The sequence below is a fragment of the Gossypium hirsutum genome, chromosome A13 (assembly GCF_007990345.1).
Source record: "Gossypium hirsutum isolate 1008001.06 chromosome A13, Gossypium_hirsutum_v2.1, whole genome shotgun sequence".
NCBI classification, from domain to species: Eukaryota; Viridiplantae; Streptophyta; class Magnoliopsida; order Malvales; family Malvaceae; genus Gossypium; species Gossypium hirsutum.
The window spans coordinates 100,951,734-101,023,822 of record NC_053436.1 but is presented as its reverse complement, the minus strand read 5'-3'; the positions used below and the strand labels follow the sequence as shown (position 1 = coordinate 101,023,822).

At 33.1% G+C, this 72,089-nt stretch overlaps 1 protein-coding gene, 1 long non-coding RNA gene, 1 other non-coding gene and 1 pseudogene across 4 annotated transcripts; 2 read left to right on the top strand and 2 right to left on the bottom strand.

Moving 5' to 3' along the window:
* Positions 1 to 5,623: 5,623 nt before the first annotated feature.
* LOC107894411 (aspartic proteinase CDR1-like) lies at positions 5,624 to 6,950 on the top strand (annotated as a pseudogene).
* Positions 6,951 to 15,960: 9,010 nt separating this feature from the next.
* LOC121212837 (small nucleolar RNA R71) lies at positions 15,961 to 16,067 on the bottom strand. The gene has a single exon (XR_005908210.1). It is a non-coding gene; the product is annotated as a small nucleolar RNA R71 (small nucleolar RNA).
* A 7,579-nt stretch (positions 16,068 to 23,646) lies between these two features.
* On the top strand, positions 23,647 to 25,475 carry LOC107893110 (uncharacterized). Its single transcript, XR_001682724.2, has 2 exons — positions 23,647 to 24,212; positions 24,860 to 25,475. It is a non-coding gene; the product is annotated as an uncharacterized lncRNA (long non-coding RNA).
* Positions 25,476 to 53,067: 27,592 nt separating this feature from the next.
* LOC107893109 (protein SCAI) lies at positions 53,068 to 59,695 on the bottom strand. Of its 2 annotated transcripts, none has more exons than XM_041085451.1 (10): positions 59,186 to 59,695; positions 58,140 to 58,527; positions 57,388 to 57,594; positions 56,891 to 57,112; positions 55,996 to 56,065; positions 55,684 to 55,908; positions 54,932 to 55,023; positions 54,617 to 54,799; positions 54,413 to 54,549; positions 53,068 to 53,556 (listed from the first exon to the last, which is right to left on the bottom strand). In XM_041085451.1, exons 1-10 carry the CDS (start codon positions 59,317 to 59,319, stop codon positions 53,331 to 53,333), a joined length of 1,884 nt encoding a protein of 627 aa, XP_040941385.1. In that variant the 5' UTR covers positions 59,320 to 59,695; the 3' UTR covers positions 53,068 to 53,330. The 2 variants fall into 2 exon arrangements, with proteins under 2 accessions (XP_040941385.1, XP_016673521.2); XM_016818032.2 differs by having other exon boundaries at positions 55,999 to 56,065; positions 59,186 to 59,643.
* Positions 59,696 to 72,089: the final 12,394 nt, after the last annotated feature.

The following is a 72,089-nucleotide window of genomic DNA, read 5'->3' as shown; positions in this document are numbered from 1 at the left end:
TCTCTGCATTATGGGGTTGACACTTCCATCCATGTCCCTTAAAAAGTGATCTTTTCAACTTGTGCAAAGAACGACCGCTTTGTATATTTTAGAAGGTTGCACAATCAGTTCATTAACTTGCTGCGTTAGAGGTTGGCGAGCCCAAGAGACAAAATGGTGTGGCATTCGCCATTGAGAAACGATGATCTAGCATAAGATGGTCCCACAGAAGTGATTGTTGGCTAGAGTTAGGTTCCTTTAAGTCGTAAGTCTAACTTCTTGGAGCTGGTGGTCGTAGGCGTCCTCTTCCACTATAACTAGCTTATTCTATTTGAGAAGGATCACATAAAAGTCGAGGATTAAACCTAAGGCAGATTGAGACAACCGGAGGCTAGAATCTCTCTATAAGAAACTTTTTCTCAACTCTATTTATCTCTACTATTTTAATTTTAATTTTTGCAATTTCAATTAAATCAAAACTCTTAATTTTGTTTTTTTCCCAGGTACAGAGGTTTTCTTAGACACGATTTTGTCCACGATTTTAAGGAACAAGCAATTGTGCAAACCGGTCCCTGAGGATTTGACCCTACTTCCTTTATACTATTATTTTTATTATTTTTATCATTTTATAGAGATAAGATATTTTTGGTGCTCTCAATGACTGCATCATAGACTTTCTTTTCAACTATTGCTTTATGGAAGTTAGGTTGATGACTAGTATCATTTTTTAATCATTGTTGTTTCTAATGGTGTCTTCTTGGATGTGATTGGTGATGGAGGTTTTGGATCTGGTGTCTTAAGTGTAATATATTCATTTTATATACTTGTATTTTTCGAACAAATTAGTTTACATTAATTATATTAATACCATTTGTATATTGTCCTCAATATTTTTGCACACAAAGCAAAATAGAAGTAGATATTGACTCACCGATTATCTAAGCGGTATTATGTGGTTGGATCGTAATATGGAAAGATAACTTGTATTAGTATATGAACCTAAACATGTTCTTAATCTAATCGAAAATGAGCAAACTGATTAAAAGGTTAATATGTCATCTATCAAGGCCAACTGGGGAGATGCACTGTCTTGAGCGTCAGAGCTGATGACTCTCAAAAGATAAAGACATAGATGTGACTAACTAGATTGATAGTAAATTAGACAGACTCAAGTAGAATATATTATAGATTCCTTTATTTGTTTATTCACTTGAAACGTTCATAGTGTGACATACCTTAATCTTGAGTGGTTGATGAATTATATATGCGTGACTCGTATATATTAGTGTAAGGAAAAACCTAAGTTCAAATAGATAAGGAACCAAAAGTTGGTGTGTTGGATATACGACTTCTGCAGTATGTAGCATCATTTAGAATAGTGGAATTCATAGCCCAACTAATGAGTAAATGATATTCTATCGTAGGCATTACACACTTATGATAAGGTTATTAGATGAGTACTAATTAAGTAGCTTTCGTAATGGTATGTAATTAGGGAGAGCTCAGTCACTATTATATGGAATGACTCTGTAACTAGATAAGTTTATAATTAATATGCGGAAAGCTGAAACTTAATTATCAATTATTTGAGCTCTTAATTACATATTTCCAATTGATCCCTTCGCTAACAAATGGGTCGCATTCACAAATGAATGTGTTTTCTTACTAAGTATATAAATGATTTGAAAATTAGGTTAAAGTTTTTTAAATTATTATTTACTTAATTGTAATTAAATTATTGAAGTTCGAAAATAAAATAAAATTAATTAGTCATTATGAATCCATTTAATATAATTAAATATATTTGTTCATAAATTCTTTAATGGTAAAGTCGTCATTATTTTAATGGAATTAAAATTGGGTTGAAAAAATTATTTAATTGAGAAATTAATTTAGTTAATTTAATTAATTAATATTTATTTTGGGAAATAGAATACAATTATTGGGCTGGACTAAATTTTAAATTGTTAGGTCAAAAGTCTAGAAATCATATATAATTGGACCCAATACATGAGAGACTAAATTTCCCTTATTTTACATGCGAGGGGTGGCAACCCTAGTCACCCCTTTTCTAGTTAGGTCTAGAAAGTGTTTTTCTATTAAATAAATATTATTTATGTTATACTTATTTAATCAAGATTCTCTTATTTCTCCCTATAATTAGATGATACTAGTAGAGCTATTTTCATAAGTTTTACACATAAGTTTCATACCATTGTTATTCATTCAACCATAAAGTAGGAGAAATTTATTCTTTTGAAATAAATTATATTTTCTGGGAATAGTAATTTCTATCAATTTCTATTGAGAGAATTATTTTTCTACGGAAAATAATAAATTGTTTTTTGGTTCTGTGTTTGGTTCTTGTTGTTCGAGCCCACACTCAACACAATTCGAGATCAAGAATAGTGGAAAAAACTATTTGGTTGAAAGCTGAGAATGTGTTGGATCCGTCTCACACAAAACAAAGGTACTTTTTAGAAAAATATTTATTGCTATAAATAATATAAATCGATTCAATTTTCAAAATTTTTAAACTTTTGATATAACTGAAAACTGTTTTCTTAATCGGCTTTTTCCAACAAGAGGATGGTTGACGAATGAAAAGTTCGGTGAGTTAGAATTAGAATGAGTGGTGGTAATGTAGTTTGTCTAAATTTGAGTTTATAGGTGGTAAACAATATGGTCGAAGAGATGGTTGGAAGAGGCGGTGGTTCAATAAAAGCAGCGGTGTCATCTTTAAGGTAGACAACAACTAGGGTTGTTGGAAGGGAGAAGATGAGAAAAAGAAGGGAAAAAAATTAATAAGAAAAGTATTTAACGGGGAAGAGATGGATTTAACAATATAAGAAACCATTTTGTTCAATTTCATTAATGATAATGACTAAATTAATATTTTCTTTTTGGAGTAAGCAAAATATGAACCATCCTATTTATAGTAACTGAGGATAGTTTACTCCTATTTAAATGTGTTTTTATGGTGAGTTTTTGATAATTTAAACTGATTGAGTTTTTAGTAAATTTAACTGAATTTAAATTGCCCAATGAGACCCAAATCAAAATTACAATAATAAAATTATTTTATTTAAAGCTAAATCTAAATGTTGTAATTTTAATTATAAAAATATTTTTCATATTTTACTTTTTTTAGAATAAGAAATATACCTTATTTTTCATCAATGAACACCTCATCTGAATGTTATAACTTAAGAATTTATTTAACTAACAATTTTTTTAGGATAAATTATATTACATGTGACCTTAAAATAGTATGGTCGTTATTTGGTCACTTTAGTTTATTTTATTAATTTAGTCACTTTAATTAAGATAATTGTTCGAATTAGTCATTGTCTTTAAAATTTTGTTAACCCATTAACGAATTCCTGACATGTTATTTTCTTTTCTTTTAACCAAAGTTAGGGACCTAATTAGTCCAAAATACTTTTTTTAATTTATTTGCAATATGATATTTAATCGTAGCATCATCTGTTATTCCAATAGGGTCGGAAGCGTGTAAATTATTGTACTAAAAATCACACAAAGTTCAATTCTAAGGGAAGAGAGGTGGATCACAAGGATCTCTTAAATACCAAGTCTTTCCTTAGTCAGAATATCCCTTCTATAGTAATTTAATAGCACAATTAAATACTACTATTATATCCCCAAATATTGAAAGAAAAATAGGACAAGAAAGAACACAAGAGTTCTAACGAGGTTCGGTAAATTATACCTACGTCCTCGGGCACTAACACCAGATGATAACTTTACTATCTCCAAAATATTACAAACAAATAAAATTCCTTAAGAATTCTCAAATGGGAGAAGAGAGAAAACTAAGAGAGAAAGATTGGTTGGGATGGTTGAAATGAAAAATGAAAAGGACTATTTATAGTTAAAGTTCAGGGACTAACTTGTAAATGGCCTAAAAAATTAGAGACCAAAATTACAATTATCCCATTCAACTTTTCAACATTCGGTGCAACTTGCTTCACCTTTTTAACAAGTTGCTTCCTACCTTTGTTGACTTTTCAACATCATCAACATTTAAATCCTCTTTAAGAATAGAGAATCCAACCAAAGTGACTACAAACCATAACCTCATATTTTTTTATAAGCCCAATTGCCAACATAACACCATCGACCACCCTACTATCTTTGACTATCACGACCATAATCAGATTCGAAAAGGAAAATGAACCAGAATTATACTCATACTAGAAATTGTGCAGGCTGGTTATCGACGCTTCGACTGTGCCCATGTTTATGATAATGAAAAAGGTAAAATTTTCCATTTTCATTTTTGGGTTTTTTATAATTTAATTTACCAATTTGTTCACAAATGTCACTTGAAAATGTAGATTGGGCTTGCTTTGAAGGGACTGTTCTCCTCAGGAGTGGTAAAGCGCAATGAAATATTTATCACATCAAAACTATGGTAAAAGTAAAACCCAGATTTTAAATTCAGGTTAAAGATTAATTCAATTCCATTTTTATTTTCCCTTTTTTTTTTGAAAGGTGTTGTGATCATGCACCTGACAACGTCCTAAAGGCAATGACCAGAAGAACTCTGGAAGACCTTCAAACTTGACTATGTTGATCTCTATCTTGTATGTTTACCACTGAAACTATCAATGGAAATATGCTATTGTAGTTCTTTTTTTCCCATTAACCTTGACTTTTACAAATGTAGATACATTGGCCATTTCATACAAAGCCTAGTATGAGCATAATTTCTCATTTATTTTCTCTTGGAATCTGGTTATGGTCGTGGTTGTTATTCGCAGTAGGGTTACTAGTGTGACTAGTGGTATTATACTAGTAGGTGGCCTTATCGGAAAAGGTGGGACAATAATCATGGTTTGTGATCACCGTTGTTGAATTGTTTCTTCCTAAAGAGAATTCAAATGTTGATCATACCTCCATTGATATATTTATGTTTAAAATAAAAACATATTTTGGACTAATTATAGAGATTCCTAATTTTAATCAAAAGTAAAAAAAATATCATGTCAGGAATATGTTAAATGGATTAACATAACTTTTAACAGTAGTGATCGAATCTTTTAACAGCAGTAATCAGTTCGAGTAATTATTTTCATTAGTGTGGTTCAATTAACAAAAACAATTATTATAACCAAAATAAAAACACTCTATTTTAGGATGACATGTAGTTTACTTTGTTTTTTCCCTAATATTTGCTATAAGGATCTGCTTAGAATAGGAAATAATATCAATTTTGGAATTGAAAATAAATATTGGGATTTGATAAATCCAAATAGTAGTCATATTGGCAATACGAATAACATAGAAATTATTGTTTAGATTTTCCTATTAAGCATGGTCTAGTATCAATCAATCAAATTAACACACCTTAGATTGATTTCTTCTTCTTTTTTTACTATTAGTCTTTTTTTTTTGTTCAACATTACTATTAGTCTTTTTTCTTTTTTTTTTGGTTCAACATTACTATTAGTCTTTTAGCTTGTAAAGTATCTGCTCCTATTTTTCGGGGCTAAACAAAAATACTAGATGACTTGAATATTTATTATATCCACATTCAAGTGTCAACTCTGACATGAAATTATTTGATCAAGTCTACGGATTTATATGATACTTGCTCCAATCTTCACTGTTTCTTTCAACCATGGCTGCTAAAAATGATCATTTTATCTTTTACATTGCCTTTGTAACCATGATTTGTTGCTATTTTCTTCCTAATCGCTCTTGGGTAGAAGCTCAAAGGGGCGGATTTAGTGTTGAACTGATCCACCGAGATTCCCCCAAGTTCCCTTTCTTCAACCAATTAGAAACTACATCAGAACGAACAATCAATGCCTTGCGGCGGTCCATTGCTCGTCTGAGTCGCTTTACTCCGACTTACATCTCGAAAACTGGTGCTCAATCCGATATCAGAACCAACCAAGGGGAGTACTTGATGAACATATCGATCGGTACACCACCATTTGAGATTCTGGCCATTGCTGATACTGGAAGTGATCTTATTTGGACTCAATGCCACCCTTGTGCCCATTGTTACAAACAAGACGCTCCGCTTTTCGACCCCAAATCTTCATATACTTACAGAAAGCTGCCTTGTTCGTCAAGGCAATGCCAAACATTTCCCGATCATTCTTGTTCCATTGAAGCAAATGAAACTTGTTTATATTCAATCTCTTACGGAGATAAATCGTTCTCAAATGGAGATCTCGCCATTGATACAATAACCCTAGGATCCTCAACTGGCGGACCGACTGTCACGCTTCCAAAAACTATCATTGGATGCGGCCATAACAATGAAGGTAGCTTCAGTGAGAAAGGATCAGGCATCATTGGCCTTGGAGGTGGAGCTGTTTCGCTTATTTCCCAAATGAGTTCTTTAATTTCTGGGAAATTCTCATATTGTTTGGTGCCATTTTTTTCGGAATCCGGAGTCAGCCAAATAAACTTCGGAACCAATGCTGCTGTTTCAGGCTCTGGCGTTGTTTCAACTCCTTTGATAAAAAAACCCCCTGAAGTCTTCTATTTTCTTACCCTCGAAGCAATCAGTGTTGACGATGATAAACTCGAATTCACAGGCTCTTCCTTAGGAACATCGGAGGGAAACATTATAATCGATTCGGGAACTACATTGACACTCTTTCCACAAGACTTTTACTCAAAGTTGGAGGCATCAGTGGCCAGCAAGATTGATAAAACGCATTGATGCACCGATTGAGAGTTTGAGACTTTGCTATGAAGCTAAACGAACAGATGAACTCAGAGTTCCAAACATCACAATGCATTTCCGCAACGCCGACGTGAAGTTGAGCCCTTTGAACACCTTCCTACTAGTTTCCGAAGACATCTCGTGCTTTACTTTCAGTAGCTTTCAAGGACTAGCAATCTACGGTGACTTGGCTCAAATGAACTTCTTGGTTGGTTACGATATTGAAAATCAGGTCGTGTCTTTTAAGCCAACACAGTGCAATTAAGTAATTTTACTGCAGATCGTTGCAAATTATTGGAACTACTAATAATTAGTATTGCTATTTTTTTTATCTTTTGCACAAACTAATTTTATTTTAATCAATTCTCTCTTCAACAAATTATATACAATTCAAGACAAGAAGTTAAAAAAAAAAGCATCATCGGTTTATCATTATACTTGACTATCCATGTATCTATATTGTATACATATTTGTATTGGTATTACTTTTGAAAGGAATAAACTATATTAGGATGATCCTAAAAAGTATAGTTATTAGGCACCAATAAAATAGTGATATGTCACAAAATTTTAAAAATAATAAAATATTATTATACACTCATCTATTTGTAATATTTTCTTCAACTTAATTTAACTTTAATTAAATTACTAAAAATAATTAATTTTTTAAATTATAAACAAACATCTTTTCCTCTTTGCAAAATTTAATCAGCTTGTTTTCCATAAGTTAATATTTTTTATTTCTATACAATCAATGTTAGAAAAAAATTAGTAATTTTTGTGCAATTTTTTTACATGTTATTAACACATAATTTTGGTAATCATTATACCCTATACCCTAAACTTAAAATGCCGAACCTTGAATTCAAACTTTAAACTCTAAATTTTAAACCCCAAATCTTGAGGTTTAGGGTTTTGGATTCAAAATTTAGGTTTATGGTTCAAGGGTTTGAGGTTTTTTGGTATGGGGTTAAAGGTTTAAGGGTTTAGGGTTATGAGTTACAAGTTTTGGATATAGGTTCGTGTTCATGGTTATAGGCTTGAGTTTAGAGTCTGGCTTAAGGTTTAGGGTTCACGGTTTTAAGATTTTAGATTTAAGGTTAAGGTGTAGGGTTTAGGGTAAAATAATTTACCACAATAATTTTGATACACAATTTTTTACCCTATATCTAGAATATTGAACCCTAAACAAAAAACCTATAACACCGAACCATAAACTCAAACCCAAAACCATGAAACAAGCACAAAACTAGAATATTGAACACTAAACCCAAAACCAAGAAGCACAAACCCTAAACGTGAACACATTCCTAAACACTTAAACCTTAAACAAATAACCCTAAATCTTAAATCTAAAATCTCAAACCTTAATCCCAAAACCTAAAAGCCCAATCCTAAACTTTAACCAATAACCTTGAATCCTAAATTCTAAATCCTAAATCTAGAATCACAAACCATAAATATAAACACTAAAAGCCCAAACCCTAAATACAAACATAAAACTTTAAACTCATAAACCCTAAATCATAATCATAAACACTAAACCTTAAACTAAAACACATAACCCTAAATAGTAAATCACAAACCTTAAACCATGAACCCTAAATCTAGAATCTTAAACTTTAAACCCTAAACCTTAAAACTTAAATATTAAATCATGAACCATAAACCCCAAACCTTAAATCCTACACTAAAACTCATAACCTTAAATTTTAAAATTAGAATCTTGAATCTTGAACTCAAAACCAAAGAGCTTGAATCTTAAACTCGAACCTATAACTATAAACTATTAAACCATAAACATAAATCTTAAACCTAAAACCTATAACCTTAAACCCTAAAATCAAACATATAACCCTATATCTAGAATCTAGAATCTAGAACCTTAAACACAAACCTTAAACTCAAATAAACCCTTAAACCCTAAACTAAAACCCAAAAATTAACCATGTATCCTAAACCTTAAATCTGGAATCTCAAACCATAAACAAAAAACCTAAAATCATAAACTCTAAACATTAAACCCTAAACACTAAACCTTAAACATAAACTTAAACTTGAACCCATAACATTGAATCTTGAACTCTAAACACTAAACCATGAACTATAAACCTAAAATCTTGAACCATAAACCATAAACCCTAAATCTAAAATCTTAAACGCTAAACATAAAACATAAAAGCTCAAACCTTAAACTCAAACCCATAACCTTAATCCCTAAACCATTAATCTAGAATCTCAAACCATAAACTCTAAACTCGAACATATAAACTATAAACCTTAAACCATAAACTATAAGCCATAAAACCTAAACACTAAGCCAAGACATTAAATCTAAAATCTTGAATCTTAAACCCTAAACTCAAACCAATAATCCTAAACCCTAAATCTTAAACCTAAAATCTTAACCCTAAACCCAAAACATAAAAGCTCAAACCTTAAACCCAAACCCATAACCCTAAACCATTAATCTAAAATCTCAAACCATAAACCATAAACTATAAACACTAAACTCAAACCTATAACACCAAACACTTTCAACCATGAACTTAAACCATAAACCTCAAACTCATAACCATGAACCCTTAAACCTTAAACCAAAACATTAAACCATAAACCTAAACATTAAACCTCAAACCCAAAACTTAAACCCAAACCTTAAACCTTAAATTCCAGACCCTAAACCTAATGGTCCAAGGTTTAAGTTAAAGGTTCAGGATTTTGGATTCGGAGTTTAGGGTAAAATAATCACCAAAATTATGTGTTAATGACATGAAAAAAATTGCACAAAAATTACTAAACTTTTTAAAAAAATTTGGAAAAATAACAGAATTATTAAAATTTGCAAAAGAAGAAAAAGATGTTTGTTCATAATTTAAAAAATTAATTATTTTAACTAGTTTATAATAATACTTTGTTATCTTTAAAATTTTATGACGTGTCACTATTTTATTGGTACCTAAAAATTATAATTTTTAGGATCATCCTAATATAATTTATTCTCTATTTTTAATAGTTTTTAAGATATTTTATACAAAATTATATTTTCATGTTTTAATCCTACCCGTCTAATTTTGACTCTAAAACTATGAGATTTTAACTTTCATTAATATTCTTTATCCATAAATATTCAACCTTGATCTAATGCAAGATTTCGTGACTTGTCTTATAGAACCAACCCTAAAGTCATCCGAATAATTCTTTCTATAGTAAAAATTCATACTAATATGTTTATAGTTAATATTGTAACGATTCAGTTTTCAATAGTGTCATAATATTTGATATTTGGATCAAATTAATTAAGTTAAGATAATCAATACTTAAAATAGAATAATTTACGAGTCAAGAATAAATCTTTGAGGTTGAATATTTAAGTATTATTGAATTAAATTTGTAATTGGCTAATTTAGCCCAGGCCCAAACAGAAATCAAATAAAAAATAAAAATAAAAGATATCAGAATCCATTACAACAGTCCATTTACAGAAAACATCATGCCTAAATTTACAATTACAAACAACCCAAAATAAAAATACTAATGGCCTAGTGGCCCAACAACCTAAACTATTTTCAAAAAAAAAAACCTAGCTTTTGGCATCGCACCTCTCCCCTTTCACATGCACGCCGTCTGAGGCGCCTCGTCTCGAGGCCTGACGCACCCCTGCCGCCATTGCACCAAATCAACAAAGGCAAGGGTCTCTCCTTGTTGTTGACTCCACCGCCACCTGCAAAAAAAGGAGAGAAAAAGGACATGAACAAATAGTAGCAAGAATAGTAGCAGAAATAACAAAAAAAAAGAGAAAATATATTGTAATCAATCGGCTATAAAAAGCTTAAAAAAACATATTGTAGGGGAAGATTTTTTTTGAAATAGAAATCGGAAAAAACACAAAAGAAAGGTGATTCTCTCATTTTTTTTATTTCGAAAATATATAATAAAATAAAAAGAAAACTTTTACCTTCGCCACCACTGTTGTCCTCTCCCTTCGTTTGAAAGGTAGTCGGATCCTAGGTGATTCACTGAAAGGTCGCATTGGAGGAGGGCTGAAAACCGAAAGGTTCCTTCGGTGTTTTTTGAATTTTGGTGGGGTTTTAAAGGTTTCCAACCCTAGATTCGGTGTCCTGTGGAACGAAGACAAACAAAAGGGCTCTTTTCTGCAACTCCGGGCACCGGAGGCGGCAGTGCCGTCACCGATGACCAGTGGCCGTGGCGGAGTTGCGCCGGACCTATGGTCGGACTTAAGGGGCGCTGGAGAAAAAACAAAAAGAACAAAGTGGTTTTTTTTAAACAGTTTAAAAATGAATTTTTTAAAGCATTTTTTACTTAAATAGGGTGCCAAAATGACACCGTTTCAAGGTGTTCCGAAATCTCCCAAATCGACGTCGTTTTGGGGCCGACCCGATGACCCAACCTAGATCCCCCTAGGACCCGCGTGTTTTTGAGGGGAGGGTCTAATTGCCGCCCCAGTCTTTTCGCTTTTTAAACATTTTCCACTGTAGTTCTATTTCTTTTTTTAATTTATACCGTTTAATTTTAAGTTATTTTATTTTGGTCCTTTTGAAAAAAGGTGTGCTTAAGGAGATTGGGGATATTTTCCTATTCAGTCCCTATCCTTTTTTTGCGCGTTACATTTGAATCCTTATTAGTCTATTTATTTATTTTTTACAATTTATGCCCTTATTTTCATTCAAATTTTGATTTAGTCCTTTATTCATTTAACTTCAACCTTTTACAAATTTTTTATTTTATTTATTCAGTTATTTATTTATTTTTTTCACATATTTGAAAATAAGGTTATTTACATTTTTTATTTGTACATTTTCAGCTCGTTTATTATTATTGTTGTATTATTTTTATTTTATTTTTTCTATTTTATCATTTCTTTTATTGTTCTCACATCTTTTATATTTACATTCATTATCAAGCATCTTTCATTTTTTTTATTTTTAATTTATTATTTTAAGTTACCTTATCTATTTTATTGTTATTATGATATGATTATTAATATTACTATTATTATAATTACATCATTGTTATTATAGTATTTCATTATTTATTTCTTATTTATCATTCTAATATTCTACCCATATAGCCATTTTATATTATTTCATTATCATTATATCCTACACTATGTTTAAATATATTTGCCCGTTTAATACTATGCCCGAATAAGTTACATGCACATCACTGTAAATGTTACGTTCGTTTTTGTGCGATGCATTAAAAAAGGAAATTTTTTAAATCGATGCAATGCTCATTATTTTTGGAATTAAAAGAGTCGTGTTCCTAACTTACGGAATATGACTTCTTTCTAAAACCGAAATAGTCGAATATCTATTTCAAAAAAAAAATATTTAAGTAACAAACAAATGGCGTTTATTCTTGCCTTCGAGGATTTAAGGCATTGTGTCCTAACTTACAGGACATGATCCTTTCTTCTCGATTAACCTAAAATAAACACTTTTCGCGAAAATTAATTTAACTAAATAATGTCTTAATCCAAAAAGGGATCGTGTTTTAAATTATCTTCAAATTTTCAATTATCGATACTAAGACATTAAGTAATCTACTAGGTATCAATTTTGGGCGTCACAAGGGTGCTAATCCTTCCTCGTGCGTAACCGACTATCTAACATATTTCCTGGGTTTTGTAGACCAAAAAGTATTGTTTTAATAAGTTTAACATTTTGTTAAAACGAGTTTTGAGGTGATCCAATCACACCTAAATAAAAAGGATTGGTGTCAACTCCCATTTTCATTTTAAATAAAAAGTCGATTTCAAGAAAGAGTTTCGACAAAATCGATTAATAAAAATAGTACAATGGCTAAATTGATTAATGATTTAAATGAAAGGAAGTTGATTTTTAATTTGACAAGTGCCTTAAATGGCAAATAAACTAAGGCTATAGTAGTAATTAAACCATTTATAATTTATGACACATGATAAATTACTAATGTGCCATCATATTCCACTAATTAGCATTATAATTAAGTAAACAATTAGACACTAATTACTTTACTAATTAAAAGTATACATACATATATTTAAGTGGGGAGAGAGAGAGCATCTGTTCATCTTCTCCACTACAAACCGATTGAAAAAAATAAAATAAAAAGAGAAGTCAAAATCATTTCTTCATTCGGTCATCAATAAACAAGGTAATTCATCATGTTTTCTCTTAAATTTCATAGCAAACCCATTGTTCAATTTAGTGAATTTATAAGTTTTAATATGGTTTTTCATTGATGGAAGCTTGAGAAAATTAGGTAATTAGAAATTCAAATCCATGCATGTTAAAATTAGTTTGGATTATAGTAGAATATGTTAAAGATTATAGTGAGAAGTATTAAATTAAGCTTGTATCAAATTTGGATTATTTGATTAAGTATATATATTAAGGATTTAATCATAAGAAATGGAAACATTGAGGTTTGATAATAAATAATGGTTGTTGGAAGTCTTTGTACTATATTTACTAAGCTAGCTTTAAAGTTGATCAGGTAAACTATGAGAAATGAGTGTTTTGAATATTAGGTTATATAGGGACTAAATCAAATAAAATACATTTATATATTTAATATGTTGAATTGTGCTTGAGTTGTGTGATTAATGAATTGTCCGTATTCAAATTTAATTTCGTAGCTAAAGATGACGCAGGACCATCCCGGGACAAAGGGATATCTAAAGTCGTCAACGAATAAATATTTTGGTTTGTGCTTTCATAACTCAAGCTCATTAATTAATTAAATATATATGTTTGATCTGATATATGTTCGGGAATGGTTAATTATCAATACAAATGTATTTGGCAAGTGCATACTTGATTAAGTAATTTATGGTCAATTGGTTGAATGAATATATATATGTTTGATGGTGTGATATGATTATTAATGATGAAACTTTTCCTATTAACATTGTTGAATAAAGTCACGGTTATAGTTGGCATGCCATAGGCTTCATACTGATAGGTTGGAGATTTAACGCTATGCGCATATATATTACGACAATTCTCTAATACCCTAAGGGTCGAGAACATATCACCAGCTCAAATACCTTAAGCGTATGAGTGTATTTTGGTATGGTTGGTAAGATTAATGCATTTATGATCAATTAGCTCAAATACCTAAAATTTTTGTTTGAAATGATAATTTAACGTGCCACGTCAGCTTACTGTTACTTCGTTAACGTCAATTAACAACTCAATGACTAAAATGTGATAAACCATAATATATACATATTTTTAATCCCATGCTTGGCATATTATTGGATGATTTATCATAAGATTTAGTGAATTTGATGTTCCTAGTCCTTTAAATTTATGTTTTATACTTAAGTGAGCATAGAAAGGTGAAAAGAGTAAGAAATGGGCCAAAAACGGACAAAATGGGCTTATCTCAGAATTTCACATGGCCTAGGCACTTCCACACGGGTAAACCCCATGCCCGTGTGAGGAACACAGGCAGGCCACACGCCCGTGTGTCATGGCCATGTCAACTAAAACCAACTCAAAATTACACACGGCTTGAGCACTTTCACACGGGCATGGCATACGGCCGTGTCCCTGTCCAACCCAAGTCTAATTCTACTCAGAAAAGGCTAATTTTGAGGGTTTTGAAGCATTCCAAAGTCTATATAAACACCTTAGAAGAGGATTAAAAGGGGGGGACACAGAGTAAAAGGCAGAAAATACTTAAGGACAGCCATCGAGAGCACCTCGGAAGCAGGATCTCCTTCAAGATTGAAGGTTTCCATTCAATTTCCTCAAAATTTCTTTAGGTTTCTTTATGTTTTGTTGTTTTCCCAATTTTGAGATGTTTTCCTCTATTGTTATGAACTAAATTCACTAAATACCTAGGGAAGTTGAAACCTAAGACGAATCTTATTATTGTTTGAATTATTTGATAAATACTTGATCTTATTCTTAATTGTGAGTTTTAATCCTAGTTTTAATATTTCAGGATATTAATTCAAGTTTTGATGTGCTTATTTAGTAGAGCAAAAGTCCCTGTTTACGAGTAGATCCTCCATAATTAAACGGAGTTGCATACAATCCTAGAGATAGGACGATATAAATCTACCGGATTAGAGTCAAATCTAATAAGGGAATCCATAGGTCGAGTTCATGCGACAATAGGGATTTTAATTAGAAAGAGATTTCAATTAATCAACCAAGAGTCAGTTGTTTTTAGTCTCGAAAGAGATAATAAGATAAAACAGAGATTTCTACGGATTAAGTCAAGTGAATAAATCGTCTAATTCAGAAGTAATAAGTGAAGTCTAGGTGGATTCTTTCTTGGGTATTGTCTTCTCCTTCAGTTTTCCAAAAGTATTCTTCAACTTTCATCTCTGTCGTGTTCTTAGTTAATTTAGTAATTAAGTTTAGTTTAGAAAACATCCCTTCAATTCTTAGGCTAGATAATAAAAAGATAGTAATTACTAGTACTTTTAGTCCTTGTGGATACGATATTTCCGGTCTCACCTTAACTATACTACTGTTCGATAGGTGCGCTTGCCTTAGTCGAATTTTTAGTTAGTTTAATGACCATCAAGTTTTTGGCGCCGTTGCCGGGGACTAATATATTAGGAACACTTAATTTTTATTACTTTAGCCATTTTTTATTTTTATTGCAATTTTATTTTGTTTTTATTTTAATTACTAATTTTTCTTTTGTTTGCTTCTGGCAGGTGTCTCTACTTTATGACTAAGAGGAACTCATTAGGACCTTTGCTTTTTGATAGTGAGATCGAGAGCACAGCTCGCAGAAACCGAAGAGAAATAAGGTGAAGCCTACAATACATAGAGGAAGAGCGAGAAGGTGATATCCACACTAATACTGAGGAGATGGCTGAAAATCAAAATAATCCGCTGCCTCCTATGGTAATCCAGTAAATCAGAATCCTGCTCCTCGTACTATGTACGACTATGCTAAGCCCAATTTAACAAGAACTGAATCGAGTATAGTTAGACCTGCTGTGGCTACAAATAATTTTGAACTGAAACCTAACACGATTCAAATGATACAACAGTTTGTTCAGTTTGATGGTTTGCAGGACGAGGATCCAAACACTCATTTAGCAAATTTTTTAAAATTCTACGACACCTTTAAGATCAATGGCGTTTCTGATGATGTTATTCACCTTCGGTTGTTTCCCTTTTTAATTGAAGAATAATGCTAAAAAATGGTTGAACTCGTTACCACAATGGTCAATCACTACTTGGGGACAAATGACCGAAAAATTTTTACTTAAATATATTTCGCCTGCTAAAACGACTAAATTGAGGAATGATATCTCTTCTTTTGTGTAGATGGATCTAGAAACTCTTTATGATGCATGGGAGAGATACAAGGACTTATTAAGAAGGTGCCCTCACCATGGGTTACCTCTATGACTGCAGGTTCAGACTTTTTATAACGGTGTGAACCCCTCAACAAGGCAACTAATCGATGCAGGCGCCGGTGGAACTTTAAACAATAAAATACCTGAAGAGGCTTATGATTTTATTGAAGAGATGTCACTGAATAACTATCAGTGGCAAGTCAAGAGAATGAAGCTGAAAAAAGTAGCTAGTGTCTTCAACCTCGACGCAGCCACAATGCTATCTAACCAGGTAGAACTTTTAAATAAAAAGATTGATGGTTTGTATGGTTTTACTCAGGTACATCCAGTGATGAGGTAATTCAAATGGAGGAGGAGTACATAACACAGATTATTCATCTTTCAACCCTAACACCGAGGAGGAACAAGTCCACTATATGGGTAATAATTCTAAACCTCAAAATAAGCCGTATAGTAACACTTATAATGCTAGTTGGAGAAACCATCCCAATTTCCTGTCTAGTGGTCAAGGAAATCAAAGATCACAACATCCTTCAGGTTTTCAACAATCACATTACCAACAAGAGAAGAAGCCAAACCTTGAAGAGATGCTAACGAAATTCATCTCGGTAGTAGAAACAAGTTTCCAGAATACCGAAACAACGCTTAAAAACCAACAAGCATCTATTCAAGGGCTCAAAAATCAAGTAGCCCAATTGGCTAAGATGATATCAGAGAGACCACAAGGTAGCTTGCCAAATAACACCGAAACTAACCAAAGAGAAAGCTTCATGCGATTACTATTTGAGATGAAGAAGGGTTAGTTGAACCTGAACCAGAACCGAGGTAAGGATCTGTGGTAAGTAAAAGTAAGGTTGAGGTGAATCACAGCAAACATAAATTGGTAAGTAGAGAGTATACACCTCGAGTTCCATATCCCAACGCAACTAAGAAAGACCACACCAATGACCAATTTGATAAATTTCTTAAACTTTTGAAAAAGTTGCATATTAACTTATTGTTTATTGAAGCTCTTTGCTGATGCCTAACTCAGTGAAATTTCTAAAAGATTTCTTGGCTAATAAATGAAAGTTAGATGATGCACCGTATGTGGAATTAAACGCAGTTTGATCAGCCATTCTACAAAATAAGCTACCCAACAATTTGAAAGATCTAGGGAGTTTTACGATTCCTTGCTTAATTGGTAGTCTAAATGCTAACAATGCTTTCGCCGATTTAGGGGCAAGCATTAATGTCATGCCTTATAAAATGTTTAAACAGCTAGGTCTTGGGAAACCCTAATAAACTAGGATGAACATTCATTTGGCAGATAAAACCATTAGATTTCCTAAGGGTATTGTTGAAGATGTGCTCGTAAAAATTGATAAATTCATATTCCCAATTGATTTTGTTGTTCTAGACATGGAAGAAGATAGTGATGTCCCTTTAATTTTAGGACGCCCCTTTTTAGCAGCTGCTAGAACTATATTGATGTTGGTACAGGTGAACTCACACTCCGTATAGGAGAAGATACGATCACACTCCAAGCTCATGATTCGGTCCAGACACGAGTCATGAAGATGATTCTATAAAACTTGTTAATGTGAGTAACCTTGTTGTTCAACCCTCTTTACAGGAAAAACTTTCGAGAAGTACAAATGAGCCACGTTCCAGTCCATGTAATGACAAGACTATCCAGGAAAAGCGAAGGCTACATATCGAGGAACTAGATGAATGGCAAACACAGGTTAAGGAGAAACTGAGAATACACGATGAATCAAGGCGGTGCCATGACAAACTTAAAGGTGAATCAAATCAACTTAAGGTTGGAGACAAAGTAATGTTAGATGAAGTAGACCTTCGTGTTGCCACTTCTGAACCTAATGGAGAAATCCCTTTTACGGTACTCAACGTTTTCCCATATGGTACAGTCAAGGTAACTTATTCCAAATTTGACACTTTTAAGGTAAAGAGTACTCATTTAAAACCTTATTTTGATAAGATTGATAATAGGGATGAGGAGTTTCAACTCCTTGAACCACTATGACCGTGCAAATATGGGGTGAGTCGAGCTTAGACTATAAATAAGCGCTTCTCGGGAGGCAACCCGAGCACTAACACCACTAACCCGCTTATTTTATCTATTTTACGTGTTTTTATACAGGTATAGTGACCCACACGGCCTGGACACATGGGCGTGTCTTTGGTCGTGTGGAAACAGGGCTAAAAATTCCCAAGTGTTGAGCTACACAGCCATAAAACTGGATCCACACGGCCGTGCGAGACGACCGTGTGAAGCACACGGCCAGTACACACAGGTGTGTCCTTGGCCATGTGAAACTTGGAGCTTAATTTTTCAAATTTTAACGAAGTAAGAGGCCAACACGGGAAAGTGCCATGGCAATATGCGAGACACGGCCGAGACACACGCCCGTGTAAGAGACCACACGGGCGTGAGAGAAGCGAACAACAAAGCATACGACCTGGGATGGGCATTCCATATTCACGATTAACATGGACTAAACTCGAGCCACACGGGAGTTACACAGCCGTGTGGCCCAACAAGGGCCTCACATGACCGTGCCCCTTTTAACCCCCAAACCCTAATTTTTGTATTTTGTTTTTGTCTTTTTCTTCAACCTTCCCCCAACCAGCTGCCGCTCATCCTTTCTCCTTACCACTGACCACCTCCTTCCTCCCCCAACTGTCGACAGGCCACCACCTTCCCTTTCCCCTTTCTCTTTCTTTCTTTCTCCTTTCTTTTCTTCTTCCCCTCTCTTCTTCCTTTCCACCCCTACTTTCTGTTTCTTTCCCCTCGTACCCGTACGCCCACCGTACCCACTCCCCTCACTTTCCTTCTTTTCTTTCCTTTCACTCCCTCACCACCCATTCACCGTCACTTGAGGCCGTACCTTTCGTCCGACCGACCACCTTACACCCCATCGGTTGACCCTTCTACCATATTTTTTTTTAATTTTTAATTTTCATTCTCTTTATTTCTGTTTATCTTTTATTAATTCCTTATTTTTGTTTATTATTCTGTGTTTGACTTGGTTATGTTGATTTCAAGTTCACTACATAATAATTCAGGTTCATCATGACAAACCCGCTTCAAAACAAGCGGAAGAGTCCTGGCGCAACCTCCTCGAGTGCCTCAACCAAATCTCGTCACCCTCTGCTTCGATTTTCGTTAGCCCCACAGGACGACTTGTTTTAGCTTCTTCGAGTACGACCATTGGGAGCAGGGGCCGTTGTATTGATTGGGCCGCTTTGGAGCAGGTCCAACTTGCTCACCTTGTTTGATTCCATCTCGCCACTACTCCGTGGAAGCGATACTTTGCAATTATCGAGCCCACCTATTCGGAGCTTACCTTAGAGTTTTGAACTACATTTCATTTACAACATGTGATGAATACCCATGACGAGGCCGGTACTATCTTTTTTAGACTTGGTGGACTCGTAAGACACATGAGTGTACCAGAGTTTGAAGTTGCTTTGGGCCTCTACACAGAGAATTTTATGGTTTTCAAGAATTTTTTACAACTTCACCGTCACATACACCACTCGCCCTCCTGCTGTTAGACTGACCTTACGGCGAGTACTGTTCCCTATGACGCAAGTCGCTCAAAGGCGACTTCGCTTCCTCCAGCACTACGGTACATACATGCTATCTTGGCTCACACCCTGACTAGGAGGAGAGAGAGCACCGACGTTGTTAGCACCACCGATGCATACTTCTTATGGAGCATGGTGACTAGTCATGTATTTGATTTGGCTTACTTTACTGCCCTTGCTTTTCGCCACCAGACAGACAGCCATAGGAGGGGCCCCATCTGCCTTGGCCCCTACGTAACTCGCCTCGCTCGACACTTCGGCCTCTTCGAAACTCTAGAGATGTCATCGACACTCACACTAGTAGGCCAGATGTCTCCTCAAAGAATTTCTAGTTTGATCCACATGAAGATGATAGAGTGATGCCGTGGACTCAACCCCTCTCAGTACAAACTGTTCACTCTGATGACCAGGATGAGCCAGAGGACATTACTGATGATGTCCCTCCCCCTCATGAGGACCCACACCGACCGCAACCACTGAGTCACTAACCTCCTGCTGCCACTGTGACCGATATATCCTAGTGACTTACTCACTTCGAGCAACAGTTTTTTGCGAGGTTCGACAGCATCGAGGCAACTCCGTAGTAGATCTACCAGCACTTCAACATCTCGCCTCCACCACCACCACCTCAGGATCCATCCACCGATGAGGACTTTTGAGTCCATTTATTTTATTTTTATTTTTATCTTTTTCACTTTTCTTTTATCTTTTCTTTTATGTTTATTTTACAGACTTACCATTTATACTTTTAAACTATTTTTATCTTTATGGCTATTATCGAGTAACCCTTTAATTTTCTTCATAGTTGTGCTTATTTTCTTCATAGTAGCTCAGACTCATGCACATCATTAGCCATATCTACAATTTTCGCTTTCATTATTCCAAGGTTTCCATCAAAAAATTCAGGGCAATTTTGCTTCTTTCCCTCTCTTATGATATTATACTGCTATTGTTATTATCTATATTTGTACATTGAGGACAATGTACATCTTAAGTGTGGGGAGGTTATTTTTATTATCCCTGAATTTTTATCTCGTTATCAAATAATGTTCTCATATTACTATTAGAGTGAATTCTGATTGATTTATGATTTTTATTGATATGTTTTGAATTTAATCATAGGGAATTATGCATTAATTGTTTAAACTTTAAAGGCATTAGAGAATCAAGCATGATAAGTTGACTTTTGAGAATTAAAATTGCTAGGCTGTTTTGAGGTATTATCTTAAAGTTTTGAATTTACAGGATTGACATCAAATACCCATAATTTTCATGAGATTTTGAGCCTTTTAGAGCATATATCTTTCTTGCTCACTGATTTTATTGGTAATGAGTGTGTCAATATTGATTTGTTATTCTAGAACTTGCTTTGATTATGCATGTCAAGGCCACACTTTTGATTTGATATACTGAGATGATAAAGGCAATTAGATTTTAACCCACTTACCCTATAAAAAGCCTACCCACATAATTGACCCTTAGTGAACCCCTTTGAGCCTTAACCATTGTTTCTTGATTTCCCCTTTAATGTTAACCCATAAATTAACCCTTTTTGATTCTTTAAGAATTTCTCCCTTTTTATTGACTTCCTTTTTATCGAGATTTGACTTGATTAGTTACCTAACTATGTTCGTTCATATGTACTTTCCATTATTGTACTATTTTTATTCTTAAAAAAAATTATATTTATATTCATATTATAAAGAGCTTGGATAAGTTAAAGTTATTATAGTAAGAAAAATCTCACTTCATTAGTTCCGGATGGTTTTAATTTTGGCACTTGTTTATAATTTAGTATTTAGCTTTATTTTTCTAAGTTTGGTAATTTATTAAATTAATCTCAATTCTAACCGTCTTTTTCAGCCTTTATCCACACCTTTAACCCAAGCCCCATTACAACCCTGTTAAAGACCTTTTGATTTGTGTATCATCTCATTTATAGTGGTGGAGATTTGATTTTGATGCAAGCCTATGGTAATAACTTTTCATGTTTGACTATTAAGCGTTTAATTATTGAACCTTAAACATTTTGAGTGATTTGAGTGAATCTTTAGTGCGGATGTCAACCCTTGTTGATTTGGAATTAAAGGTAATTACTTAGATAAGGGGGGATACCTATGATTTTATGATTAAAATGCTCAACTTAGATTGTGTGAAACTTTAATGTTCTTTTAGTTAAACTCTCAATATATGATTACTTGTGGTTTACTTTGATACATTATTGATGAGAATTATAAGTTGAGAAGAATTTATTTTAATTGAGAGTTGAGGATTTTGCTTGAGGACAAGCAAATGCTTAAGTGTGAGAATTTTTGATAAACCATAATATATACATATTTTTATCCCATGCTTGGTAAATTTTTGGATGATTTATCATAAGATTTAGTAAATTTGATGCTCCTAATCCTTTAAATTCATGTTTTATACTTAGGTGAACATAGGAAGGTTAAAAGAGCAATAAATGAGCCAAACGGACAAAATGGGCTTATCTTAGTATTTCACATGGCCTAGGCACTTCCACACGGGTAAACCACACGCCCATGTGAGGAACAAGGGCAGGCCACACGCCCATGTGTCATGGCCGTGTCGACTAAAAACCAACTCACAATTACACACGGCTTGAGCACCTTCACACGGGCGTGGCACACGGTCGTGTCCTTATCTAGTCCAAGTCTAATTCTACTCGAAAAAGGCTAATTTTGAGGGTTTTGAAGCATTCTAAAGTCTATATAAACACCCTAAAAGAGGATTAAAAGGGGGGGACGCAGAATAGAAGGCAGAAAATACTTGAGGATAGCCATCGGGAGCACCTCGGAAGTAGGATCTCCTTCAAAACTGAAGATCTCCATTCAATTTCCTCAGAATTTCTTTGGGTTTCTTTATGTTTTGTTGTTTTCCCAATTTCAAGATGTTTTCCTCTATTTTTATGAACTAAATTCCCTAAATACCTAGGGAAGTTGAAACCTAAGATGGATCTTATTACTATTTGAATTATTTGATAAATACTTGATCTTATTCTTAATTGTGAATTTTAATCCTAGTTTTAATATTTTAGGATATTAATTCAAGTTTTGATGTGCTTATTTAGTGGAGCAAAAGTCCCTGTTTAAGATTAGATCCTCCATAATTAAGCGGAGTTGCATACAATCTTAGAGATAGGATGACATAAATCTACCGGATTAGAGTCAAATCTAATAAGGGAATCCATAGGTCGAGTTCATGCGACAATAGAGATTTTAATTAGAAAGAGATTTCAATAGTCTCGAAAGAGATAATAATATAAAGCAGAGATTTCTACGGATTAAGTCAAGTGAATAAATCGTCTAATTCAGAAGTAATAAGTGAAGTCTAGGTGGATTCTTCCTTGGGTATTGTCTTCTCCTTCGGTTTTCCAAAAATATTCTTCAACTTTCATCTCTGTCGCGTTCTTAGTTAATTAGTAATTAAGTTTAGTTTAGAAAACATCCCTTAAATTCATAGCCTAGATAATAAAAAGATAGTAATTACTAGTACTTTTAGTCCTTATGGATACGATATTTCCGGTCTCACCTTAACTATACTACTGTTCGATAGGTGCGCTTGCCTTAGTCGAATTTTTAGTTAGTTTAGTGACCATCAAAATGTTAAAATGCGATAATGTAAGTGGCTAAAATATAACATAAGATAAACAAAAATGACTATTTTAATAATTTACCCTGAAGAATATATACACCTGTAACATTTAGAACCCGTCAGCAAATGAATTACTTGTATAACATTCTAACTAGCTATGTTACTCTAACTATTCATTTTTCTTGAAGTACCTATGTCTGGTGCATAATCAAACATGAGTAGGATTTGAGAACACTTAAAGAAATTGAACATATTATACTCAAATTTCAGTAACATATCTAACCCGAAAGGGGGTTGGGCCAAGGTAGCAAAGAAGTAGCTTTCAACTTGTGTTTTATTAACAATAATGCAGATCAAAATGAGTAATCCACCTTTCAACTTTCTTTTATTAATAACAATAATGAGGATGAAAAATGAGTAATACTTTCAACTTTTTTTTTCTAACAACAATAATGCAAATCAAAATTAGTAATCCATCTTTCAGCTTTCTTTTTTTAACATCAATAATGCAGTTGAGAATTATTTAGAATTGCTTCCATGAATTTTCAGCTTACAAGAAAAGAAAGAAAGACAAAAACATGATATAAATTCATTACCAGAGACTGAACCTTTAGCAGATAATTAAGCCAAAATATTCATAATTGTCCACTAACAAAACCAGAAAACCTCTCAACTCCTCTAATCTTTTGATCAAATTCTAGATTCGTCCCTTATTTATTTCACTCCAATTTCAAGGAAACCCTCAGTAAATAAGACCTCCAATTCGGCCGGAGAGAGTTGCGGTAGCGGCCATGTGAGAAAGCCGACGGAGCACATTCGTAAGTCCAACGAAAACTAAGAGAAGAAAATGTTGCAGCAGCAGACGAACAACAATTCCAGTAGTAGCAATATTCCGGTGAGCGAGAGGTATTGGACTTTAGTTGATAAAGCTGATAAGAAATTTTCGAAGATCAGAGACTTGCCTTACTATGAGCACAACAGGTATAATATATATAATTTTTTTGTGAAACTCTTCTTTAATTTATCGTCGTTTGGGAATTAGGATTCTGTACTTTTTAATTCTTAGATATTTCTGCAATTTTAAAGGTAAATAATTTAATTGGATAGGAAAAAAATTATAAAATATATTTTCAAGAATGGTTTATTTAGGATGTTAAACCAAATTATTGGATTATGCAAACTTATTTTCATTTTCCTTTATTTTTGAAAGTTTGATTTGGTTGCTAATTTTGCCTTTTCGTTTCTATTTCCTGAAACAGAAAGTAAGAATGCATTTGGATGCGAAACTGAATTATGATTCAAACAACAAAAATTTGAAGTTCTAACTTTTTTTTGATAACAAAATATATATTTTTAATAATTATGTTGAATTGATATTGCATTTTTTTTCATTCCTTTTTAATTAATTATGATTTTACTTTTACCACTTGCTTTTGCCTGTTGGGAATTATTTGGGAAGGAAACAGAGAATGGTTGACGATAAGTCTTCAAACAGATAATCGAAGAGAACTTTAGTTACTTGAAATAGTGTGGTTCTTTTATTGTGTAAATGGAACTATAATTTGTGGAACATTAATTGAAAGACAATTCATTAATGAACTTAGCATTTTTGGTTTTCTACTTCATAGGTACGAAACATACTTTTACAAGGTATTCATACGCTCAGTTGTGGGAGTTTCTACCGGAAAATCGGCAGAAGCTAGTTGAAGCAGGGCTTATGAGATGGGAGATGGGTGAGATTGCATCGCGAATTGCTCAACTTTATCATGGACAATATTTGCGAACAAGTGAAGCGAGTTACTTGTCTGAGGCATGTATCTTCTACGAGGCGATTTTGACAAGGGAGTATTTCAAAGAGGAATCATTCCAAATAAGCAATTGAGGTCTCTAGCTAGGTTTTTGATGGTGTGTTTGGTTCTAAACTGGAGAGAAATGGTGCATCATTTAGTTAGTCAGCTGAAGATGTTGGTTGATGAATGCAAGAGGACTTTCCAGGTCTTTATGACGTAACCATGCATGCTTAATTTTGCAGGGCTACATTTCTACAGCTAATGAAATATAGATGTGCCTTAAATAAGACTGCATTTAGTGAAGATGAAGTTATTTATATGCTCCTTGTCACTTTTTTTGGACTTTTGGGGGGGGTAACTTCTGAGTTATGGAAGAAAGAGGTAATCAACATCATTAGTAGTATATCATGGAATAAGCAAGACATAATAAATATTGAGCATGAGATTTGATGTGTGTGTATGAGTGAAAGATATTGTTACATTTGTTTTCCTCTTAAGATTAATCCAAAGTTTCACTGGGAATATAGTAATCTTTGAATGGGAGCCCAGTGGTTCTTTATACTTGTCAGCTGGTAGTAAAAGTGGTCAGAATGAAGCCTTAGGATCTAGTCGCTTTAATGACTCCTAAGATATTGTTGATCCTACTTTACCGCCTAACCCGAGAAAAGCTGTATTATATCGTCCATCTCTAGAACATTTTATTGCGGTAAGTTTAAAATCCGAGATTAGATATTGTTAGGATTTTGACAGCATAAAAAAAAGAAAACTGAGTAAAGGAAGAAATATAGGACACAGAACAAGGAAGTAAGAAAAATTTACTTGCTCACAGAAGTACAACGAGGAAGCAATTTGATATGTTTAATTTTTCAATAAGAAAAACAATACATTTATAGCCAAACTATATCACTTATCGCTACCTACCAAAAACAGCCTAGTAACTTTAAAAACATTGCTTGTACACACAAATAAGCCACCTAAACAAGTCAACATTGGGACTATAAAAGCTAACTTGCACAAAAGCTGATTACATAATCAGCACCTAAAAATATCAAAACAATACTAACTTAGTTCATTTTGAACTTAGTAACTTAGCAAAGTAACTAAACAACCTTGTTGTTACAGCAATCATTGCAGCATGCACAATTGCTTGCACGTACTTCATCCAAAGATATTACAGCTAAACAGCCTTGTAACATTTGTGCTGCAGCATGTTTACAAGCTGCATACACTTCATCAGAGATATTACAACAGCTTCATATGCTGCATGCACTTTAACCAAAAATATCACAGCAGCATGGTAGGCCAATTTTCATCACTCCTCCTTAGACTCCATGCTGCAAATACAAATAATTCAAAAATTTTTAAGCTTGGCAGACCCAAAATGCTTTGTTTCAAGCTAACCCTGCACAAGCACTTCATTTTCAACCTTGGCAAATGGAGTCTTTTCCTCCTTCACAGCCTTGGTTGACAACACATCTTGCCTTGTTCCCTTGTTCATTATAGTCCTGCTTCTTCTTGCATAAATAGCTTGCAAGTATAGTTTGCTTCCTTCAATCTGCCATTTTTGGCTTGCACCCTCTCGACCTTACATTTAGACTGTCCGCCTCTTCATCTTGCACCCACTCGGGCTTGCATTTAGACTGTCCGCCATTTCAGCTTACAATTCGACAGGCTCACACTTTGACAGGCTCGCACTTTGCTTACCGTCTTCAACTGGCTCGCAACTTTACAACTCATATTGAGCTTCACCTTTGATAGACTTGCACTTCGCATACTGTCTTCCTTGAAACTCCTCATTCAGCTTATCCAAGCTTGTTTGGAAGTCTCACAAGGGTGAGTTGTTGTTGTCTTCTCTACAAGCAGCCCTCAAAGATGACAGGCTTTAATAGCTTCTTGTCTTTCTTAACAAACAGCAGAAGCAAAAACAAGACTTCAAAGGTGATAGGCTTTAACGGCTCCTTGGCTTTCTAGCAGCAGAAGCAAAAATTCCAAAGGCCCTCCAAGATCATAAAAGCTCTCGATATCATGTTGGTATTTTGACATTAATAAAAAAAGAAAACTGAGCAGAGGAAGAAATACAGGACATAGAACAGGGAAGCAAGAAAAAATTTACTTGCTTATAAATGTGCAGCAAGGAAGCAATCTGATATGCTTAATTTTTCAATAAGAAAAATAATATATTTATAGCCAACTACATCACTTATTACTACCTACCAGAAGCGGCCTAGTAACTTTAAAAACATTGCTTGCACACACAAACAAGCCATCTAAACTAGTCAACATTGAGACTATAAAAAGTTAACTTGAACAAAAGCTGATTACATAATCAGCACCTAAAAATATCAAAACAATACTAACTTAGTTCATTTTGAGCTAAGTAACTTAACAAAGTAACTAAACAACCTTGCTGTTATAGCAAGTATTCATGCTGCAGCATGCACAATTGCTAGCACGTACTTCATCTGGAGATATTACAGCTAAACAGCCTTGTAACATTTGTGCTGCAGCATGTTTACAAGCTGCATGCACTTTCGGAGATATTATAGTAGTTTCATGCGCTGCATGCACTTTAACCAAAAATATCACAGCAGCATGGTAGGCCAACTTTCAACAAATATTTTCTGGAGGTTGTAGTTTTGGATCACAAGATCATAATTGTATTAACGTATAATTATTTATAAGTTAATAACTTTAGTGTATTAAATCAAAACTAAATCTAAAACAAAATTGGAAATTAAAGCAAATTGATAGAGATTGCTTTCCTAGTTTAGCTTGTCCTACCTACCCCCATTTAGGCTGTAAATAACAAATCTAATGACTTTGGAATTCTACTCCCATTTGGCTCAATCTTAGCGTTTCTCAAAATTTTATTTAAAATCCAAAATTAGCTTAATTGGATTCTTTAGAGGTGATATTTAGCATATTTAAATTTTGAATTTTAACATTTACAATCTTTTTTTCACTTTTAAAGTACGATACTCTTCAAGCAATAGAAATATTCACCCTAATTTTTTTAATATTTTTTTCAGTGAAGGTAGAAATTGAGCTACGGTGATTTGTGTTCCATATGGAATTATGATGGAAAGATAGCATACGAGTATATTGTTGCAGCAGCAGTGGATTTCGACTTTTGATACTGTATCGGAGTTGGTGGTTATGGAAGTGTTTACAGAGAGCACAACTACCTTGTGGTAAAGTAGTTGCCTTAAAGAAACTACATTGTTTAGAAGTTGAAAATCTAGCTTTGGACAAGAGCTTCAGGAATGAGATCAAGTTTCTAGCAGAAATACAACACCGAAACATCATGAGGCTTCATGGGTTTTGTCTACACCAATGGTCCATGTTTTTTATCTATAAATACATGGATGAAGGGAGTTTGTTCTGCAACTTATTAGACGAAATGGAATCTATGGAAATGAATTGGACGAAAAGAGTGGAGATCATCAAAGGCTAGTGCAAGTTTTGTCGTACTTGCACTATGATTGTAGTCGTCCAATAGTTCATTGAGATATATCAAGTAACAATGTTCTTTTAAACTCGAGCTTTGAGGCCTTAATTTGCAGCTGACTTTGGAACTGCTACAATGCTAGATCTTGACTTATCCAATCAGACCAGTACTACGGGCCCATGTGGTTATATAGCTCCAGCTGATTTTTTTTTTTACTTTATTTGATGACATTTTTTTCTGAATTTATAAAATTAATTCAACATATAATTGGCTTTCTTTTTATCTGGTTTGTTGTATGCAGAACTTGTCTATACGATGATTGTCATTGAAAAATGTGATGTTTATAATTTTGGAGTCGTGCCATTAGAAATATTAACGGGAAAACATCATGAAGAAATGTTATCATGGTTGTCGTCATCAACTTCGTTGGGAAATATGAAGCTAAGCTAATTGATTTGTTAGACAATCATTTACCACTTCCGAGAAGGCAACTAGTTGCACAAAATCTTTGTTCACGTTGCTACTCTGGCATCCACTTGCTTAAATCCGCAACCGATGTCTCAGCTAACGATGAAAGAAGTGTGCGAAGAATTCCTTTGTCACCGAACATCCTTGGGAATTCCCCTTTGACTGATCTCTTTGTTACAACTTATGAACTGTGAAACGCTTTCGTGATTAGATATTATTTATCCTTTGAGTTGGTCTTCAATGCTTGATTAGATATCATGTGTCATATCTGAAGGAATGAATTGTAATGTTCAATAAAATTATTTATTCGGTTACTTTACAAAACATAAATTCTACAATTTGATTAAAATATTTAAATATCATCTTAGTAGTTTCCTTCATTTTCGTGTTTCTTTTCCGTGATTCTTTCAAGCATGAAAGATCAACTCAAACGACGGAATTGAAGGAAGCTACTAGGATGGTGTTTGATTATTTGAATCAAATTGTAGAATTTATGTTCGGTAAAGCAATCGAATAAATTGGTTTATTAAACATTGCAATTCATTCCTTCATATATAACACATGATATCTAGTCAAGCATGAAAGACTAACTCAAAGGATAAATAATATCTAATCGTCAAAGCATTTCACAGTTCACAAGTTGTAACAAAAAAATCATCTAAAGGGGAATTCCTAAGGATGTTCAATGAGAAAGGAACTCTTCGCACACTTCTTTCATCATTGGCTGAGACATCGGTTACGGATTTAAACAAGCGAATGCTAGCATAACAACGTGAACAAAGATTTTATGCAACTAGTTGGCTTCTCGGAAGTGGTAAATAGTTGTCTAACAAATCAATTAGTTTAGCTTTATATTACCAAATAAGTTGGTGATGACAACTATGATAACATTTCTTTAGGATGCTTTTGCATTAATGTTTCCAGTGGCACAACTCCAAAAGACATCACATTTTTTGATGACAACCATTGTATAGACAAGTGCTGCATACAAGAAACCAGATAAAAAGAAAATCAATTATATTTTCAATTAATTTTATAAATTTAGAAGAAAATCTCATCAAATGAACCAAAGAAAATCACTTAGAGCTATATAACCACGTGCGCCCACATTAATGGTATGATTGGATGAGTCAAGATTTAGCATTTTAGCAGTTCTAAAGTAAGCTACAAAGGCCTTAAAGCTCGAGTTTAAAATAACATTGTTATTTGATATATCTAGATAAACTATTGGACGACTACAATCATAGTGCAAGTATGACAAAGCATGTGCTATGCCTTTGATGATCTCCACTCTTTTCGTCTGATTCATTTCAACTACTTGAGCAGCTCCAAAGTCAGCTATAAAGGCCTTAAAGCTTGAGTTTAAAAGAACAATGTTACTTGATATATCTCTATGAACTGCTGGACGACTACAATCAAAGTGCAAGTACGACAAAGCATGTGTTATGCCTTTGATGGTCTCCACTCTTTTCATCCGATTCATTTCCACAGCTTGAGCTTGTATGACAAACCAAGTATGAAAAAACATTGTTACCTAATGCTTTTCTTTGTTTTTTCTTGTCAATTGTGTGCTTGAGCTTGTAAAAATACAAGTGATTGGTTAGGAGTATGTACACATGTTAATTGTATTTTCTGTAAATTTGGCATGATGATAGATGATTTTAAATCTTTGATTATTAGACTACTAAGTTCAATATATTACATTGTAAATAGGCACTAAGCAATTGAATGTACAAATGATATAGAGAATACAAGGAAACGAGCATGTTAGTATGAATGATAGATTGTTGAATTTGTGATTGTTTGGTTGACTAAATTTGTGAATATTGAGATACCTAGAGCTGACCTAAGACATTGTTTGGTATACACTTAGAACAAAAAAGCTAACCCTGATTTGATCATCCTTAGTACCTATTTTGACCCAAAAATCACTTCTTGAAGAACCTCTATACAAAACCCGAGCTAAAAACAATAATTTGTGCTTACCCTTTGATCATGATATTCGTGTGATAAGTTTTATAAATTTATAATGAGTCACTCTTGAAACTAACTATTATCACGATAAAGGCAAGTGTACCTATCGAACAGTAGTATAGATTTAGCAAGTCCGGATTGTCGAACTCAAAGGAACTAAAAGTACTAGTAATGACTGTCTTTTTATTATCTAGCCTAAGAATAATGGGGTTTGTTTTAACTAATTAATTAAGTAAACTAAGAAATCACAGAAAAGAGAATTGAGGAATTACTTTTGGAAAACTCGATTGATTGAGACAATACCTAAGGAAAAATCCATCTAGACTTCACTTGTTATTTGACTCTGAATCGAACGATTTATTCATTTGACTTGATCTGTAGAAATCCCTAAGTTATATTATTATCTCTCTCGAGACTAACAACGTCTAACCCTAGGTTGAATAATTGAAATCTCTTTCTAATTAACTCCTTAAGGTTGCATTAACTCGATCTATGGATCCCTTTATTAGGTTTCACCCTAATTCGGTAAAATCTTGTCACCCTATCTCTAGGCGCGCAATCAACTCCGCTTAATTATGAAAATTGTACTCTTAGACAGGGTCTATTCCTCCTCTGAATAAAATCTTAACTTGATTCAATATCCTAGAATATCAAAACAAGAATTAAGAACACAAAATTAAGAACAAGTCAAATATTTATCATACAATTCAAAAAATAATAACAAGATTCGTCTTAGGTTTCATTCCCCTTAGATATTTAGGGGATTTAGTTCATAGCTAAAAAGGAAAAATCTCAGAAGAATCATGAATACAAAACATAAAGAAAACCCAAAAATCTTGAAGGGAAATTGAGGGGAGATCTTTAGTCTTGATGATGAAACCGGCTTCTGAAATGGATCAATCGGATTTCCTTGAGCATTTCCCTGCCTCCTCCTCTATATCCCTTTTTCCTCCTCCTCTAGGGTGTATTTATAGGCTTTGGAATGCCTAAGAACCCTCAAAATTGGCCTTTTCCGAGTTGGACTAAACTTGGGCTCAGTAGGGACACGTCCGTGTGCGATTACTTCAGGCCATGCTCGAGCCTGTTAGAATGGCACGGGCATGTGTTATACCCATGTGAGTCGTGCTTCGATTCTTCCAAATTGACACGACTATGTGGTCTGCCCGTGTGAGGAAGTCCAAGCCGTGTTGATTTCATAAGTTGGCCCATTTTATCCGTTTTTGGCCCGTTTCTCGTTCCTTTCGCTCTCCTATGCTCGCCTAAGTATAAAACATGAAATTAAGGCATTAGGAGCATCGAATTGACCAATTCTAAGGAGAAATCATCCATAAAATGTGTTAAGCATGGGGTAAAAATATGTATAAATTACGGTTTATCGAATATCCACACACTTAAGCATTTACTTGTCCTCAAGCAAAATTCTCAACTTATAATCAAAATAAATTCTTCTCAACTTATAATCTCTATTGAAAATATCTCAAGATAATCCATAGGTAATCATACATTGAGAATTCAACTAAAAGAACATTAAAGTTTCAAACATTCCAAGTTGAGTTTTTTATCACGAAAACATAGGTGTCTCCTCTCGTCTAAGTAATTACCTTTGATTCAAAATGTCATAGAGTTTCACATCCTCACTAAAGATTCACTCAAATCACTCGAGGTGTTTAAGGACAATAAATGAAGCACTCAATAGTCAATAATGAAAAGTCATTACCATAGGCTTGCATGAAAATCAAATCTCCACCACTATAAATTGAGATGAAACATCAATCAAAAGGTCTTTAGAAGGTTGTAACGTGGCTTTGGTTAGAGGGTGTGGTCACAAACTGAAAGATAGGGTTAGAATCGAGATTGAATTGAAAAATTGTCTAACTAGAAAAATGACTAGTCATCAATTACGTACAACGGAGCTTTTTCTCAAAATATGGAATTTAACTTCTTTACCTCAGAAGATCAATACTACTAATATGTATACATGAATTTTTATTTTTTTTTATTTTTTTATTTTTTAAGAACAAGTCAAATATTACAAAATAGAAAAAAACATAGCTAAGCAATTATTCCAACTTAAATCTCGACAAAAATAGGGATCGAATTAATTTAGGGGATTACAACAATAATGAGTTATGGGTTAATATCGAGGGTAAATCAATGAATGGGTTGTTAGGCTCAAGGGGGCTCACTAAGGGTTAATTGTGAAGGTAGGCTTTTATGGAGTGAATGGGTTAAACCTAAGTGCCTTTATCATTTTGACATATCAAATCAAATGGTGTGGTCTTGACATGCATAATCAAGCAAGTTCTAGAATAACAATTCAATACTGACGCACTCATAATGAAAGTGAGCATGAATGAATTAATAGATGCTCTAAAGGCTCAAGATCTCACAAAAATTATGGCTTTTTGATGTTTTAAACTTGTGAATGCCAATTCAAGATAATACCTAAACTTGGGGAAACAACTTAAAATTTTAAATTCTTAAAAATCAACTTATCATGCTTAATTCTCTAATATCTTAAAGTTTAAACAATCAATGCATGAATGCCTATGTTTTAATTTAAGAAATATCAATAAAAGTAATAAATCAATCAAAATTTATCCTAAACATGATATGAGAGCTTTTCTAGAGAACAAGGCAATCATTCAGGGATTTTTTCTAATAGTGAAATGAATATTCCCCCCACACTTAAGATGTACATTGCCCTCAATGTACAAAGATATATATATATAGAAAAGAAAATAAGATAGGGGGAGAAGTGAAACTTCCTGAGGGATGAATGAATTTCCTTGAACTGGAGTTTTTGGAGAATAATCAGTGTGAGGGTGGAGGAGTATACTCCGGCGGTGGTAGAGGTTCATTAGTCCATAAGTCCTATGTCAAAAGAATATTATATCTGCAGTTGGCTATGGTCGTGGTTGAGCAGGACATGGCAATCGTGGAGAACCTTTCCCGGTGGAGTTTTTAGTTCCTATGTGATGATGAGCTGAGGAGCTCTTTATAACTGTGATAAAATCAAGAACTCTTTAAGAGGTATACTGAAGCATAATTACTCGTAATGAAATAGCCGAAGAATAAAAGTTGCAAAAACTCAGAATAAAATAGTATTAAAAATAAATAAAATAAAAAATAATTTCAAAATATAGAGATAAAAATAAAATAAAATAAATAATAGGTGTTTATAGAGAAATGGGGGCACACGGTCGTGGGGCACGCCCGTGTGCTCTAAGCTCAGCCCGTGCGTTTCGTAATTTTTGAAATTAGGCGCACTGGTGTAGACGGTCATGTTGCACAACCATGTCGTTCTCTGTTCGCTTCTCCTACACCCGTGTATGAATCCGCACACCCGTGTTAAATTGACAGATTCACCCACAGTTTCAAAGCACGGGCGTGTCATACAACCATGTTATTTTGGCAGTTTCTCCCACGGCCATGTCACACGGCCGTGGCTACTTATCGCATCCCGTGTTGGGGAATAAATTTTTGCCCTGTTTTCACACGGTCGTATCGCACGACCGTGTTTCATCCCGTGGTATGTACACGGCTTACGGCATGCCCATGTGCCTGACCGTGTGGGTCTGAAAAGCCTGTGTTCAATGATTTGGTTAGTATGTTAGATTTTAAAAACTAAAATTTAAAGAAATTAATATTTTTAGTGCTCGGGTTGCCTCCCGCGAAGCGCTTATTTAAAGTCTAAGCTAGACTTTACCCTATTAGTGTACTTAAGGAGATTCGTGGAGCTATAGCTCCTCCCTGTCATCTTTAAATTTCTCACCGTTGTAAGGTTTGAGGCGATGTCCATTTACTTTGAAAGTACCTTGCGATGGGTGACTTATTTCTACGGTATCGTATGGGAAAACTGTTTTGACTACGAACAGACCTGACCATCGTGATTTAAGCTTCCTAGGGAACAAATTGAGTCTCGAGTTATATAATAGTACAAGATCTCTAACTTCAAATTGTCTATTTTGTTTTAACCGAGCATCATGGCGTCGTTTCGTTGCTTCCTTGTATAGTCTTGAAATTTCATATGCATAGGTTCGCCATTCGTCTAACTCGTTCAACTGCATCAACCTATTTTCACCTGCAAGTTTGGGATCAAAGTTTAGAAATTTTATAGCCCAAAATGCTTTATGTTTTAACTCAAATGGTAAATGACAACTTTTTCCATAAACGAGTTTGTATGGTGATGTTCCTATGGAGGTTTTAAAAGCAGTTCTATAGGCGCACAATGCGTCACCTACTTTCATTGCTCAATCTTTCCTGTTTAATCCTACCATCTTTTCTAGGATATGTTTAAGTTCTCGATTTGCCACTTCGACTTGGCCACTAGTTTGAGGGTGGTAATGGGTAGCTGTTCGGTGGTAAACTCCATATTTCTTGAGGGTCTTTTCAAATTGAGCATTACAGAAATGAGTCTCCCTATACTGATGATTAATCTAGGTGTTCCAAATCGAGAGAAAAGTTCTTTAAGGAACCGTACCACTGCTCTAGCATCATTTGTAGGCAGAGCTTGGGCTTCAACCCATTTAAACATATAATCGACAGCTACTAAGATGTATTTATTTCCAAATGAACTAGGGAATGGACCCATGAAGTCGATACCTCAAACATCAAATATTTCACATGAAAGCATATATGTCTGAGGCATTTCATCATGGTTAGAGATATTACCTGTCCTTTGGCAATTGCCACAAGAAATAACATACCTATTGGCATCTTTGAATAAGGTAGGCCAATAAAAACTTGATTCAAGTATTTTATGTGCGGTCTTATTTCCACCGTAATGTCCTCTAGCTGGTCCTGAGTGGCAGTGTTCCAAGATTTTTAATGCTTCTATTCTTTTAATGCATCGCCGAATGACTTGATCTGCATATATACGGAAAAGAAAAGGATCTACTTCCCACCGTAAAGAATCGTTTCTTTTGTTGATGTGTCAACCCTTTTGGGATAATGTTAGCGGGTAAAAAATTCACGATGTTTGCAAACCAAGGTACCTCCGAGTCAAAAATAGCAAAAAATTACTCTTTAGGAACGAGTCATTTATTTCTACTTCATCTAGCTCTTTAGTACTTGAATTTTCAAGCCTGGATAAATGATCAGCTGCGAGATTTTCTGCTCCTTTCTTATCTTGAATTTCCAAGTCGAATTCTTACAATAACAAAATCCATCTAATGAGTCGAGGTTCTGCATCAGTCTTAGTTAACAAGTAGTGAAGTGCAGAATGTCAGTATAAATGACAACTTTAGACAATATTAGATAAGGCCTAAATTTATCGAATGCAAAAACCACAGCTAACAATTCTTTCTCCGTGGTGGTGTAATTCTCCTGTGCGGCTGTCAAAGTTTTGCTAGCATAATAAATAGGTTGAAAGTGCTTGTCTCTTTGCTGTCCCAAAACTGCACCTACTGTAAAGTCACTCGCATCACACATTAGTTCAAAAGGTAAATTCCAGTGCTATTATAATTGGAGCATTAATCAATTTATCCTTTAGAGTATTAAATGCTTCTAAACATTCCTAATCAAAATTAAAGAGCATATCTTTTTCTAGTAATTTGGTCAAAGGCTTAGCTATTTTAGAAAAATCTTTAATAAATCTTCTATAAAACCTAGCATGTCCTAAGAAACTTCTAATAACCTTAACCGAACTAGGAGGAGGTAATTTTTCAATGATTTCGACTTTAGATTTATCAACCTCAATCCCTTTACTAGAAATTTTATGTCCTAGCACAATACCTTCTTGAACCATAAAGTGACATTTTTCCCAGTTAAGTACAAGGTTCGTTTCCTTACATCTTATTAGAACTCGTTTTAAATTTTTAAGACAAAGATGGAAAGAGTTACCAAATTCTGAGAAATCATCCATAAATACCTCCATGATATCTTCTACGAGTTGGTCAAAGATGGCCATCATGCAGCGCTAGAACATAGTAGGAGCATTACATAATCCAAAGGGCATTCTTCGATAAGCAAATGTACCGTATGGACATGTGAATGTCATTTTTTTCCTGATCTTCAGGAGCAATTGGGATTTGAAAATAGCAAGATAGTCCGTCAAAGAAGCAGTAGTACATGTGCCCTGATAGTCTTTCTAACATTTGGTCAATGAATGGCAAGGGGAAGTGATATTTTCTCGTGGCATCATTTAGCTTCCTATAGTCAATACAAACTCTCCAACCTGTGACTGTCCTAGTTGGAATTAGTTCATTCTTCTCATTGGCTACCATAGTCATGCCTCCTTTCTTAGGAACAACCTGCATTGGACTTACCCAAGAACTGTCAAAAATAGGATAAATAATTCCAATATCTAGAAGTTTAATTACCTCATCTTTAACAACTTCCTTCATGTTGGGATTCATTCGTCTTTGAGCTTGCACAACTTTTTTATATTCATCTTCCATTAAAATTTTGTGGGTGTAAAAAGAAGGGCTGATCCCTTTAATGTCAAAAATTTTCCAAGCTATAGCCTTTTTTATGTTCTTTTAATACTTGGATTAATTCCTCTTTCTCCTTGGGTTTCAAGTTAGACGCAATAATAAGTGGTAATGTAGAATTATTTCCAAGGAATGCGTATTCCAAGTGATTTGGTAATTGTTTGAGTTCCAGTTTGGGAGGTTCTTCAATAGAGGGTTTTTGCTTAAAATCATCGTTCCCTTTAATGTCCTCATATTCTGCTTCTCTTTGGGAAAATTCATCTATCTCATCTCCTCAGGCATGGCACAGTTCCAACGTGTCCTTATGTATGATTTCTTGAAAAAAATCTTGAGCACCATGATCAATAGAGCCAATAAAATAACATGAGTCATCTTATTCCCTAAAAAATCTCATGACATCACAAATTTTAAAAACGATTTCTTTGTCACCTACTCTAAGTACCATTTTACCATCACCCACATCAATAACAGCTCTAGCAGTGGCTAAAAATAGACGCCCTAAGATTAAAGGCACTTTAACATCTTCATCCATATCAAGCACAACGAAGTCAATAGGGAATATAAATTTATCTACTTTTACAAGTATGTCCTCTATAATACCCCTAGGATATTTAACAGATCTATCAGCTAGTTGAATACTCATCCTAGTAGGTTTAGGTTCCCCAAGACCAAGTTGTTTAAACATTTTATATGGCATCAAATTAATGATAGCACCTAAATCAGCTAGTGCCTTATCGACGTTAAAACTACCAATTATGCAGGGTATAGTAAAACTTCCTAGATCTTTTAGTTTGGTTGGCAGTTTGTTTTGGAGTATAGCCGAACATTTCTCATTGAGTTCCATTTTAGATAAGTCTTCAAACTTCCTTTTGTTTGTTAGGAGCTCTTTTAAAAATTTTGCGTATGTAGGCATCTACGATATAGCTTCAACAAAAGGTAAGTTAATATGTAGTTATTTAAAAAGTTCAAGGAATTTACCAAATTCTGCATCCATGCGGTCTTTCTTCAACATTTTTGGGTATGGAATTGGTGGTTTATATTCCTTCGACATTGGATTGGCATTGCTGTCGGGTTTTACCTCCTCTCCTTTGCTTCTGTCAGCTTCTTGTTGTGGCTGCTTTTCCGAATCAGCTAACACTTTCCCACTCCTCAGTGTAACTACTTTCACATGTGCTTTTGGATCGAGTTCGGTGTTACTAGGTAGATTTCTTGGTGTTTTTTTTTGAAATCATCTTAGCCAGCTATCCACTTTGAGTTTCGAGCCCTTGGATCAATGCTTGTTGATTTTTGAGCGCCATCTCAGTATTCTAAAAATGAGTCTCTGACACAGAGATGAATTTGGTTAGCATCTCCTCAAGGCTTGGCTTTTTCTCCTGTTGGTAGGGTGGTTGTTGGTAGCCTGGAGGTGGTCTCTAATTTCCTTGGCCTCCCCATGAGAAATTTGGGTGGTTTCTCCAACTTGCATTGTAAGTGTTACTATATGGATTGTTTTGAGATCGAGGAATATTACTTATGTAATTTAACTGCTCGTTATCCATGTTGTGGCCATAAGGTTGGTATTCTGTGCATGCTCCTCCTCCATTTGAATCGCACCTCATCACTAGATGTACCTACAAAGAACTAAGTAAACCATCAATCTTTTTTATTTAGAAGTTTTACATGGTTTGACAGCATAGTAATCGAATCGATGTTATAAACGCCTACTGTTTTAGTTGGCTTAGTCTTCATGACTTGCCACTGATAGTTATTCAGTGACATCTCTTCAATAAATTCGTAAGTCACTTCAGGTGTTTTGTTATTGATGGTTCCCCGACTGCTGCATCAATCATCTATCTTGTCGAGGGGTTCACACCATTGTAAAATGTTTGAACTTGCAATCATAGAGGTAATCCATGGTGAGGACACCTTCGTAGTAGGTCCTTGTATCTCTCCCATGTATTGTAAAGAGTTTCTAAGTCCATCTACACAAACGAAGAGATATCATTACGTAATTTAGCTGTTTTAGCCGGCAGAAAATATTTAAATAAAAACTTTTCAGTCATTTGTTCCCAAGTAGTAATTGACCCTCATGGTAACGAGTTCAACCATTGTTTAGCTTTGTTTCTTAATGAAAAGGGAAACAACCGAAGACGTATGGCATCATCAGAAACGCCATTGATTTTAAATGTATCACATAGTTCCAAAAAGTTTGCCAAGTGAGCGTTGGGATCGTCGTCCTGCAAACCATCAAACTGAACAAATTGCTGTATCATTTGAATTATGTTAGGTTTCAGTTCAAAATTATTTGCAGCTACAGCAGGTCTAACTATACTTGACTCAGTTCCTGTTAAATTAGGTTTAGCATAATCATACATAGTGGGCGGAGCAAGATTCTGATTAACAGCAATCGCAGGAGGTAGCGGATTTTCTTGATTTTTAGCCATCTCCTCGGTTGGGGTTTGAATATCGTCCTCTTGCTCGTTTTCTGTGTATCTTAAGCTTCGCCGTATTTCTCTTTGGTTTTTGCGAATTGTGCGATCGATTTCTTCGTCAAAAAGTAGTGGTCCTGACGGGTTTCCTCTAGTCATAAATTATAAAAACCTACCAAGAGAAAGAAAAAGTAAGTTAATAAATAATAATAAAAATAAAATAAAATTAGCTTGCAAGAAAAATAAATGGCTACAGTAATAAAAATTGAGTTTTCCTAATATCTTAGCTCCCCGACAACGACGCCAAAAACTTGATCGTGATATTCGTGTGATAAGTTTTATAAATTTATAATGAGTCGCTCTTGAAACTAACTATTATCTCTATGAAGGCAAGTGAACCTATTGAACAGTAGTATAGTTTTAGCAAGACCGAATTGTCGAACCCAAAGGAACTAAAAGTACTAGTAATGATTGTCTTTTTATTATCTAGCCTAAGAATAATGGGGTTTGTTTTAACTAATTAATTAAATAAACTAAAAAATCACAAAAAATAGAATTGAGGAATTACTTTTGGAAAACTCGATTGATTGAGACAATACCTAAAGAAAAATTCACCTAGACTTCATTTGTTATTTGACTCTGAATCGGATGATTTATTCATTTGACTTGATTCGTAGAAATTCCTAAGTTATATTATTCTCTCTCTCGTGACTAACATCTAACCCTAGGTTGAATAATTGAAATCTCTTTCTAATTAACTCCCTAGGGTTGCATTAACTCGACCTATGGGTCCCCTTATTAGGTTTCACCCTAATCCGGCAAAATCTTGTCACCCTATCTCTAGGTGCGCAATCAACTCCTCTTAATTATGACAATTGTACTCTTAGACAGGGTCTATTCTTCCTCTGAATAAGAGCTTAACTTGATTCAATATCCTAGAATATCAAAACAAGAATTAAGAACACACAATTAAGAACAAGTCAAATATTTATAATACAATTCAGAAAATAATAACAAGATTTGTCTTACGTTTCATTCCCCTAAGATATTTAAGGGATTTAGTTCATAGCTAAAAAGTAAAACATCTCAAAAGAATAATGAATACAAAACATAAAGAAAACCCAAAACTTCTGAAGGGAAATTGAGAGGAGATCTTCAGTATTGATGATGAAACCGGCTTCTGAGATGGATCAATCGGCTTTCCTTGAGCATTTCTCTGCCTCCTCCTCTGTATTCCTTTTTCCTCCTCCTCTAGGGTGTATTTATAGGCTTTGGAATGCCTAAGAACCCTCAAAATTGGCCTTTTCCTAGTTGGACTAAACTTGGGCTCGGTAGGGACATACCCATGTGTGATTACTTCAGGCTGTGCTCGACTCTATTAGAATGGCACGGGCGTGTGTTATACCCGTGTGAGTCGTGCTTCGATTCTGCCAAATTGACACGGCCGTGTGGTCTGCCCGTGTGAGGAAGTCCAGGCCGTGTTGATTTCATAAGTTGGCACATTTTCTCTGTTCTTGGTCCGTTTCTCGTTCCTTTCGCTCTCCTATGCTCGCCTAAGTATAAAACATGAAATTAAGGCATTAAGAGCATCGAATTCACCAATTCTAAGGAGAAATCATCCATAAAATGTGTTAAGCATGGGGTAAAAATATGTATAAATTATGATTTATCGCCCTTTTATTTGGTCCTCAATTGCATGATTATAGACAAGTAACCATCAATGTTGAGAGTTAAGTAGATACATTACGGTGGTTTTGTAAAAATAGAGTGATAGAAAATATCAGTGTAGTATGGTGATTATAGGTTAGCTTAAAAGTGCAAAATGAAAAAAATATATAATCGAGTTGAAAAAACACGTGAAAAATAAAAGCATTTGTGAGTGAGGTGCCGTGAAGAAGAAAGAAAAGTCACAAAGTCACAACAATAGAAAAAATTGTTCATTAGTGCATGAAAACTTGTGAGACTGGCGTAGTTATTATATGATGCTGATAATTCCTATAATGAGAAATAAGGAATGTGAAAGAAGGAGAAAGAAGATGGTGAGCAGGAAAGGGTCATTAAGAGGGAAACTAGGGGACAATATGATGTGCGAAACTATTGTCGTGATTGAAACCATTTGATGCTTACTATTCTTGAATTCCATACATGTCTTAAGCCTCAGAACGTTACAAGCCGAAAAGCCCTATGTGATCTAGGTAGTCTTATCCATGAATTGACATCACAACTAAACAATCCCATATACAACTCTCTATATTCTGCTAGGATAATAAAATTACTTGTAGAATTTATTGATGGATTCCTATATTTGAAGACCTTTAATACTTGTATGCTTTGTAACATATTGAACTTAGACGTGTGATATCAAAGGAGGTAAGTCAACCATTCTTCCTGTCAAGATTATGTGTAAATATTTGCCAGTACTCCATAATACTCTAGGATGCAGTATACTGACTATCCAATGTTGTGAATTTAACTGTCAGTACTTTTAGGGAACTCCTCCATCATCCAATAAAACCTATGTGATGCAATATGGCATATCAATCATGCAAATCGATAACAGTAATAATGTCAATGGCATGCTTAACATGCTTTCAGTTTTACGATCTCAATAGCATGCTTTGGATGCATCCAATAAACACAGTGATATACATTGGAATGCTTTAAACATGCATTCAATAAATAATATTATGTCATACCATTCAGAGAGCATACAATTAGTGGTTTCCATGCATGTTCATTTAATCACAATAGAGTCTTTAGACAACCAACCTTAACCATTAGAACTTACCTTAATCAACAACTTTTAATCCCGCTCAGACCATTCAGCCATACACAAATCAACATGTATAATGATTTAATATGCACAAAATATTAATTCAATAGACAACAAAACACCTAATAGTAAGACCCATACCTGTTACACGTAAATCTGAAGCACTAACTTTAAACCGCAGCTTTTAAAACTCAGATCCAACTAGAACTCGATTAGATTTGTACATATCATGAATAAACACAAGTTAGGACCAACTTAAAACAACCCTATAGGGTTCGGCCATAATAGAGATTTACAATAGCTGATAGGTTTTGATTTCCAATAGTGATACTTACTCTATTACAGTTAAACAAGAGATGCGGTACACCCTTTTTTTCTACTACTAATCTGAGGCATTAAAATAATGTCCTTCAATCAAAATAACACACTAAAGTTAGCGTAGAGTCTTTGCGTAATGAACTAATAATATTCAGCCAAAGTAGGAAATAAAGAAAATAGGAAATGTGACAAGATCTTATTAAACCTCCACTTACTCATCACTCGATTCAGATTTGTGATGAAATGATGATAGCAGTCAACGATTGCACATCAATGAAGGCCAAGTAGGATTCGGCCAAAGTGGCGACAATAACCAGTGAAGAAAAAGAGCGAGTAGTGAGCAATAAGAAAACTGACAATCTAGAAAAATAGACAAGGTGCGGAAATGAAGAGCAAAAATGGTAGCAAGGTTTGACTTAAATAAAAATAGAAAAATGAGTAGGAAAAATAAGTCAACAAATGAGAGGATAAAATGAACAATAGGCAGCATAATGGTGGGCAGTAAAGCCTGCGGCACAATGGAGGAGGAGAAAGGGAAAAAAAAAAAGAGAGAATAGAGGGGAGCACTAGAGGGGGATGACAAAAGGATGAAGTAGAATAAAAAAAACTGACAGAGAGGAGAAAAAGCAGTATTTATAACTAGGGCTATTAGGTAGGGGCGACATCTAGGTTTTCTAGGAAAAAATTCAATAAACAAAAAATATACGAGTGAGGGAAATCAAACTCAGGTCTAAAAGATAATTTCGCTGACTCTTTACTACTAGGCCAACTACTCATTCTTGTTATAATTTTACCACCTTATCAATTAAAAAATCAGGATGTGGCAAACATCAAAATTAAAAATACAAATGTGAGTAGGAGAAGAATCAAACCCAAGACTCAAGGATGTAATCATAATTATCTAACCATCTAACAAAAGAGCTAATATGTTTAGAAATATTAATTAAAATGAAAAAATCTTAGAGCAACATGAAATAAAAATGTGAGTAGGAGAGGAATAGAACCCGAGACTCATGGATTAAAACACTAACATTTAATCATCTGACCAAAATTGAAAGCACACTTTATTGGACGCGTTTTTTCAATAAATATTACAGAAACCAACCTTAACAGTCAAATATTTTTAAAGAATGGCCTTTTACATCATTTACCCTAAAAATAAGGTAAGAGTTTAATTCTTTTATAATGGTTGGTTGTGACTTGAGGGAATAAAGGAATTCATTAAGTTGCTTGAATCCTAGTAGTAAGTTGTTGCTTAATCTCTCTAATAATATTGTGTGTGTTTGTTTAAAAATATGGTGAGTCTGCTTAGCAATGTTACTCAGACTTAGGTATATGTTATGGTTAATTTCTTCAAGTATCATATATTGTAATGACCCGATAGTCAAAGGTGTTGAAAAGTATATTTCTGGGACACCGTTTCTATAAATCGATAAACATTTACGAAGTTAATTTAGTAGCAAATTAATTTTATTGGATAGGTAAATTGCATGAATTAAGAACTATTAAGGTGTAGGAATCAAATTGCGTAAGTGTTAAAAGTTTAATTATAGATTGAAATAAATTGAAGGGCCTAAAGTAGCAATTAGACCTTTCTATTTTAAAGTGGACTGCATAGTGATATGTGTTATATATATTGATAACATGTAATAATAAATAAGTAACATGAAAAGTATGTATGTATATTATATAACAATAATTAAAATGAAAACAAATTAATGAAATAAAAATGAAAGTGGAAAGTGAGTATGCATGCAAATTAAAAAAAGGAAAGAAAAGAAGAGAAACAACGCACGACTAAGTGACCTAAGGGTTCAAATCCAATTTGGTTAGTCTAATTTAGTTTCTCTTTTCTTTTTGTAATTTTTACGTTTTTGGAATCTCAGTACTTAAAACTACCCGACCCATGCTATAATTTTTAGAATTGTTTAAGATTTTAGATGTTGTCATTGTTGAGTAGTTTAAGTATTAGGGCTTAATTTGATAGATTTTAAAGTTAGAAGTGAAAAATGACTAAATAGTGAAGTTAATTATTGATTTTGAGCAGTAGGAACTAAATTGTGAAAAATTCTAAATTAAGGGGTAGAATTGAAAATAGGAAGCTAAATTTAGCTTAAACTGAAATTAGTATAAAATTTGAGGTTAAATATGAATATTAAATTTAGTCTCGATTTAAGGACTAAATTGAGGATTAAGCAAAATATAGTAGAAAAATTTAAATTCTTGTGAATCGAGTGGTATGTTATTAATTAATTGTAATTATTTTATTCCGTAACAAACATCGTTCCAGAATCCTCGAGTAAGAAAGGGAAAGGCAAAGTCAACGTCATGTAGCTTGGAATATACAGTTTGTGTTTCTATAATCTGAATTAAGTTGTAAACTATTACATATTGCATTGTTATGTATGGTAAGCATTTGAGGTGAGTACTTTTATACTTTGAGATTGAATTGAATTCATAGTTGATTTGAAATGGATTGATTTTGTATATTATGAAATGTATTGACTATGTGAATATTGAATTGACTATATGTGATAATGTGTATATATATGAAATTGAGACATTTGTTGTATTAAAAAGTGAAATGAAACCCATTAACTATTCTGGGTTGAGTCGGATATAGATGGCGTGCCATAGGATAGGAAGAGTTTAGGGATTTCTTCGACTTCGAGTCGATGAGGCACTAGGTGCCAATTTGCTTCGATCTAACCGATGAGACACTAGATGTCAACTTATATAGCGATAGGCGTAGTTATTACTTCGGATTTATCTGATGAGGCACTAGGTGCTAAACTAGTGTGTTTTTTGGATCCGTGTATCCGTCCGAGTCCGAGTCATATTAATAGGGAAAATAAACGATAAAATCGATGTGTTCGATATTGAAATGACATGGCTGAGAAATGGAAATAGGATGTGAAATGAAATATGAAATGGTAGATTGTTATGAATATAGATTGAATTATGAGAAATGAAATCATGAATTGGAAGTAGAGATGAAATATGTCATTGAATGAATTGGTTTCTCAAATGACATATGAAATACTATTGCCATGTATTAAAATTTGTGAACTCTATTGAATGTGAATAAAGAATGAGTAAGTTGGCATTATCGATTTGATACCTATGTTTTATAATATTACTTATTGCATCTCTATATCTTAACTATTCATATCAAGTTTAAATTGTTCAGATTATAAAAATACCATTGAGTTATACCCCACGTACGGTTTTGTTTTCCGTGCGCAGGTTAGGTACTTTCAGCTTATCGTCGACTCAGCATCCAACAATAATCCCAAGTTCAAGTGTTGTGATATTTTATTTTATAATGGCATGTACCTAGGAGGTCCTTTAGTTGATGTTGGTTATAATATAATGTTAATTGTTAACTTACACAAATGCTTATGATGTAATAATTAAATGTTCTGATTTGTTAGTAATGTCTGTGACCCTAAATCTGACGACGGAGAGGGATTAGGGGTGTTACAATCATATTCTTGTACCTATATCTGGTTATGCATTGGACATAGGTACTTCAAGAAAAATGAATAGTAAAATAACATAGCTATTTAAAATGTTATACGAGCAATTGATTTGGTCGTAGGTTCTAAATTTCATTGGTGTATATATTATTTTTCCTAGGAAAAAGTTTTATATGTAATTTCATTCTTCATTTTTTCCAAGATTTAGGGAAAACGAATTCAAATTGGCTAAGGCAAAGAATGTATACATTTGACCTAAATGATAAGATCCCTAAGCTTTAGTCAAAAGTTAAAAAAATGTGACATGTGTCATCATTCAATTGGCTAATGAGCCACAATAGAAATTTGTAAAATCGATTAACAGAATTTTTAACAGTAGTGACCAATTTGAACAATTATATTAATAAAGTGACTAAATTGAAAAAGAAAAAACAATTTTAAAATGACCAAAACAAAAACAAAATTACTAATTGAGTGACTTGCAATATACCTTACCCAAAAATATAATGACAAAAAATTTATATGTATAATATAAGACCTTAAAAGAGCTTTTTATATAATATAAGACCTTAAAAGACCTTTTTATATAATAGTCATTTTAGCACTCCCAACTTCCTCATCCAAGACGAAAAAGCATAAATTTAGATTTCAAATTGAGACTTATGCTTGTCCTAATGTTTTCGGTCATCATCAAAATTTTGTATTCACGAGTGTTTTAGTCGTGTCTAATTTTTTCTTTAGATTTTTATCCTGTCTCAGTGCATAGAATATGTATTTCGGTTTTTCCATGAAAAACCAGGAGACATAACTGTGCTTCATATAACCATAGAGGTCTGTAATGTAAATCATCGAGGTTGAATGTTTTTAAAATTGGATCGGATTGGAAATTGATCAACACATCAATTTGGAGGTAGTGGTTAAGTTGTTTGAATCATGACAATTTTGAATTATTATTAAACTGTCAATTGTAAATTCAAAAAATTGATAAAAAAATTTGATTGAACCAATTTTTATGATTTTTGGACTATTTTCATGTAGCTCGAACCTGAAAAAAACTCAACCATTACCCAACTCAACCCGTCCAAAATCAATATAAAAAATAATTTTAACTTTCCCTGGTCCTAATTATCATTTGTTGCTGCGGTTTTCTTGCTCTGCTTACCCTGCTGCAAATTGTATACTCAATTCTCTCTTATTATCACTAGTAAGTCCAAGTTTTTCACAATTTTTCATGGAGATAAATGGGCAAGTCGAGAAGCGAAGCCAAGTCTATTAAGTAAACATAAACTACAACTGCTAATTCGTATATATATACATATATATATTGTAATTTTGTTATTCCTGATGTCATAAACTCCATATAGCTTTCGGTTTTGTTAATCACTGGTTTAGGTATTTTTATGTTGTAACAGTTTGATTTTTAGTGGTGACGGAATAGTGGTTTTGAGATGACAAATTTTCATCGTGTCGACTCGTAAATATTATTTTTAAAATATTTATAGAGTCATTAGGATCATATTAAAATTTGGTTAAAAAATTTTAACGTTTAGATAATTAATTAGGAAAAAAAATCTATATTGAAAAATGTGTAAAATTTAGTAAATCTTAAATTCTATTAATTTGATAGCCTAACTATTAAATGAAAAGGGACGTAAGCAATATTTAGTCCATAATGTTATTGATTGAAAATAATAGGCTATAATGTTATTGATTGAAAATAATAGGCTTTTAAATTTTATTTATAAGGTTATAATTAAAGGTAAATCTATAATTTAGTTAATTAACTACAGAATAATAAAACAAAAAAAAAGAAATTGGCTATCATCTTTTATGTTCTTCCACTGAAAATCAAAGAGAAGTTCACCATTTTTGGAGCTTCAATTTCGTAAAAACATAAATCCTTGCATGTGAGTGATTTCTTTACCCGTTTCTTGTAATTTTTATATTTTTAATATCATTACAACTAGGTTCAGCTAGCTCGTACCTTCGTTTTTGAATCTGTTAAAAATCTTAAAAGTTGTTATTGATGAATCTTGAATGTTTTTTTTATAATAACTATGTATTTGAAGCTTTGATTGTGTTATTTGGTGATTTTGTAAAGTGATTTTTGTTAAATTTTGATTTAGGGATTAAATTGTGAAAATGTCAAAATTTTAGGATTTGATAGTGAATTTGATGTTTAGTAGCGACTGTTTAAGGGCCCAGTATATTTGGCTGTAAGTTTGACCAGAGAAATGGTTAATTTGATGATTTTTGGGTTAAGGGACTAAATTGAAAAAGTTGTAAAAGTTAGGGGTAATTTTATAAATTTAAAAAATAAAAGGTTATAAAATGTAAAATGAATTGGAGTGTGAAATGTAAGCTAATAATTGAGAAATTTTACATTTTAGATCAAGACTCAATTGATACTTGTGGAAAATAAAAAATTACAGAATAGTCCCTGAACTTCTGCAACTACTATAATTTAGTCCAAGTAAGTTTGTACAGTTTATAATTTAACATCTATATAAAATGTTTGATAATATAATGTGATATAATAGATATATTTGATTATAGATGATGTAAGGTTATTTGAGAGATGTTATTGAATTTCAATATTTGGATCGGAATATGTTATTTGATCTATATGAATACAGGATAGAGTAAAATCGAGATACGGTGTGTTATGGGGGATTGGAGTGGAGATTGTTGTGGAATGATATATATATGTTTTCCGAGAATACTAAGGTTCAGCATTTGTTGCGAACTCTCATGTTATACTCTCTATTTTGGTGTGTTTCGGATGGATTAGCTCTTATGAGTATCAGGTGTGTTTCAGTTGGAAGATCGATGTACTCATAATTGTTAGTCATTCATTAGATTGTAAATCTTAGTAAGATAACTTGTTTAGTGATTTTGATGGTTTTTTCATGTATTTGAGTTTTGAATTGAAGTTTACAATTCACCGGTTGAGATTGTGGATAACATGGAACACATATGATTGTATTATTATTATTATTTTATTTGTTGTACTTACTTTGGTAAGATTTTTCATTTTAGTACGTCGAACTTACTATGTAACACCCCAAACCCGGCTTAGACGTTATGATCGAATCTGGTGATGTCACAAGGAATGGGTTTTGAAAATGGCGTTGACTTGATAAACCATTCAAGTTTAATACCACGAGTTCGTTCACAAATAAACTGATAAAATTATTTAATTAATTAATTTTGTCAAAACATTTATTAAAGCGGAAGTTTAATAAATTCTCCATATTTTAGAAACTCGATTTGTTATTTTTAGGAAAACCTCTTTTTTCCGTAAAAACTGCCAATTTCAAAAAATAATTTACCAAGCATGCAAAAAATCAGCAAACCAGAATCAATAGTTTAAAACCCAAAAAAAAAGTCCAAAGAGTCCCAAAAATTACAAACTCTCAAAATGATTACCAAAAACATAAATGAACCATAAATTGCTAATTTTAAACCATTTACAGTCGAGTGGTAACCGTTGAGTCTCTGCCGCACTAATACGCCTAAGTCTATGGATTACCTGAAAAAATAGACAACAGATGTGAGTTTACGAAAACTCAGTGTGTAACCTAACTGAATTAAGCATGCAATCATACAAAATTATACGTACAGTCAGATACAGATACATATACAGATTCAGTTTTAGATTCAAATTCAGATAATAGATTTCGTTTCAGATATGCAGAATCCTACCCCGGTCCTCTACACACCAACTTCGATCATCCCATCACACCATGTGGGGTTAAAAACACCCACCCATCCCTACACCCCACGTCATGCCATTAAGACACATATCAGATAATATGCAGCCAAGCTGCCAGAATAATGGCGATTAACGCCGAACAAACAACTTCCTCCTCATATGCAAATCTCACCCCAATAACCAATACAGAGATTCAGATACAAATATAACAGATTAAACATGCTCAACATGCTTTAAACAAATACTAGATACACATACATTAGTATAGCCAGGCATACATTTAGTATCCTACTCAAATCGGTCTATCAGAATATCATAGCATACAAATCAGAGTTTAATTAGCCCTTACCGACCTTACAGTAGGCCCACAGTCGATCGAAGTGACCTATGTGACCCAAGGGAAAATTTCATAAAAATGGGCCCACATGCCTGTGTGGCCCACATGCCTAGATTGGCCTATACGGCCTGGCCCAAAATCCACATGCCCGTGTGGCCCACACGTCTAACCTGACCTAGCCTGTGTGGCCCACACGGCCACACTCGAGCCACCACACAGTCGTGTATTGTGCACGGCCATGCTTTCATCGACCACACGGCCATGTCTCGTACATGGCCAGGCACACGCCCGTGTACTGTCGACATTGGCCAATTTTGGCTTTCGCCAAAACTCGTTTTTCTGTGTTTCAAAAACACAGCTGGTTCGTTTAAGACGCTACAACAACCACGATCCCTCCAAAACCTAAGAGTCGACATAACAATGCTCAAAATTAGTCTTAAAACATAATTAAACCGAAAACTCGAAACCAACCATCGCGCAAATCAAGCTTATCACTTACCCCAACACTCCGAACGATTGACTACGATTCTGCAAGAGTAGAATCATGATATTCCCGATTCGTTGCTACCAAAACAACAGTATAACCCCAATCAACGTTGGAAAAAACACAAGTTACAGAATAGCAAAGCCCCACTTACCAGAACGTGCAATGAAACCGAAATAACAAGAACAAAGGTGTGACGACCAACAAAAAGGAAACATAATCGAAAAGGAGAACAGGAAGAAGAAAACGGAAGAGAAGTAGAGGCCTAACATCAATTTTTTCTTAGAAGAAGGGAGAGAATTTCTAGAAAAAATAAAAGAAACCAATACTGATAACCCCTATATCCCATATTTTTCTCCTACTAACCCCCTCTCTCTCAGACTTTCAATACGACCGAAATTCTATCAGTCAGTAGAGCAAAAATTAACACCCACACTCGTGCAGGGATTCGAACACAGAACCTCCAAGACGCCAACACCCTTACCACTCAAACCTGCATGCTCATTTTGATATGAATTAACAGACAATTTTATAAAAGCCCACTGAGCTGGTAAGGCTTGGATCCCAAAAATAACCAAATTCACAAAGGGTGAGACTTGAACCCAAAACCTGTCAAACACACCCAGAACACTTAACCACTGAAGCAAATAGATATTTGTGTCAGGTATTTACAGAACAGAAATAATTATTAAGGGCGTTAAGCTTCAATGAGCTTACTTGTGTTATTTTTGTTCTTGTAGATACTTTGAAGGTTGGACGGTCGGATCGGCACTCAAGTCACACTATCCACTCATTTTCGGTAGATTTTGGAATGTTTATTTTGGATTATATGGCATGTAATAGGCTTATATGTCATTACTATTGATTTGGATATGTAAAATGTTAAATATTATCTTAAGTACAAATAGTCAACTTATATATGATATATGTGAATCAGGTAAGATGTTTTAATGCAAATATATATGGTATGTGTTAATAGAATGTTGTGTTTGGAGTGCCTATGATAGGCATATTGGTTAGGTGTTAAATTTTGTGAGTTGATAAGTTGTGGTTGATGATTCATATTAATGTATAATTATATATACTTGTGGTATCAATGAGGATACATTGGTTAGGCACTTAGGATGTTGATTTAGCATATTTTTAGCTTGTTTAATGTCACTTTGAATAGGTCTTTTGACTGGTAGATGGGTTACTTAGAGTCCAAGTAAACTTAAATTGGAAAACTTGTTATTTAAGGTTTATTTTAGGTCCACATGGCTTGAGACACAGGCGTGTGACTCAGCTGTGTGAGACACACGGTTTGGCAACACAATCGTATGTTATCTGATGAGTTCTTTAGGGTGCAAGTCAGTGAGTTACACAGCCTAACACACGGCCTGACACAAGAGCGTGTAGGGCAACTTAGAGAGTTACACAGCCTGGCACACGAGCATATGACATGGCTGTGTGAATACTCAGAGAGTTACACCGGTAAGGACACTGGCTGGAGTACGATCGTGTGTACCTAGTTCACTCTTTTACCATAACATTTATTCTTTTTTTTATTTATCTTAATATCATAATCATATGATTTTCCATTAAAACTACCTATTTGATTATAAAACACAGCAAAAGGAGAAAATATTTGCACAGAGAAAGAGAGAGAGAGAGAGAGAGAGAGAGAGAGAGAGAGAGAGAGAGAGAGAGAGAGAGAGAGAGAGAGAGAGAAGGGGAGAGGGGGAGAGAGAGACAAAACTATGTTTGGTTTTACGGTTTGGAGTGTCGGTAATTTATTAATTATAATTGTATTATAAATAAGTAGCAAAATATGGGATAAATGTTTGGAAAAATTGAAACCATAAAAGCTAAATCTATGCTATTTCATCAAATTATATTGTAATTTTAAACGTGGTATAAAATTATCACATGTTGATACAAATGGATATTGGTGTATAACTCTAAGTCGATTACTTCTTAGTTTTTCTGTTTTTGAGCCATTAGTTTTGACAAAAAATCAACTTTTAAATCAATAGTTATAGAGGTAATATAGATTACTTCTTAATATTTCGGTTTTCTTTTTAAATAAGGTAATTTAATGTTAATAATAATATTCCTAAATTCTTCTTCAAGTGAGTAGAATTTGGTTAGATATGAGGAAAAAAATCTGAGTTTGTATTATACGAGGATCACCACTCTAAACCTCAATTCCTTAACCTTGAATCCTAATGAGCAAAATAATTCCGCCCTTTATTCCAAAAAGAATAATCATAACAGTACCTGCCAACTTTGGAAATTAACCTTTTCATCATTGCATTACAAAAACAAACAAACTTCATATCCAATTCTAATTTTACAGACATACACATGAAACAGTGACCATAAGAATGAACCATGCACTACCCATTTCAATCATCAAACACTCGGTTTTCAAATCTAACAGTCGTAAAACTCACATAGTTATGGAGTATCCAATTCCTGAGAAAGAAAATTCAAGACCGTGTACCACTGTTTATATCATCAGGAAGTGGAATTGCTTCTGTGAAAACAAACCGTTTGGTGGCATGGAACAGTTTAGCCAGCTGCACAACTGCGGTTTGAAAGGCACTTGTCCTTGGTGAAACAGCATCCGGAAGTGCTGGCATACATTCGGGATGGAACTCCTCCTTGTTGTAGGTTTGCACAAACAATGTCAATACTGCCCGACAAAAGATAAATCTGCAAATTTGATACAAACTAAGTTTTAACTGCAAATTGTCAAATAGTCTTGGTTACAAGTCCTACTTGCCAACGCATGAGCAAAGAAATTCTAGATAGAGGGCAACAGTCATGATTCTCACATCAAATATGTACATTTATGTTACTTGGATTCTAGTTTCAAACATAGTTGTATACTACTGACTGAGTGGTGACACATTGTGGCACTTTCTCCAATCTACTGTGGTGGGGTTGGAAGAAAAAGGGAAGAATAAATCCAGATTTGGGGACATCATTTAAGTTCAGCAGAAACCAGTGTAAAAAAGCACTAGACTAGATGTCAAAATGGTTAGACCCGAATTTCTAGTTCAACCGGTTGAATTGTCCAACTCATTTAAATGAGTTTTTAGATATTTTAAAAAATTTAATGTTAAATAAACATTAAATGATTAATAGAAATGTACATTTGACTTGATGATGTTGGACTTACTATAAAACTAAAAGGTTTAAAATTTCAAATATCATCAATGTAAATAATAATAATAATAAACATAATATTAAACTGGTTTTCCCGATTAAATTGGTTTTCTACAGGCTTAGTCAATGAACGGTCTCATCCAGTGTACAAGACCAATTAAATTGCCCACTCCCAGTCCAACCACTTTCAATTGGCTGATCTAGTTCAGTTTCAACACTAGAAAGAACCAAGCTCAAGTGTTGCAAAAATATTAAAAAGTGAGACTCGTTAACCACCACGTTATAGAGAGACTGAAAAACTTTAATGCAGATGTTTGGTAGAATTTCATAAAAATCAAGAAACATTTTTACCACATGCTTCCCTAAACATTTCAACCCTCACAATTGAACACAAAATTACCTAAGAAGAAACCGTCGTAGGAACTGATCTCCAAGAATCTGTGCCCAGACAGGATCAAGGTTATCCGATGTTGCCAATGTCAAGCCCCAGTCATTTAACGATGAAGAAAGCAGGCTTTCAGCATGTTTATATGTGTCCTGGAATTTTTCTAGCGCTTAATATACCAAACAAATAAAACGAAAAAGTAGAGGATTTCTTCCTTACCATTTCAATATCAGAGCCTGAAATACCAAGCAACAGACAAAAAGCCTGCAATGGAGCTGTTAGAAAAATTGTGAGTAGGCTACCAACTGAGTGACGAGAAGCATCACTACTGCCAATTGGAAATGAACAGTTAGGGGACAGAAGCAATGCAGCTCGCTCTCCTTTCTCAGCTCCACTAATAGCCTGCAGATGTTTTAACACAAGACGAGCTCTGACATGGGTTTGATAAGTAAAATAGGTAATAGAAGATACAATTACAAATTATGCACAATAAAAAATATCAACAATAAACGAGACATGGTTTGACACACTTGCCTTAAACACCTCGCTGGCATCACTTTCAATTATTATAAAAAGTGGTCTTCTTGTGAATGGAATTAAGTCGCTGGGGTAAATACAGTTCAATCCTAGAAATGAGGTATTAGATGTTAGGACAAACATTCATAATTCTAGAAGACAGGCGTAATAATGTTAAGACTATGAATAAATCAAATTATTAAAGGACTGACGTAATTCTCAAATGGAAAATGAGTAAGACCCAGTACAAACATAAATATTAAAAATCTGAAAAATAAAGACCAGCCATTTAGGAAGCTCCTTAAGCATTTAGATTATGCCAGGAAGAAAGTTTCAAACATACAAACAATATGCTTGGCATGATTCTTGGTTGCAAAGCATTAGAAACAGCAGAGATGTTGCATATTACTTTTTCACATGATGAGACATGTTTGATAAAAAAAAAACTGTGAGAAAGTGAATCCTAAAATTAACTAGTACTAAAACCTACTACCATTACAACAAAAACAACAATGTAGAGAATCATTGAACAAGATCCCAACAAGGCTATCAACTGACTGGCATTTGCATGAGTTATGACTTTACAAAATGACATGCCCAATAGACCTTAAGTTCATAATGGAGAATAGTTTTGCGAGGAGATAGGTTATATATGAAATCTCTTCAATTCATCCCAAAAGTATAGATTAAGCCATCAAATAAGCTAAACAATGAACACAATAGCAGATTATATGTACGAGATTGATAATTGCTCAGAACTTTGTGCATACCTCCACTCCCGCAATTACCAAACTGCAAGCAACCAGTATGGTAACTGATGCAATCTCCTTTCTTTTGACTTGCCGAAGGGTTTGGGCTATTGCTTGGTGAACTCATAGATGAAGTGGAGGTTCCATCTGAGTGAATTGTATGAGATTGAAAGTCCCTTGTAATATTTTCTGCTGCGTTGAAACAGGTCCCAGAACCTGAGGGAGACAAAGTATGTCCAGTTGTTCCTGAAGCAATTTATTATAAAAGGCATGAGCAGCTGCAATTATGATAATGCACAGGGAGAAACATGGCAAGCATGAGCCAAAACTGACCACCTGAAGCTGACAAATATACCAAGAGAACACCATCAGGAGGGAGCTCCTCACAGATGGTTGCCAGAACCTGCTCACAGAAGGTACAACAACATAAAACATACTACAGAGCAAGAAAGGTAGCACGTATAAAACCACAATTTTATTAGTAAACCCCAGAGTCATTGTTGACGTTGGCAGATGAGTTACATAAACAAGCTACGTCATTTGTGTCAAAGTAAATGGTTTTACTATATCCCTTGACATGCAAGAAAAGTCATGTACTCATGTACAAAGTATCCAGTAATTCTTAATTCCCTGAAGGGTAGGAAAATATCTCATTAATGGACAGAGAAATGGTAATTTGTCAAGGTAATAATCTCCTTTATCTTCACATAAATTTACAATTAATACTTACTTAGATATGTTATTGAGATAAAACACAATTGATACTCACCAGCAGCTTAGAAGTACTGCATTTTCTTTTGCATCCCTATACTTCTCCTGTACTAATACAGAATGCAAGAGCCTAAGTTGGTCTTATTATGAACTTGGCTTCACTTAAAAATTGAAATGAGTTTATGATATCCTAATCCAATCAATCACTCAATACCTTTACTCTCCTTTCATTTAAAAGGTACACCCATTGGAAAGTTTGACTGCAACACTCCAGCTCTTCTCTCCCTCTCCCATATTTCTAGCGCCAAAAAATACTTATTTCATTAAACTTTATTCTTTCCTGGCCCCAAAAAAATTTTAATCTATTGCCATCTTATTGTAATAATTACACCTCCTCAAAACACAACCTTTAGGATTCGTTGGCTACTAAAAGCAGCATTATGGAAGCCAACAGCAACCTAAATGGCCCCAAAACTAAAACCTGAAGAAAATATCTATTCACAGGTTTTAAACTTACCGCAATAAAATGTGTTAGAGATGGACGATATAATACAGCTTTTCTCGGGTTTGGTGGCAAAGTAGGATCAGCAATATCTTGGGAGTGGTTAATGCGACTAGATCCTAAGGCTCCATTCTGACCATTTTTACCACCAGCTGACAGGTAGAAAGAACCACTGGGCTCCCATTCCAAGCACTGAAGCATCCTAAAGGTGTCAAGAGTGAGCTCTGAAAATTTGACCTGATCAAGAATAAACAGGAGAAAAAGATAGATTACAAACTATTTTTAATTCATTATGACAAAAGTAGAAAAATGAATTCAACATTTTTAATTTGACCTGATTGAGAGTAAACAGTAGAAAGAGATAGATTACAAGCTATTTTTAATTCATTAATTACGGATGTGGCAAAATGAATTCAACATTTAAAGCTATATATACATATATCTGCATACATGCATATAGCAGACGCTATACCATTTATGAGAAAGACAGGAAAAACAAAACCTTCCCTAACCTCGTTATGATGGTAGCTGCTCAGCACAGCATCCCGCAATCTCAAATTCTTTCTTGCAACTGGTGCAGCAACATGAGGTAGAACATCTGGGTGAGGGTCCAGTACAAGACTATACCTTAAAGGCCTGATATTCATAAAAGCGGTGTCAGCTTTCAAAAATCTTACTATCTCCTGAACCACCAGCTTCCATTCTTTAAAGTCAGTGTCCTGGAGAGAAACTGGGTTACAATCATTAATCTGGACATAAGTAATCACTGTCATTCAAAAAAAACCAAATCTCAATATTAAAAGGAGATTTGGAGGTTCCTAAAAGAACATCTAACATCTGAATGAAACCATCACCAAATGACAGGAACCATGGAAATTTTAAAACATTGGATTATAGTTACTTCCACAATCAAAGATTACTATATTCTCTGTGAAACTTTGGATTAATTTTAAGAGGGAAAAAAACAGAGGTAACATATCTTTCACTCAAACCCACACATAAACCTCATGCTTAATATCTATTATGACTTGTTTATTCCATGATATGCTACTAATGATGTTGATTACCTCTTTCTTCCATAACTCAAAAGTCAACCTTCCCCCCCCCCCCCAAAAAAAAAAAAAGCCCAAAAAAAACGTGAAAAGAAGCATATAAATAACTTCATCTTCACAAAATGCAATCTTATTTAAGGCACATCTATATTTCATTAGCTGTAGAAATGTAGCCCTGCAAAATTAAGCATGCATGGTTACGTCATAAAGACCTGGAAAGTCCTCTTGCATTCATCAACCAACATCTTCAGCTGATTAACTAATTGATGCACCATTTCTCTCCGGTTTAGAACCAAACACACCATCAAAAACCTAGCTAGAAACCTCAATTGTTTATTTGCAAGATTGAAATCCTGAAATGATCCCTCTTTGAAATACTCCCTTGTCAATATCGCCTCGTAGAAGATATATGCCTCAGACAAGTAACTCGCTTCACTTGTTCGCATATATTGTCCATAATAAAGCTGACCAATTCGTGATGCAATCTCACCAATCTCCCATCTCTTAAGCCCTGCTTCAACTAGCTTCTGCCGATTTTCCTGCTGAAACTTCCACAACTGAGTGTAGACTTTGAATACCTTGTAAAAGTATGTATCGTACCTATGAAGTAGAAACCAAATATGCTAAGTTCATTAATAAATTGTCTTTCAATTAATGTTCCACAAATTATAGTTCCATTTACACAATAAAAGAACCACACTATTTCAATTAACTAAAGTTCTCTTCAATTATCTGTTTGAAGACTCATCGTCTACAATTCTCTGTTTCCTTCCCAAATAATTCCTAACAGGCAAAAGCAAGTGGTAAAAGTAAAATCATAATTAATTAAAAAGTAATGACAAAAATGCAATATCAATTCAAAATAATTATTCAATATTTATTAAAAATATATATTTTGTTATCAGAAAAAAGTTAGAACTTCAAATTTAGTTGTTTGAATCATAATTCAGTTTCGCATCCAAATGCATTATTGCTTTCTGTTTCAGGAAAGAGAAACGAAAAGGCAAAATTAACCACCAAATCGAACCTCCAAAAATAAAGGAAAACGAAAATAAGTTTGCATAATCCAATAATTTGGTTTGACATCCTAAATAAACCATTCTCGAAAATAGATTTTATAATTTTTTTTCTCTCCAATAAAATTATTTACCTTTAAAATTGCAGAAAAATCAAAGAAATTAAAAACTACAAAATCCTAATTCCCAAACGACGATAAAAGTAAAGAAAAGTTTCACACAAAAAAAATTATATATTATACCTGTTGCGCTCATAGTAAGGCAAGTCTCTGATCTTCGAAAATTTCTTATCAGCTTTATCAACTAAAGTCCAATACCTCTCGCTCACCGGAATATTGCTACTACTGGTATTGTTGTTCATCTGCTGCTGCGACATTTCCTTCTCTTATTTTTCTTTGGACTTACGAATGTGCTCCGTTGGCTTTCTCACATGGCCGCTACCCCAACTCTCTCCGGCCGAATTGGAGGTCTTATTTACTCGGATGATCTAATCGTACAGGGTTACCTGGAAATTCGAGTGAAATTAAGAGGGGCGAATCTAGAATTTGATCAAAAGAATAGAGGAGAGGTTTTTTGGTTTTTGGTTTTCCCTTCAATATTTAGTGATCGCACATCGCAGTAACTGTCTGTCTGAGGTTTTGTGAATTTATCAATTTCACTTTTTCTTTTAGTAGAAAAACAATTTTGGTAAAGCTCACGGAGACTCCAAAATAACATTCGTCCTATTTTCATCACTTTAAAAATTTTAATTTAATCACTTTATTTTTTTATGGATTTCTAATATTGAATATTAAAATTGTTCATAGCTAGGGCTGAGTAAAGTAAAAAATTTAGGCCTATTTTTTAGGTTCGAGATTGACTTAATCCGAAAAATGAGCCTAAAATTTTACCGAAATCTATCTTGAATAAAAATACTAAAAATCGAGCTCAGTTTACCTATATTAAAATTTTTTATATTATTTTTTATATAAAATAAATTTAAAAAATATAATACACCATATACACTAAAAATATTAAAATAAATATTTCCCAATAAATAAATAAAAATTAAAAATATATTTAAAGTGCAACTTAACAATAAAATAGCTCTAAAATAGAAGCAAATTTAATAATAAAATAAGAGTTATACAATATCCAAATAATAATAACAAAATAATAGTAATATAATAGTGAAATGATAGCAAAACAATGAAAAAATAGTAAAAAACAACAGTAATTTTTTTGGCAAATTCTAATAGGTCGGGTTCGGGACAAAAAAGCTTACCCGAGGCTTGGCCCATTTAGAAAATGGACATTATTTTTTGCCCAAGCCCATTTTTCAGGCCTATATTGTCTATGAAATTTTAGCAAATTGAGTGATTGGCACGTTGTTTTGTTTGTTGACTTTTGACTAAAGTTTAGGGACATCCCTATAATTAGTCCAAATCCCCCCTAAATTTTATAGAGAGGTTCCTAAACTTTAGTCAAAAGTCAACAAAAAATATCACATGTCAGTCACTCAATGGGCTAATGTGCCATGTCAGCAATCCGATAAAAGAAAATGAAAATTTTAACGACAGTAACTAATTCGCACAATTATCTTATTTAAAGTGACTAAATTGTGAACAAAAATTTGGAGTGACTAAAATAGGACAAACCCTATTTTAGAGTGACCATGGGTATAGTTTACCCAAGAAATTTTTTTTGGCTAAATTATAAATTTAGTTATTTATGTATGTATAAAGTATGTCTTCGTCATCAAATTTTATAAAGTTACGATATGATTACTAATTTTATCAGTTTTTACATTTTGATCACTAAGCCCAATATTTTTTAAAACCAAATCGGTAGTCAAACCGATCAAGCTACTGGTTCGTCAGACTAATTGGTTTGTCGGACCAATCGGTGGATTAAAACCATTCAAAAATTCAAAAATTTTAAAAATTTTGGTTGAATTGATTCCACCGCCAATTCAATCAATTTTTTGTCAATTCATTAAAGTGACTTTTCGAACCGGTACCCAGACTGACTCTTAGTTCAACCAATCCAACTAGTTAAGTCTGGACTTATTCAAACAACATTACTAAGCCTTTAATTGCAATTAACAATGCAATGATATAAATTTAATTATTTATTTATGGTTTAAAATATGTTTTTGTTATCAATAACTTAAAAAAAAGGTTATGTTATAATCGCGAAAGCTATCAATTTTTTACATTTTCATCCTTTAATGGTGTAATGGCATTAGTCTGACTTACTCAATCATCCGAAAATTTTAGGCCAAGTTGCATTGTAAATCCTTATGGTTTTTTTTTCTTTTCGATCAATTTTATTCATTTTCTTTTATTTTCCTTTTCCTTTTTGATTTTTTCTTTCTTTCTTTCTTTTTCTTCTCTTCTTCTTCTCTCTTTCTTTCACTAAATTCTCTCTTTCATAACCCTAGCTATTATTACATGAGGGTCCAACTCAAACGGGTGAAAGCACAGATGGGGAACATTAAAGTAAATGATGAATGCTTGAGAGATAAGCAAACGAAAATAAGAGCAAAGAATGCGATGGATTGAAACAAGAAACTGAAATGATCATTAAACTTAGGACTCAAGTCCAGCTCGACAAGATGGAGATTTCGTTGAAGCCGCTAAGCTCAGCTAGTTCAATTTCTCCAAAGCCCAGTTTTCATTATAAAAACTATTTTTCATGTGATTAATTGAAACTGCAGGTAAACTTACTTGTTTTTCTACCTTCTAAACTTTGGTGGCAGGTAAACTGCAGGTCTTATGTTTTGGTCAGCCCCAGACTGGATTTTATAGTTACAAATGTTTAGCATTGTTTTTTTAGAATACATTTTATGTATGTTTTGGGCTGAAAATCAGAATAGTGGGATCAAGTTTGGTTTCAATATTGTGCAGTTGAAAATGCAATGGAATTTCATAAACAAAAATGGGTCAAGTGTTGTTTTGGTTCTTACAAAAATCTTTTGCTCTTCTGCTTGTCATGGTTGAATATTACTGTTTTGAACATAAATTCAAAACGAAAATGGACCAAATCAAAACATAAGCAAGAACAAGAAGGAAAGTTAAACATTGTTAAGGAAGTATTTTTTATAATTGAGTTTTTTGAGAGGAACATGAGAGAATAAAACAATTTATTAAAGTAAATACTTGGGATCAAACCATTCGTGGCACGTTTCTTCTCTTTTCTCGTCTGCCTTTGTGGCTAGTTTCTTCTATTGATCTTTGCTTTTTCTTTCTTTTGCAGGTCTTGTTTCTTGGATACGATGGAGGAAGACATGGCGGGTCTTAGACTCTTAGTATTAAAGATGGGGAAGAGGAAGCCTGGCAGATCAACGTTGGAGAAGATCAAGATAGGTTGGGTAGTAAGGTATTTTCTAACTTCCAGTGTTGTGCATTTTTAGGTTAGGCTCGTAACACTCCTCACTAGATCTGATAATAGGTCTGAACATCAGTTACATTTAAGCACATAATCTTCTTTTGAAATTATAGTCATACACTTATTTTGTAACATTTTTATTATACATTTATACACTACTAAACTCAAGTACATGCTATCTCTAAAGTCCAAATTAAATTTATATACATACCAAAAAAAATTGGTATTGTAAGTTGGATTAGTAATGTGATCGAAGTTGAAGTAACAATCATTATAAAGTAATCCACATACCTTCAATGTATTTTCTTCCACCTACACGTTTAAACAAACACGTTAAGCTATTTGAATAACTTAAGTACTCAATTGAATTTAATCTTACTATATATATATAATTTAAATATTTTTTAATGACATTTATTCACATAGTTTCTTTCACTAATATACTTAAACTTTTAATTTATTTTCAAAACATAAAATCATTTAAATTAACTTTATAACTTATAATTTTTACTATCACACATATATCACTATAATATTTTTACTTTCTCATATCACTTTTGCAGTTCTTAGTGAATCTTAAAGGAGTTCCAATCAGTTAGAACATATAGTATTTTAATAAATTCCATAACTCTAGGCCAAAATAAAACTCTCAGACTTTAATGAAACTCTGATAATATAATTCCAGCAAATATACGGAACTCCATTAAACACATTACATAACTCATTTCTCCTTTCCCAATCCCCTTCAAACCCCCGCAACACTAGCCTGGTTCCCATCTGAACCCCCAACCCCTCTCAACTCCAAAATCATTTCATTATCACATATCATATATCTTCTAAGCTTATTAAGACATTTATTCATATAACACTTTCATTTTAAATCATATAAACATATGCATAATATTTTCATTTTTACACATTCTCATATTCACTTTATATAACATACTTGGCATATCACATATATCACTCTCTATCACATTACTTATTCACTTGGAATTACATGACCACATGCACTACATCCTCACTTCATATATTAATTCAAATGAACACTAACGTATCACATATTTACAATACTTTACACTTTACATTTTAATTTACTTTCATATAACACTTTGCTTTCATAAAACACTTCATTCAAATGATTATTTCACTATTTTAGTACACATAATAACTTTTGAACATTTTACAATTTAGTTTTTAAATTTATAAAAATTCAGTAATTATTATATCACCTTAAACTTCATTACTATCGCATAACATTTCATTTAAGTCTTTAATCACACTGTTGGTTTCATATAACACCTTTTATACGCTTTACAATTTAATCCTCTCTATAGTAATTTCAATATAATACATCTACTTACTTATCAATTTATGACAAATAAATAAATTTTCACTATTATAATTTAATCCTTAGTTTCATTAAATTCACTAATCAATAAATTATCACTTTATCATTTTTTACTTTACTAACATACCTTTATTGACATATTCACAACTAAATTCAGTATTCATCATAATCATATCTTTTTCTTTTTTTTTTATATTACAATTTTAAACACTTAAAATAAAATAAACAAGCTTGAACTCAATTAAGTACTTACCTATTTTTTTCACTTGAATTCAACCTTTCTCTTCTCTTTCCTATGCTTACCTTTACTTTCTCCTTCAACTAATTGATTTCCATGGTAAAAAATGATCTCATAACACTCTAGGATATGAAATTAGGCAATAGTTTTAGGGTAGAATATCAAAGAAAATTCATGGATTTTTTTCCCTTTTTCTTTCTTTCTTTCTTTCCTTCTTTCCCTTTTATTTTTGTTGTCCAACTTGCTCCTGTTCCACTTTCTCTCTCCTTTAGAAATCTCTACATTTTTCTTTCCTTTCAATTTAATCCTTATTTCACCAACCAATCAAATTCCTCCACATTTCATCCATAATTACCACATCATTGTGTCTCCAAATATCATTTTAAAAAAAAATTGCATTTAAGTCTCTCCTCCATAAAATAGGGAAATTGCAATTTAATCCCTATATATTTTCTCTTTTTTTTTTAATTTAACCAGTATCTCAATTTTCCAAATCCACATATCAATACATATCCATGTCACAATTATAAAGAATAAATTTACACTTTTAGTCCTCTAACTTTCACAAATTTACAATTTAACCTTACTAAATTTCATTATTCATGCTTTCTCTCTAAATACTTATTTCACTTTTGAACTATTTATCCTTTCTCATTGTACAAGCCCAATTTTGGGCCCAAATAAACATAACCCAACTACCCAATTAAAACCCAATACAAACCCAAAACTCTTAGCCCAAAACACTAACCCAACCCAAAGAAAATCAGAAAAAGAAAACCCTAATCCCACTTAGCCTCACCTAGGACCCTCTGGCCGTCTGCCACCTCCTGCCTGCTGCAGCCACCGCCCTCATCACTGTGCCACCGCTCAAAGCTGTACCTGCAAGCATTAACGAGACAAGACAGAAAGCAAGAAGCAAGTTGTAGAAAAAATGCCTATAAAAGGCCAAATCAAAAAACCATTGTAACATTCGGCATTGGTGAAATGAGAACAACATTTTGGTTTTAAATACAGAACACAAAAACAGATCCAAAGATAAGCATAAAGTCGCAGCGAAAAAACAGAGAAGGCAGTCCAAAGATTTCGAGCCGAAGGTTTATCCATCTTCTTTTTATTTTTCCTTATTTCGGACCCATTCATACATATCTTTCTCTATTTTATATTTTAAAAAACAGCATACACGAATATATAAAAAAATACAAAAAATTTTACCTTTTTTCGAAATTTCAGCCACCGTGCACGGTGGCCGGCGACGGCACTGGCGGCGGAGGGCCCGAAGGACAGCGAGGAGTGCTGGCCGGACCTAGGGCACCTGCAGAGAGGAAAAAGAGAGAAGGCCTCAGCTTTTTTTTTTGGAAGGAGTAAAAAAATGAAATTTTTTGAAGGAAATTTAACTTTTATAGCATGATAAAACGGCATCGTTTTGTGCCTTAGGCCTGAACGCCAAAACGGCGTCGTTTTAAGCACGACCCGAAGACCCGACCCGTTTTACCCTGGGATCCGCGTGTTTTCACTAATTGGGCTATTTACGCCCGTGGTCCTTCCGTATCTTTCCTCCTTTTAATTTAATCCTTTGCTATTTTTCTTTTGTTCTTCAATTTGGCCACGTAAATTCGCTTGGAGTTCAATTTGGTCCCTCATGCGCGGACGTGCCGGTGATGGACACATGTTCAGAAATTGGTTTTATTTTCGTTTGGTCCTCAAAACTCATGCGTTTTTTTGTATTTACCCCCGTTTTTTATTTAATTATAATTTGCACCTCTGATTTCAATTTTGCTCCAATTTAACCCCTAATCAGTTTGGTTTTAATCCTCCTTTCTTATCTTTATTTACTTGTTTATCTTATTATTATTAGTTCATTATTTTCATTTAGTCATTTAATTTGTCATTGTTACTTTATTTATTTTATATTTTATTATCCTTACTTAATACTTATATATAATATATATACGTTACATAGTATTATTAATAGTTTAATATTATTGTTTTTATTAATGTATTTGTATGTTATATATATATATGTATTCATTTGATGTATATACATTGTACTATGCATATATTAGCATTACTACATATATTTGTTCCTTGTAAGTATTATATAAATACGTATATACGTATATTTTATGTACATTATGTATATATTTTAATATATTATGCATATATTTTGTTTTGTATATTATATATATTATGTATATTCTTTTAATATTATTATATACTTTTTTATTTTCATTTTTTTAATATATATTATATGATATTATTAATTATTTTTCTTTTCTCTTTTGCATCATTATCATTTCTATATACATGTGTGTCGTATATTCCTTTACATATATTATGTATATATCGTTAGTATTACTAATTACATGTATTTATCCCATTTCATGTACACATTATGTATACACATTCAATATTATCATATATTTAATTTCAATATATATTCATATAATGTTTCTTTATTTTTATCATTATCTCTGTATTGTTACTATTATTATTACACCTTCCATTATCATCACTATTGTATCATTACTTTTTAACATTTTATATATAATTATCTATACGCCATTGCTTTTATACTAACTAATAATATATATAAATATACACATTTTTGCGTACTTATTTTTTATGTATTTCATTACTCACATTATTATCGTTTCATCATCTATTTATCTATATCTTTGTAAATCCTTTCAAACCTCAAATCATTCATTATTTGTATCATCATTATTATTATTAACATATACATACCATGTAATTTTTATTATATTACTTATACATTTTTATATATACCATGCATATGTGTATTTTAATATCGTACTATTATTGCTATGTATATATATATATTTTATTACTTCTATTATTACGTAGGTACCTTGATACGTATATGTATGCGCTTTTATATTATTATTACCGCTATCATTATCATTTTATTTCGCCATCTTTATATTTATTTATTCATTAATTTACTTATGTATTCGATTATTTCATTTTTCTCACACGCATTTGTTTATATTTACGTATTATTAACCTTTCTTCTATGTCATCTTTTCATAATTACTCGTTATTATCACTCATTATTACACGTTATCATTAATATCATAATCTGCTTTTATGTATTACTATAAATTACATTATGTTTTTACTCAATGCCTCAAAAATAATTCTTTCATAAAAGTGATATTCCGTATCCGGTAATCCGAGATAATCGTGCCCGATATTCCGTATCCGGTAATCCGAGATAATCGTACCCTAACTTACTGGGTTTCGATTTTTCTCATTTAACCTAAATAACGGAATACTCTTTTAAATCACTATACGAGTTTTGAAAAATGCTTATTCTCGAAGATGCGAAGTGTTGTGCCCTAACTTACCGGGTGTGATATTTTGTCATCTAGAAATAAGAATTTGTTTTAAAATAAAGACAATATTCAGTGTTTGAGAATTCAGGAAAACGTACCCTAACTTACTGGGTTTCGATTTTTCTCGTTTACTCTAAATAATCGAATACCCTTCTAACAAATTAAAATACGCAAATTTTATATAAAAGGCAAGCTCGCTCTCGAAAATTCAATATGTTGTGTCCTAACTCACTGGATGTGACATTTCATATTTTGAGACGAGAATGTCTTTAATATTTGAGCATTTTCTTTACAAAGAGGGATCGTATTTCAAAAGTCTTTCAAGTTTTCAATCTTCGACACTAAGACACTAATTAATCGACTAGGTACCAATTTTGGGCGTATCAAGGGTGCTAATCTTCCTCGTGCGTAACCGATTCCCAGACTCATTTTCTGATTTTCGTAGACCAAAAAATTATCATTTTCGCAAATCTTAACTTTTATTAAAATGATTAATTTAAGGTGATCCGATCACACCTCATAAAAAAAGATTGGTGGCGATTCCCCATTTTTCATTTTCGTTTTTTAAAATTCAAGTCAATTCCCGTTTTTCAAAAAAATGGTTACGACACTCATAAACCAAAATTCTGGGGTATTACAACAGTAATACTATGGGCAATTTCTAGCATTCGTTAGGAGGGGTTACAATCACAGATCTTCGTAAAAAGCATTTTTTTAGTTTGGTTTTATCATGAGATGGATATGGAAAGAGTAATTGATGGTTCCTCATAGACTTTTAACATTCATATCCTATTGTTTCACAGTTTGGGGGTGGAGAAGATCCATTATACGAGTTTTATTAGTTTTGCAGATTTTTAAGTTCAAATCCATTATCTATCACATGGTTTGATGACGGAGGCAATGGCTAGACAGTTTGGTGATTTATAGGAAAATTTGTTGCTCATGATACAAAACTAATCAGTCAAGGTGGTCATGGTTATATGAGAGTGCATGCCAAAATTGACGTTCAGGGTCCATTAAAAAGACGAAAGAAAATCAGTCTTTCAAAAATGAATCAGGTCTATGCCATTTTTCAGTATGAGAAATTAACTTTTTATGTTTCCTTTCTCGACGTTTGGGTCATGGTAAGAAGGATCTTAAGATGGGGTGGGATATTTCTTTGAAGGTGGTTTCAAGAAGAGCTTCAACAACAACCAGTTGTTGATTGAGGGATTTCAATTTCCTCAATTTTCAAGATGTAGTGGGGATATATGACTTGAATTTTGCAAATTTAAATTTTAAAATTACTATTTGCCGCAAATTCAGAGCAAATACGGATATCTAATCTGAATCTATTGATTACAAAATAAATGTTTCTAACAAAGTTTGAACCCAAGATCTCTTATATAAAAACTATAATTTAACTATCAATATTTACCTTAAACATTTATTATAATTTTCACTAATTAATAAATAACGTATAAAAACATAATACAATATTATCTAAAATTAAGTATAATAATTAATAATAAAATTAGAAATAAATATCTTTTTAAAGTCTTATTCTCTTAAATCTTATTTAGCTTCTACTTTTTTGTATTTGTAAACTTAACCGAATAATGAGATTGGATCATCAAGATCCCTAAATTTGTGTTTATCCCATTTATTATTTGACTAACCAATTAGTTAAATTACTTTAAACCAAAAATTATAATATGAATTTATTTTATAACGTGAGTTGTAAATATATAACTACATATAATATATTGATTGTTATATACAAATTAATAAATTACGAATATATAATATATAATTATTATATAATTATGATATTATAATGTACATTCTTTTATTAATGATATGTAACGTATACCTTAAACGTGTAATTAATTATATATAATTAAACTTAGAAAAACATAAAACTACCACTTAGATTCAAATGCAAACAAAATAAACATAAAGAAGAAAGTGAGGAAAACTCATTTGACAGAACTATTTTAATTTGTTACATTTGTATAGCTAAGGGAGCCATCAGACATTACATTTCATTCTTGAGGTCGAATATTAGTTAAAACTTGAAACAAAGGACTTACCAACAAGCACCCATTTGTAAGTAAAAAATAAACTTGAAAGAGGAAGAAGAAAAGCTTCAGACTAAGACATATCAGCCGTTATTGTATACAAAATGCAATAGAGTCCAAAATTACCACTGTTGAGACCTAAGCAGTCCAAATCACTGAATCTACATTTTCTGTTTCAATATTTCTTTACACTGTATGTAGAAACACTATTCCATTTTTTGTTCAAACATCTATTTGGATAAACTATCGGGACAACAATTGGACATCTGTTTAGGACAATGTAAGTGCAGTAAATTTGTTGGTATTTTTTACTTAATTTATCTTGGTAAGTTTTCTATCAGTAAATGATTTTTTGTTAAAGTAGTGAATTTTTTTACCTAGCTGATGGATTTTATTTTGAATAGGTGGAGGAGGAGGAGTGGTTAATTGAATGCAAGTATTATCCTTATCCTTATCTTTATCTTATTTGGAGGTTCAGCTTATTTAAATTTACTTGGATATGAAAATTTTATGGAATAATTATTGGAGATAATTAAGGAAATAAAATCAGCTTTTAACTAAGAGTTTAAGCTAACCAAAATGTTGGTCGTGGTTGCATTTTGTGAGGTGATTTTGGAGTTTCATGTTATTTTGTTCGACACTCTTATAAACATTTTGTTGGAAAATAAACTTTGATTGTAAATGAAATTTTTGGAGCGAGTAATTGTAAAAATTAGGTTCAATGTTAGAATTGCAATTATGATTGTTGTAAGAGTAAATTAAGCTTTAGTTAATAAATGATCTGGATAATAATTGAATAATGTGAAATGGTACACCTCTTAAAGGAATAGAGGTAAAGGTGAGCAATGGACTAGGTAGAGGATTTGCATGGTGAGCAATGGACTAGGTAGAGGATTTGCATGGGACGATGGTGGCAGGGGAAGAAAGGTTAAAAATTGTAGAGTTCATGGTGGTGCTTTTAAATATATATTTTATAATTTTGTATTTTTACTAATTTTTTAATATTTTTATAATTGTCTCATTGGACATTAAAGATTTTTTCTCCTATAAACTTGTCATGGTGAAATCTAAGAACCCTCAAAGCAAAGGTGAAGCCTAAGTTTTTTTAGGGGACGAGATTAAGTTTTATAAGAGTTAAAATGTAATTTTACTATTGTATTGGCTTATATCTATAAGGTTTTCAAAAGGATTAAATTAAAAATTTACCATTTTAGGAGATAAATTATAATTTTATCATATATTAACTTAAAATTTTTTAATTTTTTTGAGCCTAAAGAAATAATTTCCCATTTTAAGGGAGGTGAAGCCCCACTAGCGCTTCCCGTCGACCTTGGCTCCAAGAATTGTTCCCTTTATGTAGAAAATGCCCTCCATTTCTCGATGAGCCACGAATCATAAGTTTTTAAATAATTTTAATAATAATTAATGCTTATTCATACTCTTTTTACATTTTCCATGTTTTTATAATATTTTTACAAAATTTTGTAATTATTTAATATTTTTATGAGCTTTTTACATTTTTTATAATTTTTAATATTTGTATTTTTAATATATTTTTAATATTTTTATGTAATCAAATTAATAGAAATTTTAAATATTAAAAGCTAAAAAGGTTATTTTGCTTTTTCTAATTGTCTTGTCAATAATGGTAATGACAAAATTGGATTAAGGGAGCAAGATTTTAAATAAATGAATAAATAAATGTAAGGAGTAAATGTTTCGAAATTAAAATAAAAGAATTAAATTTTAAATTTTAAAAGAATAGAAGGAGTTGTTGCATATTTAAATCCTAGTTTTGATAATATATGTTAATGATATTCTGACAGGAGGTGCAACCCTAATACTGCATTTAATAAAAGTTTTGTAAGAATTGCAGCAAAATAAATGGGCAACAATTTCTTGTATAAGTAGGATGAGGTGTGATTGAGGTATCTGATGTATGGAATAGCACCTAACACAACCTATTCATATTCAGAAGGGCTAGCATTTATAGGTTTCACATTAGTGTTGTGCTGGCTAAGAGTATGTATGTTAAATTAACACTAAAACACTCAAAAGTCTAAGAATAAACTCTGAAAATTGTTAAAGGTTAATGTAGAAATTATTTGTTACTATTTAATAATTGAATAAGGTAGTTGTTGAGTCAGTCAAAGTCTGTTTCAAACAGACCTAGTCTTTGTTTAGTGCCAGTAGTGTTCCTTTTATTTAGGAGATTTAGTTGTTAGCTATTTTAGTATTTATAGTACTCTACATGGAATAAAGAGGGTACTTCACCGTTTCTAATTTTCTGAATTCCTTTTGCTTAAATTTAAGTCCTTCGTTCTGTTTTTACTTTTATATTCAGCAGCTTTTTCTTGACATCTGGTATCCGAGCTACTCGAGGCCTGTGTTCAAGCTTATGATGGCAAGCAATCAGAATGGAATGAACCTTTCACAGCCGTTGGTTCCAATTTTTCAAGGGAACAATGGAGTTTGGAGCACTAAGATGAAGACTTTGTTTTTGTCCCAAGACCTATGGGACTTGGTGGAAAATGGATACAGTGAAGAGGAGGTTGCAGCTGAGACTCTCAAAGATATCAGAAAGAGAGATGCTAAAGCTTTGTTTTCATCTAACAAGCTGTGGATGAATCAATTTTTCCTCGCATTGAAGCGGTGACGCGTTCGAAAGAAGCATGGGACATGCTGCGAATGGCATATCAAGGTACTGCAAAGGTGATGACTATCAAACTTCAAACTCTGAGTAGGAAGTTTGATAATTTTATTATGGAATAT

Excerpts from the sequence above, each read along its gene's own strand:
- LOC107893109 (XM_041085451.1), bottom strand. The coding sequence starts at position 59,319 with ATGTCGCAGCAGCAGATGAACAACAATACCAGTAGTAGCAATATTCCG. Across the intron at positions 57,595-58,139 it reads AATGCAAGAGGACTTTCCAG|GACACTGACTTTAAAGAATG; the intron begins GTCTTTATGACG and ends GTTTCTCTCCAG. Across the intron at positions 54,800-54,931 it reads ATGCCAGCGAGGTGTTTAAG|GCTATTAGTGGAGCTGAGAA; the intron begins GCAAGTGTGTCA and ends AAACATCTGCAG.